The sequence below is a fragment of the Durio zibethinus genome, chromosome 11 (genome assembly GCF_047325235.1).
Source record: "Durio zibethinus cultivar Kanyao isolate XHJ-2024 chromosome 11, ASM4732523v1, whole genome shotgun sequence".
NCBI classification, from domain to species: domain Eukaryota; kingdom Viridiplantae; phylum Streptophyta; class Magnoliopsida; order Malvales; family Malvaceae; genus Durio; species Durio zibethinus.
Window position 1 is genome coordinate 18,867,778 of NC_143172.1, and position 60,948 is coordinate 18,928,725.

A 60,948-nucleotide genomic window follows, 5' to 3' on the forward strand; every position below is an offset into this window, starting at 1 on the left:
CTAAAAACCAAAAGAAAAATGTTAAGGACAAAAAATGAAACCCTTTCTAACCACATTTCCTATTAAGATTTCAACACCTGTAAAAACAAATGGAGAAGTCCATCAACTGGCCTCGAATTTGAATGTGAAAGCAATAAAAGCCCAACAAATAATAATAATTTAGACCTATTATTATTACCTTAAATCTTGATGATATTTTTGGACAACAAAATCTTTTTTTTTATCTAGTATTTCTCTGTTTTTTTTTTTTTTTAAAGTTTTTTATGAAAATGTTCATTTTTTCCTTTGGATTATATGAAAGGGTTAAGAAATGATTATTGCTTTAGTGGGATGATACAAGGTTGTCATTATTGTTGTTGTCTTTTTTTAAAAAAAGGTTGTGGTTACACACATGGTTGCTGCTGTTGCATTTCTTTTGTTCATGTTTTAAAGGGTATATTTACTAAAGAAAAAGAAACTTTGAAATTAATCAAAAATAAATGTTATACAAGTAATAAAATGTGGCAACTAATTGAAAGAATGTAATTTGCTTCCTTTCTCACCATAAATATATATCTATATTATAATTCATCTATTAAAATCTAAAGTAAGTGGTACGTATATATGATTCTGAATTCAATCAAATGAAAGAAACTTTTCCTCAGGGATTCAAATTGCAGTTGTATAATAGAATAATGGCCGTAAAATTATGGTAGCGTTATCACTTGCCATCGTTATTGAGAAAAATGTGATTGAAAAATTGAATCACACTTAAAATGATGCGTAACGACTGTTAGAAAACAATGTAATGAGAAATAGTGACAATATTTCTCGTGGCAATAACAGACCATTATTGCTGCTATCCCCATTTTTTTAGTCACCGATTCAAATTTAACAGAAAAAAAAACTTCAATTGACAATAATCCTAATTCAATCCATAAATTACTTAAATTCAAATTAGTTTCAAGTCTTAATTCAACAATAAAAATAAAAAAAAGGTAAGAAAAAATTAAATTACCTTTTTTTTTGTAAAATTTCTGTAAAATAATGTTGATCTTTGTGATAATTTGCGAGAGATGATATTGAGATACTTTGTAGGCAATGACATTGATGAGGGTACGCGAGAGAGAGTGACAGATGCAGAAAGAAAAAAGGGAGAGAAAAAGAAAACATGAAGAAAAGTTGAAGACAAGGGTTTCTGCCTTCCTGGTTATCAAAATTTGAAATTTTGAAGGAGATAGCTGTCTGCACTAAGGGGGATGCGTGGGTGCTGAGTGGGGTGGGGTAAGGTGGGTTAGGGTGGGTGGGTGGGTTTTTATTTATTTAATTTTGTAATTAATTTTATTAAAATATAAGTTTAAAATTTGTAATTTTTGAAATTATATATATATATATGGATTTTAGATAAAATTTTTAATAAATTTTTTTGTATAAGTTAGATAAAAAATAATTAAAATTAAATATTATAATTTGATTTTGTTATTTATTAGTTTATGATTTTGTATTTGAAATTTAATAATTTTTTTGTTATTTTGGTATTTATATTATTGTCAATTCTTTTGTTATTAGATTAATTCTTTTTAATTTATAATTATAGTTGATATAATTTGAAATTATTATATTTTTAAGTTTGTAATTTTATTAAATATGGATGCTTGATATTTAACCTATTATGTTTAATTAATATTTTTCTTTGTCTAAAATTATTTTTAAATATGAACTTGGCTCAAGTAACAATGTTGTTGCTAAACCAAATATAAATGTTTTATTATAATCTAAATAAAATTGTAAATAATTTTTTCAGAAAATAAAAAACATAGAGTGTCATAAACTATTTTAAAAAATATTAAATAAGAGTTTTATAATTATAATTATTATATTTTATAATAAATTGTGTAAAATTAAAAAAAATTTACCGTCGCAATAACCGCAATAATCGCAATAATCTTCATTATATTCGAAAATGCGATAAACGTAATTCAACCGAAAACGTAACTATAACCGCTATTTAAATCCATGTTTCCCCGTAAAATATTGAAGAGATAAGTCAGTAAGTGATCCATCTTCTGGGTCATGATGGGTAGACTTCAAAGCATACAATATTTGATATTTCTTTCATCGGAATTTTACCCTGTTATGCGCAGCTCCTGCTTCAATGAATAAATAATTATCCACTAGTCAACCCCAAAGGTGGGTTCCGGCCCTCGTTCTCTAGATAAGAATGCCAAATTGGCCAACCATCCCATTAACAGTCCATTGTTGTACAATCAACAAACCAAATAAGGATTTGGATCCCTCTTTTTTTTTTTTTTTCTTTAAATCTTTAGGATTTGATTTGGTTTTATTTTTGTCATGTTATAAACAGGTTCAATATTAACGATGCAGGATTCAAGAAAATTGACCAGTCGATTTTAAAGATGTAACATTGTATTTTCAATGAATAAATATGGGCTAACCCAGCAAACACATACTCTCAAATTTACTATACAAAGAGAACAGAACAAAAGAGCATAAACAATAAGAAAAACCTAGCTACAAGGACATTTTGAAACAAAAGAACATGAAAATGCACGCATGCAAATCACATCTTTGTGGACCAAAAAGAAAAACCAAGCCACATTTCTGTTTGAACTGCTCCATTTTAATGTAACATATATTTAATTATTATCATCTACCTAGAAATAATTACTTCAATCTCTGCCTAAACTCACTGGGGTATATCAACACAGAATCTACACAAAGACCTCCTTTTGTATGTGTACAATCGATCTGCATCATGGAAAATTTGATTTTTGTTGCGGAATTTGAATTCTCAATCCCAAAATCACCCACATGGTAATGAACCCAGTTCCCTGGTTCGTACAGGTAACATTCTGATGAGGCTTGCTGACCATTGGATGTTGAAAGTTGAAATCGGACAGGCTTGATATTCCAACCGTGAACCTGATCAAGGTTACAGACCCGTCGGCCAAATCTTTTCGAGGCTTTGCCTAGCTGCAGCCTGAAGAATAGACTATATGCCCCTGGAGGAAATTCAAACTCTAATTCTCCAACCAGTTCAAACCACCATATTTGTTGAAGATATGCCACTGTCTCGAATCTACAAGTCAAAGAAAATTGATATCTAAGTGAATTCTTTGCCTTATTATTCACTTTTCCTGCTTTCTACATATATATATATTTCAAGTACTTAAAAAACTGGTATTACTAAAGTTGACAGTATTGAAAGCAATTCCCAGGTTGGGGGCTCATTTGCTTCTAACTCTAGACAAGGTTTAATTATACAAGCTTCTAGGGATTAATAAAAGAAGTCCATAATTTTCATCAGGCAAGGCATCTGCCCTGGAAAAAAAAATGACACTAAAATTGAATACTTAAAAGACAAGGCAAGCAATCGGCATATAAATGTAATAAAAATCTTTCTCCGCATATTTCTTATAAGCCATCCAACTTGGTTTAGTCCTTTTGTGCAAGTTGCAATTGTGGGTATTTCGAAAAGGTGATCAGAACATCTAGATGGATGGTTGAGTCGCCTCCAGAAACAAAAGGTCTATTCCTTTTTTTTTTTTTTTTCAGCAAAATGACAGGGTAAAATATATTCCAATGTAAATGTTCCACTTTCACTGATATGTCATTTTCCACAGTAATTCAACAAGGAAAAGAAAAGAGAAGGAAAGAATCACATAATTATTCCAAAAGAAAGGAGAAACATCAAGGAATAATAAGGTATCACCTAGATTCTTCTGTTGGAATGTGATTCCAATATCTCCGATCATCTATCCCTGTTATTTTCAGTGCCTTGGAGGATACTGACAAGCAAAGCTTACCGCTACTTTTATCCAACCACACTTCCTACAGTTGAAATTGAAACAGAAAAAAAGAATCAGAAATAACTACTGAATCATAATTGGTTTTATTCAGGCCAAATTAGAAAATCTCAAAATCCATTGTATATCTAATAATATCCTATACAAGGATAAACATCAAAGTTTGTGATCAGATTTAACTCAAAACTATCTGGCCTTTTTCTTATTTTTGATTGGTGATCAATGAACCAGCAAAGAATAGAAAGAAAGATACCTTGGTGCCACCATCAAAACGATTCGGTCTGCACAATCTTGCATAAGTCTCTTTCTTGCTCAAAGACTCTGGACTTTGATTAAGAACCTTCTTAACCAGATACCTATAGTTTGATGGCAGCTTTGTTTCCCACACAAAATCAGCCAAAGAAGCTCCACGGAAAGCCCTGCTCAAGCTCGCTAACTTGCAAATCTCCGGTGGATCCAAGTACATAAAAATAGATGATATACAACTTTCTGGCACATCATCAAGACCAGGCTTCAGTCCAAAACCCCTTTGAGCGTCTGCCGCAAGACCAGAAACACCAGCCCCCATAAATATAAAAAAGGAAAATTCAAGAAAAGTTAAAGCAAGATTTTGTTTGAAGAAATGGTTTAGAGGTAGAGGAGAAGAAGATAAATGAGGCAGGAAACAGGGGGGAAAATCCAAGAAGATGTCACCATTTTCTTCATGTTCAATGGAAAGAGAGGAGGGGTTTACTTTCTGGGTTTTTACCACAAGGATTAGAGTCTTTGAGAAACGGGATAAAGAGAGAGCCCTAATATTAATATTTTTCTCCACTTGACAATGAGAAAGGGGACGTGTCCATGAGTGTGCATGGAATATATTTTGTCTTTGCAATACATATACGTTATCGATACACCGATGTTAGTGGCTTCACGAAAACAAGGGCAATTATTAAATTGGTTCAAAGCTTGGAAATTATCATTTATTTACTATGTGATTTCTAATATTTTTCAGATAATTTTTTTTTCTTTTCATTTGCGATCGACAATTATTCAAGTTATTTTTTAGTTTATAATTGTAACTAGATTTTTTTTTTTCAATAAAGCCGTAGTCTATTTTATTTTGGAGATAAGTCAAGCATAGAAATTTCAACATTCATTTATATTAATTTAAAAATTAAGTAGGGCGATGGATGTCATTGTACTGGGCCAAATTGATAACAAATTAAGCAACAAATAAAAATTATAATCAAAATAAAATATTATAGTTTGTATAAAAATAAATAAATTAAATTGAACAACGACCAATATATTAAAATATAATAAAACAAATTTAACATAAAATTGAACTAAATTAATCAAATTTAAATTTTCTAAAATTTTTCTTTATCACTATAACAAGATTTTGTTGATTACAATTACACAAGATTTTGTTGATTACAATTGTACTTGTTAGAAAAAGGAAAATAGACATATACTGATACTGATAATGTAAGTATAAATTGGATTGTTTGCTTGCCTGGCCATGGGCGGTGCCGGCGAGGCAACCTTTCGGCAAGTGATAATGAAGGACTGGTATACCCTCCCTATTATTAAAGACAAACAAAAACAAAAGACTGACCCCACAAGATTTAGTTGTCATTAGAAATTGCAACATTAATTCTTTTTGAAAAAAACCAAAAAAAAAAAAAAAAAAGTCGTTCGGCTTGGGTTGTGAATTGTGTCGTGCACATGAATGACCACTATTTAAATAAACCCCACACATGACTATTTTTAATAAAAAATCAAAATTTGTTTTTCATTCATTAATTCGATTTAATTACTCCGCATCTCCTCGTCAGATTATTCAACATGAGACTTGAATAATAATTAACTAAATTTCACATGGGTGACTGTTTCTCTAACTAGAAGTACTGCATGTGTGGTCTTTGAGCATGCCAACTCTAAATTTGATAAAGTAGAATATATATGTTTGTCGAAAATGTTTGCCTGTTAATAATGCTATGTTAAATTAAAAAAAAAAAAATCAATTGAACATTTAATATATGTTAAAGTAATTTGATTTTAAAATATGAAATTATTACTTTTGATAAATTTGAAAATTTGAGAAAATACTCAAAGACATGTAACAGTGTCACTTTTCTTAAGATTTTATTTACCCCAATTATGTTATTTATTTAGTAGGTGTGCAAAAAGGTTATAGCTAATAAACCTTGAGGATATAATGAAATCCAGTGACTTACTATATTTTGCATTGACGAAATCAGTCCACCAAGCAATCACCTATATCACAAGTTACTAAATTTTCATATAGGTTTTCTATAGCAAAACTTTTATAAAAGAAATTTAAAGTTTGAAGAAAGAGGAAGAGTTCCAAAAATTGTTTCTGTATGTATTCAAAAAACCAAAGAAGCCTTTTACAAAAAGATAAGTGTTTTTTTCTACAAATATAACTATCTATTTTAAATAAACATAAATTGTTTGTTTTTTAATAGTTAAAACTGTTCATTTTGAATTTATCTTTCTATTTTGAATAAAACTTAACTATTTGTCTTTATTTTTTCTTTTCTAATGTAGGATTATTTCTCATATTTTATTTTAAAAATCTCTAACAATCCTCTACCATTTTCAAAATAATCTAGATTTATGTCTTAGAAATCAAATACATAAATGAAGGTATCTTCTGATTTGAACCCTCATTTAGTGAAAATAAGTTAAAGTTAACCAAAATCACATGATAGATTATGCTTTAAACCAACTATTCCATTTGGTTAATTGAACTTGTCTCACACAATGATTTCAGCACCTAATAAATGCTTGGTATTCGATTACACATTTATGGCCATGTGTCTACATCTTCTTTTCATAAGTGCTATTAAAGTTAAGCTCTTAAGCTCCTAGAAGCGGCCACACTTCACATTCAATAGGTAGTTCCCATTAAGAGTGTTATTGTAACTATAACATTCTAACATATTTATGTTATAAGTCTATTAAGAGTATATTACTTATCTTTTCTTTACCATTATAGGTACTTACCACTTTATTTATGATGGCATTAAACATTACTATAGTACTAGTACTCACATATGGATGATGTAATTTATCTCATTGAACTCAAGACTTGACGTTATACCAAGCGTTGAGTCAAGTTTTCATCGTGGGTGACTTTAGTTCATGAGCTTAAGCCCTATCCCTTTGAGGTCTCTTTTTCCAACTTTCTAGCAAGACTTTTGGTTAAAGGATCCACCAAAATTTCATTTGACCTCACATAATTTATAGTGATCACTTAATTTGAAATTAATTGTCAAACATAGTTCTGTCTTAATTCAATATGTCTAGACTTTTCATTATATACTTGTCTATATGCCCTTGCTAGATTTGTTTCATTATCACATCAAATAGAATTTAGGGAAATTGGTTTAGGCCAATGCAATAAACTCGACTGCCATGGTGGAATTCGTTATGCATGTTTGTTTTTTAGAACCTCAAGAAATCGCATACCCACTAAGTACAAAGATCCACCCGCTTATAGAAGTATGATATTCTATATTAGTAATCCAACTAGCATCAGAATATCCTTCTATAACTGAATGATATCCACTATAACACAATTCATAATTGATTGTTTTCTTCAAATAGTGAAGTACTCTTTTAACTACTTGCCAATGCAAATTACTTGGATTACTTTTGTATTTACTCAACTTTTCAATAGCAAATGTTATGTTTGGCCTTGTCCAAGTCATTGCATATATCAGATAGCCAATTACTCTTGTATATTGCAATTGATCGATTATTCTACTAGTATTAAATACTAATTTCAGTTGAGAATCTCTAGGTGTAGATACTAGAATACAATTAAAAAGATAAAGCTTTTTAAGTACTTTTTCAATATAATGCGATTGTGACAAGGTTATGCCACTACCATTCTGAATTATTCTAATTCCAAGAATAGCATTCGTTACACCCATATCTTTCATTAAAGAGTTATTTAATAAATTTTTTTTGTTTCCTTAACTTGTTCCGAATCAGTGTCAAATATTAGCATATCATCTATATGTAAGTAAATTATGATTACTTTACCATTTTCAAATTTGATAGATATGCATTTATCTAACTTATTAATTCTAAAATCATTAGCAGGAACGATTTCATCAAACTTTTGATACCATTGTTTTGGTGCTTGCTTAAATCCATACAAGGACTTTATAAGCTTACAAACCTTATGCTTTTGACTTGGAATGACAAATCATTTCAATTGTTCCATATATATTTCTTCTTCTAATTCACCATTTAAAAATACAATCTTTACATCCATTTGATGTATAATCAAATTATAAATCGAGGTAAGTGAAATTAGAAGCCTAATTGTAACAAATCTAGCTACTGAAAAGTTTAAAGTAATCTATCCCTTACTTTTATTTAAATCTCTCGGCTGCCAACATTGCTTTAAATTTATCTATGACTCCATCCTCTTTTATTTTTTTTTTTTAAATCCATTTGTAGCTTATTGGATTAGAACCTTGTGGAAGGTCGACCAAAATAAGTGGTATTTTCGATTATTGAGTCCATTTTATCATTTATTGCTTTTCTCCAAAAAGCAAAATCTTGAAAATTCATTGCCTCTTTATATGTAACAAGATCAAACTTCGCATTAAAAAAATAAGAAATTTTATTATTTATGTTTCACCAATCCCTTCCACAACAAACATAAGAAAATTTGGTCCAAAATATTTTACCTTTCTAACCCTTTTGTATGTCCTTATTTCTTGACAAGATTCATCACTAATTTCAATTTGTTCCAATGAATTTGAAACTTTTTTTCCACTTATAGGATGAATTGCTTGTAGTTGTCTCAAAATAGATTTAAATCTATTTTCATAAAAAATTGCATCTTTTGATTTAATAATAGTGTTAACTGAAATTAAATCATTTGGTTCAATAACCATGGACCTATATGTTTTACTATTTTGTGCATATCCTATAAATATGCATTCTATTTCTCTTTCACCTAACTTTTTTCTTTTGGGTTTTAGAATTTTAACTACAGCTCTACTTCACCAAACCTTTAAATAATTAAGATTTGATTTTCTTTTTTTCCATTGCTCATATGGGATTATTTTTGTTTCTTTGTTAGGAATTCTATTTAATATATGACATGCTATTAATAAAGCTTCACCCCAAAATCCTTATCCAATATCGGAATATGATAACATTGCATTTACCATTGTTATTAAGATTATGTTCTTCCTTCAACTATGCCATTCTATTATGATATATAATGAGTAATAACTTGGTGGATTATTTCGACGGATTCAAAGTAACTTGGACTATAATATTCTCCACCCCTATTCAACCTCAAGCACTTAATAAAAAATTCACATTAAAGTTCAACTTCAAATTTATATATTTTAAACTTATCAAGTACTTCATTTTTGGAATATAACAAATAAATATAACAATATCTGCTACAATCTTTTATAAATGTGACAAAATATTTTTTTTTCAGATAATGTAGGAGTGCTATGCATTTCACAAATATTATTGTGAATTAACTTAAGTAACTTTGTATTTCTTTTATCCTTAAGAAAAAGATTTCTGATAATCTTAATCAACATGCATGTATCACATTTATTAATGTCTTGACTAAATTCAGAAATTAATATAAGCTTATTCATATCATGCAATTTTTTATAATTTAAATGACCTAATTTATAATGCCATAAATATGAAGATTCAACCATGTAAGTAGAAACAACATTCTTATTTTTATTAATAATATTGAGTTTAAATATTCCCTCATACATATACCATTTCCCAACAAATATTCTTTTCTTAGATAAAATAAATTTATCTGTCTCAAATACAAGTTTAAAACCAGACTTGTTCAACAAACTTCTAGACACTAAGTTCTTTCTAACTTCTAGTACATAATAAATATCATTTAAATGTAGAGTTTTTTCATAAGTGAATTCAATGTTAACAGTTCATTTGCCTTTGATTGTTGTTGTAAAAGGATTTCCCATGTAAAGGACACTATCATATTCACGTAGTTTGAATGTTGTGAACATGTTTTTGTCTTTGCACACATGTTTTTGTTGCCCTAAAATCAACCCACCAAGATTCATCATTTTTAAGCATGTTTATCTCGAAAATCATGATAACAAATTTTTTAGAAGTATCCCTTTTTGAGGAATCATTTTTTTATAGCAACTGACATTCTTTCTTGAAATGTCCTAGCTTACCACAATGGTAACATGAGCTTTTCTTATTCTTCTTGAATTTAGGCCCATTAGCGATTTGCTTAAACTTGAACTTCTTTTTATCAAGCTTTGTAGTTTGTTTTTCCTTTAAAATCAAAATTCTATTTTTGCTTTATGTATTCCTCTTTAATTCAAAGATGATTAGCCAAAATCTTAAGAGTGATTTTTTTCTTTATGTTTTAGACTTCTTTTAAAGTCCTTTCATGATGGAGGAAGTTTGTCTATTATAGAGGACACAATAATTATTTCATCTATACTCATATTATATTGTTTAAACTAATTAAATATTCTTTCAATTTCAATCATAGAACTTCCATTAACCATATGATAATTATTGAAATAACTAACGAGAAATTTCTTACTTGTTGCATGCTTGGTTATATACGTGGTCTTTAATTTATCCCATAACTTCTTTGCAGTAGCCTTGTTTTGGTTATATCAAATTGATTGTCAAACAGACCATTTAGAATATGACCTTTTCATATAGTGTCTGCATTATCCTATTTCTGCCTCTCTCTTATTGTAGCAATAGATTCTTCTATTTCATTTTCTTCTAGCCTAAGAGTAGTTAAAACATAAACAACCTTCAAGGTTGAAAATAGGAAATGCATATTCTTCTGCCATCTTAAAAAATTACCACCATCAAAATGATCTAATTTGACAAAACCAGAAGCCAATTCCTTAAGCATTGCTTCAGTAGTCATTGTTGAACTGAATAAACTCTTAAGATTGTTAGAGCAAACACTAAAAATTTAAAATTACTACTTCTAGTAAATTTGAAATTTTGAGAAAAAGCTTTAAAGCATGTAACGATATCACTTTCCTTGAGGCTTGATTTGCCCTCATCATATTATTTACTGAGTATGTGTACAAAAAGTTACAGACAATAAACTTGATGATACAATGAAGCCCAATGACTAACTGCATTTTGCATTGAAGAAATTAATCCACTGAACAATCACCGACGTATCATAAGATCGCTGAACTTCTATAAAAGCTTTTTGCAACAAAACTTTTATAAAAGAAATCTAGAGTTTGATAGAGGGAGAGTTCCATGAATTATTTTTGTATGTTTTCAGAAAACTAGATATAAATAGTAAATATCTTTTCTTAAAAATATAACTGTCTATTTTTGAGCCGTTGAAATTATTTATTTTGAACAGACTTATCTCTTTATTTTAAATAGATTTAATTATCTATCTTTATTTTTTCTTTTCAAATGTGAAGTTATTTTTTATATATATTTTTAAAAATCTCTAACAATAAGTAGCAGAGGAAATAAAAAAAAATGGTAAAGTAGTTTTGTTTAAATTGCCTTGTTTGAACACGTACATTTGTGGCATTTCGGTCTAAACAGAAAATTTTTGTAAATTAATCTTGTTTTCACTTATTTTCGCCATTGGTGAATTGTCATTGTTTTTTCTATTGTCCATTTGCATAATTTGAGTACCCAAATACGCCATAAAGCAAAAATGAAAAGCTTGTTTGGCCAATCTGTTTCAATTATTCCAATAAATTAATTACTCAACAAATTATTGGTTCCACAAAGAAAGGGCATTGCCTGGTCCCTCACCCTAGCTCAAATTTCTCAATTCCTAATCCCCTCAATATTTCTAATTAAAACTAGATTAGATCCAAACATCAACTCCAACTATAGTATTAGTATTATCCCCAGTAATTCCCATGTTTCTCGAACCAAATTGCAGTGTCCGCATGATTCATGTTCAGCAACACTTCTGGATCCTGCCCATGACGTGGTGCATAGTCAGCGGTACAAGTAAGAGCCAGTAATTCTCGTTCACACCATCACGTGAAACTCAATCATACCTAAATTTTAAAATAAATGTAATATATTATTATAATTTTAATATTTTTATACATATTAAATTTTTTATTTAAAATTCATAATAAATCTATTTTCAATACCTAGTTAAGTGGCCCCTCTTAAAAGAGTTATTTTCGTTTGTTATTGCATTTTTTTTCCTCGAGTGAAAATATAGCAGGCCAAGTTCATGCATGGTCGTTGTTACTTGTTAGTCCTGTCAATGGAACATTTTTATTTTGATTTCCCCCTTTCCCTTTCTCTCATTTCATTAGCTGGGGATTATTTAAACAAATAAATAATTAATCAAGCCGCCCCTATGCATACTCAACATGTGCATTTCGTCTGAAACAGGTACCATGAATTGAATTTAATTAATTTCCTGATAGATTCAAGCTTCAGCTAGAAGCATCCAAGAACAATATTTATATTCATTATAATCAAATAGCTGGAACCTGTTCTTCATAGGCTTAGTGGTTGAAATCTAGCGTAAGAGGATTATAATATTCTATACTACTGCTCACTAGCTAAACCTTTTAAGGTCCTACTCCGACAGAAGAATATATTTTTGACTTTATTAAATGATCGATACTGTTACGTACCTAACTTTGATTTTTTTTTTTGGCCAAAAATTGTGATTTGTTGATTCATCACGTTCCCTACAGTGCTATTTGTTACATAATTATGAAGTAAAGAAAAAGGATACTCGATAAATTGAATGAACATTGTCCACCTATGGTGCATTCATCATACTATGCACGAAAATAATATGACACATGCGTTTATAGCCCATGGCTTTTTTTTTTTTTAAGCCTGGTTCCATGTTAAAAGAATAGTGACACATTGTATCTTGTCCTTGTTTGTTAATAATAATACTATGATAACAGGGCTACTACCAGATATATAATACAAGTTTACAGACAGGTGGGCTGCTCCTGTAATTCCTGCCATGGTAGCCTCCCACCTCCTCTTTGCAGACGCAGCAGCTCTGTCATACAGGTAGTTAGATGATACATTTATTTTCTGATGAAGGTGGATGATTATAGGATAAGAATTTTAAACACAGGCCAGAAGATGGAAAAAAAAAAAAGAAAAGAATACAAGCCTGATTGTTTTTGGGCAGCTCAATTCGAAATCGACGAGTTTCGATCTCATCCGATTTTATAAGATCAATTTTTTCTTACAATCAAATTTCGAATCGAATCAGGTTCAAGTTTTAGATAAATCTGACATAATTCGATATTGTATAAAAAATTATTTTTTAATTATTTTTTTATATATATTTATATTTAAAAAATAATATTTTATTTATTTTAAATTTAATCGAATCAAATCAAATACGATTTATATAATATCGAATTCGAGTATAAAAAAATAAAAAATTTTCAAGCCGGATTCGAGGCGAGCAAAAACTCACCTCGACCCAATTCGTTGCCAACACTAATTGTAATTTGAACAAACTTAAGTAATAATCAAAGGAAGATGTACACCACGGTCGGTACTTTGTAGTCTTAGAATTAGCAGTATATAGAGATAAGGCAAAGGAAAAAAAGAAGTTATCCAGCCAATCTTCTGTTTAACCAATTCTTAATTCACTCCTCATGGTACTTGTGTGTGCACAGGCAATGTCATCAATACATCCCTATTGTCATATTGCGTTTTACATATCACACACCTGCCCTCAGATGTAACACAAACCATAATTAAAAAGAAAAAGAAAAGAAAAATTAATTGCAACATTTAGAACTGAGTCAAATTTAGTGTATTGAAGCAACTCAAGACACATAATCTTTTGACTTATATCCAGTTTCCCAAACGAGACCAAATTTGTTTAAGGATCTGGCAATTGAATTAAAGTTGCTTCAAGGTACTAAATGTGCTGGTGTAATAAATAAGTCTCAGAATCTCAGGTGAATATGTTTTGAACTTCACCTTTGTATGAATAGGTTGACCCTGATTCTGACACACCAAATGCAAATGCATTGTCTTACATTTAAAAGACAAGTTGTTAAATTTAAACATACTCTGTATCGTCATCATCAGATTTGCCTTTTTTCTCTGACGATCCTTTGTATTTGTGGGTTGGTTGGCGAGGCGTCTGCTCTTCTGATAATCCCTTTATTACAACACCAACGGATTGTCCTAATTCGGAGATTTGCTGATGACAGATAATGCCCAATTCGGAGAAATTCAGTCGTTTCTTGGTTCATATCTTTCAAAGTTAACTCTTATTAAGGCCTCTACTTAGAGCCTGCCACTAAAAACTCCAACAGCTAATTGAGTGCAGATTTGTTAAAGAATGCCTACCTCATAAGTCATTTCTTGGGGGTTAACATCATCTTCACCCTGCAATTGAGCATATAACCTAGTATTATACATGTAACAATTGACTATATGCTGTTAAAAAGAGAACACAAATCCTATACCTAAAATTAAGATCCTCCTTGACTGACTCCTGTGGCCCCTGTAGACATAGACGAAATTGAATTATTCTTACTAAATAATATCCAAAAAGGACATTGTTGAATTATATGAAGTACCTATATTGGGTTATTAGGGATCATTACAGTTCTGATATTACTTGTTAGACAAAAAATTTCTATCCAATCAAGCCAGTGGAAGTATAATCAAATAATTAATCAATTACGCAAAAGATAATAATTTAACATGGTTCAGACCAATCGACCTACGTCCACGGATAAGAAAAAAAATTCATTATTTGTAGAAAATTACAAATATACATCAAATCATATAAACTACTCAACAATCAATACCCATAGACCCTCTCAATCTCTTCTAATTCTATGAAATATTCTCAACCTAAACAAATACATACCCTTGTGCACCTATGCACCATTCCTATGTGAACAATCTTAGTCTTCTCTAGTTTACTCACAAACATACACCATACCTATGTGAACCATCTCAATCTCTTCCAATTCACTCATAAATATACAAACATACATATCCATAAGATATAAATCTCCAGTAGTCTTATGGGGTGTCTATCCCATAAAATCCTACAACTATCTTACATAGTTTTCTCATACCTAGCTCATAGAGACTTCACTTATTTATAAATATACAAACTTGTTTACCAAGTATCATTTTTCTTTTATAATTCTTCTTCAGCAAGTCTTTATATCCATCAAGTAATATCTAATAAATTTTAAACAAATCTGTTATGGGATTTGAGTTATTATTCCTAACAATCTCTACCTTGACTCAAATTCCATCAAATCATCGGTTTTCATGCTAAACATACTTGGCTCCACTTACAATGGAAGTCTTACAATTATATTCTCTTTTGTGTTTTCACATTTTATGCAAATCAATCTTCAAAACACGAACTCGAACTTCTTTCCTTGAATAGAGCTCTTCTAGGCTTAGCTTTTCCTATATATCGAACCTTCAGCACTTCCTATGTCTTTAACATTCAGCCTTGATACCACTTATTAGGCAAAAAAACCCAATCCAATCAAGCCAATAGAAGTATAATCAAACAATTAATCAATCACATAAGAGACAATAATTTAACGTGGTTCGGGTCAATCGACTTACGTCCATGGATAAGAAAAAAAATTCACTAGTTGTAGAGAATTACAAATATACATCCAATCATATCAACCTCTCAACAATTAAAACCCATAGGCCCTCTCAATCTTTTATAGTTCTATGGAGTATTCTCAATCCAAACAAATACATACCCTTTTGTACCCATGCACCATTTCTATGTGGACCATCTCAGTCTCCTCTAATCCATTCACAAACACGCACCATACCTATGTGGACCATCTCAATATTCTCTAGTCCACTCATAAACATACAAACAAACACACCCATAAGACATAAATCCATAAGATGTAAATCTCTAATAATCTTATAGGGTGTCTATCTCATAAAATCTTACAACTCTCTTACATCTTTTTTTTATATTTAATCCTATAGAGACTTCATCTATTTATAAGCATATAAACTTGCCTATCAAGAATATTTTTCCTTTTAGAATTCTTCTTCTACGAGTCTTCTTATTCATTAAGTAATTTCTAGCCAATCTTAAATAAATCTATTAAAGGGATTTGAATCACTATTCCTAACATGTGTTTCCTATTAAAACATATATACTATGGCTAGTGGCTACAAAGTATTATTGATGTCAAAGCCAATTGATTAACTGTTCTAAAGAGTTCATCAAAGGGAAAGTTCTGGAAACCATTCCCTATATCTAGCAAGTGTTTAACTAGAGATTCATCTTATATATGCCCTGAGTACTTCCAAATAAGTAGTGCTTCCATAATTATCTATGTATAAATAACTGTTATCATGTGTTTGATATTCTAGAACAAGAAACCCCTAAAAACAATGAAAAAGGGAAAAAAGCCCATTTTTTAACCTCAATAAGTAAAAGTCAATTCAAATTAGAAAATGTGGATATATTGGTGAAGATAAACAAGATACCTTGATGGATTGAATTAGGATAGTCAAATTAGTGATCATTAAAATGGGCTTTTTGTACAATCTTGATTTTGCTTATTAAAATTTTATTTTTTTAATTTCTCTAAAGTTATTAAAATTAAGAATAAGTCAGAACAAATGATAAGGTTGTTCTAATGAATGTTATTTTATGGAATAGTTATTTATAGAACAACTCTTTCATAAAACAACTATTTATGGAACAACTATTCAAAAAATAACTCATTCATGAAATAATACTAACGTTTTTACTGAAAATTTTTTCACCAAGAGTTGCTTCGTTAAAAATTATTTCATAAAAAATGTTCCGTCGAATGTTATTTTATCGAATGAAAAAGTGAAAATAACCTCATAATGTAGTAAGGTTCTTGAGCTAATTCCACTATTGGGATATTTCAGAGAGTCTAACTTGGTGTATTAGATATAAAGATAGTTAAGAGATCTCATCTTCACCTTTTTCTAAAATATGAGTGCTTTTCTCTTCTTTTTTTTTTTTTCAAAATGGATAGTGAATTTCTATGTTCATTATGCCTTTCACCAAAAGTTAATTAAACACTTATTAACCAATACATTAACACCTTTTGTATCAACCATTCCTTCCATTATTTACCATTACTTTTATAGCTGTCAATTTCATTATTATTACTATTCAATACTCAATATATGTAACTCTTATTCTTCAAACCTATAAATAGGAGTTTCCACAATTTATTTGGAGACTTTTTGGAAAATTTGACAAATTCATTCAACTCTTTCAAATTCTCTCAACTCTTTCAAATTCTCTCTTCTTAAATCTTTTCCTCAACCTTATTCACTTTCTTACTTAACCTTGCTTCACCATAAACCACCACCTGCCACTATAATTAATACTTTAGGGTCTGTTTCAATCTTTCTCTCTATCGTCTCCCAGCACATTTCATTCACTTGTTTGCAACGCTTCTTTACCTCACCAAAAAACCTCTTTATATGAAAAATCCTAATTCTCATAACGATTTTCAAAACCGTTAAATAAAAAGTTTAAAGATTTCCAAACCAAAAGAGTTGCCACCAACCTTTTTCATTAGGCGTGATTGGCCACATAAAATTTTATCTTTTTAATTAAATCTTAAAATTAATTAAAACTTATTAAAAAAACCTTTTTTAATCAATGAAAAATAAAGTTGGGTTCAGAAGTATGGTTACGAGTAGGAAATAATTAACATCCTCACAACTTTTTTTTAAAAAATAATGCTAATTAACTATGTGTTATTTTTGAACTTTGATAAAAATGGCCTTACTTTTGAATAATTTTCCTACATTTTCTTATTGTGATAAAAAACATCTTTTTATTTTATTATTTTTTGAATTTTTTGTTTGAAAAAAAAAATAAAAACATTTCATATTAAAAATTTTTCAAAAATATTCAAATACTTTTGCAATATTAAAAATGAACTTTTTCATTTTGAGATCTCTTGAGAATCACTACTCAGATTTTTCAAGAATCCCATCATCGATGGTTTTTATTTATCTTTAAAATTAATATTTATAATGCATATAATAAATAATAAAATAGGATGCCTAAAATTTAATCTAATTATACTTTTTTATAAAAATTCATTTCTTATTTTAATTAAATAAAAGGTAAACAAAAATCTTTATTGAAAATTATTCTAAATACCTCAATACTTTGACAACATATTTGAAAATTTTTCTCATATGGAGACTCTTAAAAAATCACAACTCGAATTTTTTTTAGAATCTCATTCTCAGAGATTTTTATTTATTTTTTAAATTGGTGTATGCATGAAATATGATACTCATGAATCAATATGTAGTTTTATTGTATTGTATAAAGTTCATTTTTTTTAGCAAAGTAAACGATAAATTTTTTTACTGAAAATTATTTTAAATACTTTAATATTTTGATAATATTTTATAAAAAATTTTTCACTTAAGAATTTTTTAAAAATTACTATTTAAACTTTTCGGAGTCCCATCATAAAAAAAAATCACTATTTATTTTCAATTATTAATATTTCGTAATGACAATTGTACAATAACACAAATATTCACAAACAACCATTTCTTAAAAACACATATTTTTAAATAATAAAATCATAATTGTGAGAATTAAAACGGTTAAATATAAAATGTAACAAAATAAATAGTCATAAGAGAAAGAAATATACCGAAAGGAAACTTTTGGGTTTGGATCCAAAGTAAAGTCAAGGGCCAAGGTGGAACCAAATTGGAATGGGTTGCAACTTGGGCTTGATCTGGATCAGGCAGGTATAGAGGCTAGTTGGGTCAAGGGTGTTTGGGCTGATCTTTGGGTCGGTTCACGGTTACCTTCCTTTTTTCCTTCCTTTCTATAAAAGCTAAAATTTTTTTTTCTCAAATCATTTTTACTCTTCCGTCCCCAAAAAATGTCAAAACTCTCTTAACTTCAAAAACCCAATAGCCACCAAGTGTTCCCAATTTTCGACGACCGACAGCGGCTGGGCTGCCACGTACCACTTTCAGCCATCGGCGTTTGGCATCATTTCCTCCCCATATTTTCACGGCAAGTTGCTTTTGGCATCCTAATCCCTATTCTAGTGTCAATTTTGCCTAAACTTGCCTCTATACCCATAGATCTAAGAGGAAAGCCCGAAACTTAAACCACGAAATCTCCTTCTTCCACTACGCGATCTCTATGAAATTTTAGTATGTTAATCTCTTTTCCATGCTTTTTCTCCCTACCATTCGGATCTCCTAAAAGCCTTATCGCCATCGTTGAACCATTCTATGCGGCCGTTGCTTACAACCCATGAAATAGCTCCGCTTTTTTTTTTTTTTTTTTGCCTTTGACTGGGTTTCCTCCTCGAGGGAAGGATTGTGGATTTTCTTGAATTTTTTATGTTTTTTTTGTTGTATTTTGGTTGCTGATAGTGGGCACAATGGCATTAAGGGTGGTTGACAACGGTTATTAGCGTTGTGGGTTAGCTGGAAATGATGGTTATTTATGGCATTTGGTTATATGGTTTTAGGGTTTGGAAGTTTCCGGGGATTTGAGGTCTTAGTGGCTGAATGTGTTTCGGGTGGTTTGGGTTATGTCTTGGTTCGGGGGTAGATGGTTAGTGATGGCTGTCTTGGCTGCATTAGAGGTTGCGATGGGGCTAGGTTTTGGGTATCGATGGCTATTTGGAGCATAAGAGGTAGACTGGCTTAGGGTGCAGATGGTGGTGTAGGATTTCGATATTTCTAGTTGAATGGTGGAGGGTCTCAAAGGTTGGTCAATGTTGTGTTTTTTTCTTGCATTGTGATAGTGATGCTAAGAAATGATGGTGGTGTGATGATGGGCTAAGGGAGATGACAATGAGGTCTTAGGTTTGGTCGATGGAAGGTTGTAATGGTATAGGTGGGAATGGCAGTAAAGGGTTGCCGAGCAGGGATGTTAGGGCTTTTTGGTTGCTTGACAGTGGAAGGATCAACAGTGGATGGCCTTCGAATGGGGGTTTCTGCACAAGCTGGTTCCAGGGTTTTTCCTTACTTCATGCCCAATCCCCTTTTTGAATTGTTTGCTCCTTCCTCCAAAATAAGGTCCTCGTAGAGGAGGCTTAAGAACTAACATTTTGGATTATTGCTGGTATGGGGTGGAGAAGTTTGATGAATTTAGCAGAGTGGAATGTTTAATCAATGGTGTTAGGGTAAAACGGGAAGCAACTGGGAGAGAGGTGTCTAAGAGGAGGAAAAAGTTGCTACCACGCTCAGCCATGGCAGACAACTTTCTTCTTTTGTTTTGTTTTTTTTGTTTTGATTTTTCTGATTAATTAATCCTAAAAAAGATTTGGGCTTAAAAGAATTGGGAAATATTTTTGGGCTTTGGATTTATAACTGGGCCTTAAGTTGCAAAATGGCCCAACATTAACTTTTGATCCATATAGAACAGTCCCTTCAAAATTGATCTCAAGAAACTAAAGAAAAAAAAGGACCCCAAGGAATAGATCTAAAACAAAACCTTCAGGGGCCTTACATCAAGTAAATTTAATAAGCATTCAAATGGACGTAAATTTAGAAATTGAAATCAAACATGAAAAGGGATCAAAATTAAATCGTCTCATACAAAATTGGATGCCTATACTAATGCCAAAAGGATACTTAATAGTGGAGAGATTAATTAGTTATAAATATTTAATTTTTACCTTTTACTATTTTCAACTATCTAAGTATTTGTTTACCATTATTATTTAGTGCATACATGTTTAAGAATTTCAATTAATTGAAGAAAAAGCTTAATGTGAGAAAAATAAAAAGCATGTATTATTCTAACAAATGTCTATTTTAATGCATGTTCTTTTATCAAATATTGCAAAATTAATGAAAATGTTTATCTTTCTATAACTTTAAGAAAAAAGTTATTATCCTAAATTATGTTGAGAGTTTTCTTTAATTGTACATGAGATTAGTTTTCAAAATCAAATTGAGATACAAAGTTGATAAATCAATATGGTCATCGTGTTGAATCTACTTTTATTGGTCGTAATTTAACACTTTATGCTTTGAATCAAATTAAACTCCTTGGTACTAGGTTGAGAAAATATTTTCTCTTTGATATATAGTAGAGTTTGATCTATTTCTTTCTGAGTTAAGAATTCACCTTCGTAGTGTAAAATTGAGAATCACTAATTGACTGCAACTTTATTCCTCATTCTTTGGCTACTTTATTGTTGATATTTGCTATTAAATGAACCTCATTACTATCAAGTTGAGAATTATCTCCAAATTGAAAATTGTTTTTTGGCCATAGCTATATCACTCATTCTTTAGTCAAAACTTTATTGTATATACTTGCTATCAAATGAGCTTCCTTGATATCAAGTTGAGAATTATCTTTCTTATAAATTGAGAATACAATTATTGGTCGCAACTTTATCACTTATTTCTTGGCCATAATTTTTTAATTACTATGATGTAATAATTTCTCTTAATGCTTTTTGGCTGCAGTTTTTTCGTTTTTATTTGAATTAAACATCTCTTTTGTATTAAGTTGAGAAGTTATCTCTCTAATATGAAGTCGAGAGTTCCCTTTGGCAGCACATAATTATATTAGTGTTACTATTATATACATTACATGAGTGAAACATCAAAGTTGAAAAATCTCACGAGTACTACATCATATACATATTATTATATCACATATTTTTTATGCTAAGAAGTTCATCTTGCTACAAAAGTAATTTGCATATGAAACGCTTAAAACTCTATGGAATATAGTCAAGCAAAAATGCATAGTGCATACATATGATGTTACAAATTTGAAAGAATAGTTAATTCCAAACATTAAAATTTTCCTAAAAAAACTTTCTAAAGGAATTTATACATCTTAAATCTTACTGTTTCATTCAGTTTACATACAAGTTCTTCCAATAAATGGCTTGTGGCCTTGCACTATTTTCATCATTATCAGATATAAAATATTTTAAAGAGAAAATCAATCTTTATAGTCTTGCACCATTCTCATTTATAAGCTCTTATATAAAAAAAAGTTAGATATTATGGTTATTTGAGTCTTTTCTATAACTTCTGTAAAGAGAAAATTTTATACTACTCTCATACAAATTCTTGAAATCCAATTGATTATTATGATATTTTCTACTACTACATTACCCTTATATAAAGAAACTTTAAAAAAAAAAAATTCACAATGGAAATATTTTATATTACTTTTATATTTTCACTACTTCACTCTTATATGCATGTTCTTCAAAAAAATTGACAATTGAAATATCTTTCATACTTTTTATTGTGTAAAACTTCTCATGGAACATCTTAAAAAATGCCAAATTATTACTCTAAAAGATGTTTCACTCATACTTGATACTTGTGTGTCACTTTAAGAATTTTTAAAAAAGCTCATTTCTTGTATTACTTTGACAATTGATTTTAAAAAATGCTTTTCAATCAATATCTTAAAATGTCTTATATGTAATTTTCTAGGATTTTTTCTTCCATATTTTCACACTACATCACAAGAAAATCATTTTTAAGAAACATTTTATTAATCGTTTTACTTTACACTACAAAATATTTTTTAAGAAGAGCATCCCATGTATTATTCTAAAAATTTTTATCATAAGAAATTTTTCATAAATCATCCTAATGAAGTGTTTTTCAAATGCCACTCTAACAAACATTTCTCTTTTTTTTTTTTTTTTTCTTTAGGTGTACTCTTATGATATCATAATAAGTATTTCACATGTATTTTTCTAAAAGCTATTTCTTATTATTCAAAAGAATTTATATAATATTCATGTGTAATTTTAAAAAATACTTCACATGAAATACTTCTCATTACCTATTATTTAAAAAAAAAACTCTCATTTATACTTCCATATTGAAATGTTTTTTTTTTAAATCTAAATAATGATTCCTAAAAACGAATTTGTCATATGTTGTTCCAAGAAGTATTCTAGCTCATAATTCTAGAGAAGTACATCTCTTGCACTCTTATAAGGAATGTTTCCTACATTTGAATGGGTGATTGTTAAGAAACACATCTTATTTATTTATGTATAATTCAAAGAAAATCTACCTAAGAATTATTAGTTACCTAGCATTTAAAAAAATATTTGGCACGTTACTTCGAAAGTCACTTCTTATACACTCTCTAAAATGTATTTTAAAAAAAAATTATGATGTACCTACATTTTTTTTAAGGAACTCCTTCTATATTGTTTCAAGAAGTGTTTCCCAGCATTCCAAAAAATATTTTTCTTTAAAAAGTATTCATTAAGCAAAATTACCTATTTAGTGCCATCCATTATTATGATTTCTTTTATTTTCTTTCTCCTAAAAAGTAGTATTTACTATTGAATTATTGCTATTATTTTATTGAGAACAATAATTAGAGTAACAAAGTAAAAGTTTGGTTTTATTCATATATGTTTCAACATAAAGCAACTTGACTAAGACATTAGAAGTATTCTTTTTTATTCATTTATTCCTTTATTGGTCTCTTATGCAGAACAAACTTTGTGCACAAAATTTGCTTGTGCGACACTTGAGTCAAAACATGTATAATATATATCTTTCTATGTTGAAACATATATTAACTTAGAATATATGTTGATTTGTTTTACATGCCAATCTCCTAAATCATTAAAACTTATTTGTTTTTATGTATGATTTTATTTTTATCTTTTATAATATTCCAACTATGGGAATGGTGTAAGAATAAAATAGAACAACTTCATTATTTGTTATAGTTTTTTTTTTTTTTGGAGAAACACTTTGTCGACACCTAATTTTGTTTGGGTTAATTAAAATGAATCTTGAATTTGATTTACGATTTTGATATGTCAAATTTGAACTCATTCAGACTCTTTAATCATGTTTATTACATATTAGGTTTAATTATTATATATATTGTTATTTTGATTTTAAAAACAGAAATTAGATCACACCATGCTGTCTATAACCACCTTACCCTGCACCTTTCATCACCATAGTTGTCAAAATTATACCTTAATTTCTGGGATAGATGTGATTGAATGACTAGCTTTAAACCCATTTGAAACAAACAAGGAAATGAGGGAGGATGGAGAAAAAACATAAGGAAAAAGGAACACATGGTTAGGGGGAAAGCCAAATTTGAAACGAAAAATGGGGCAAAAATCCCTTCTATCTAGCATTGAAATCACCAAACCCCAAACCAATCCGAGACCTCCACTAGCCTTACCGTGACATCGAACCAAAATCAACCTTCTACAGTCACATTCACCATTATCAAGACCATTAATTTTCACCAAAATATTTTACTACTATCATCATATACAATAATACCAAAACCAATATCAATATCACTAAACATTAGAATAGCCATCGCTACCTTCCACCCCATCGCGGCATCACCCACCTACAAACACCATAAAAAAAAAATCAATCCCCCTCATCCACTAAAGCCACCTACTTACCATAAAAAAAAAATTGTACACTTTTTTGGCTTCCTTAAAAACCACATACTACCAACAATACCCAAAAAAAAATAAAACTAAAAAAATAAAAGTCCACTATCCTTTTAATGAGAAATCTAGCCTTAGCAAAAAAAAAAGTAAAAACAATAAACAAAAAATAAGAATATTAATCTCATTCCTTGTAGAAGAGCCACAAGCAAAATAAAAATTCAGCCTAAAACAAAAAAAAAAAAAGAGAAGGATTTGCGTTCTTGATCTAGGGAGTTTTAAAGAGATTCAAAAAGCTATTTTTAGAGGAAAGGTAGATCTTAGCTTAAGGGACAACATAGTTGAAGCTCGGGTGTTTGGCGTGATAGAGGTAAGAGTTTTGGGTTATTTTTTACTTGACTTTGAAGTTAGATCTAGCATTATGAGAATTGATTCTTGAAAATCTAAGGCTAGATCTAGAACGAAGGTATTAAGATGAGAAAAAGATGAAAATTTGATGGTGAAGAGGTGTTGATTGACGTCGACATCTACAATGGAACGGTAGTTGACCACTGTGAACTAGTTGAAGAATGGGCCAACTATTTGTTGTTTTGAGAAAAAAAGGGAGTTTTTTGTTTGATGAGAGAAAGAAATGAAATAAAAAAAAGAGTTGGTTTTATGGAGTTAAAAAAAAAAAAAAAGCTTTTGGCTTAATTCTACCGAACCCAACCAAGACCTACCCACGCTTAAATTGCTATCCCAGCCCATAACCTATGAATATAGCCCAACCCATTGGTAGCAGACCTGACTTTGGCCTATTTTTTAGATCTTGTTTTTGGCTAAACAACAAAACGTAGTAAGGTATAATCATTGATTCTTTTAGGCTATTTTATTATGCATGTTCATCTACTCATTTTTGTATTCATGTATGTTAAAAAAATTTACTTTGTAAAACTAATTTTAAGAAATAAATTAATTAATGGATATTTTATGAAATTTTAAAATGAATAAAATAAACATGAATTTTCAATGATGAAATTTTAAAAAAGTCCAAGTAGTGATTCTAAAAAAATCTCCAGGTGAAAATATTTTATAAAATATTATTAAAGTATTGAAGTATTTAGAACAATTTTCAATACAAAAATTCTTGTTTACTTTTCTTTACTAAAAATTAAATTTTTATATAATACAATAATATTAAAAATTGATTCATGTATAAACACTAATTTTGAAAATAAATAGAAATCTTTGAAGATGAAATCCTATAAAAGTCTAAGTAGTAATTCTTTAAGAATATTTAGGTGAAAATTTTTCTAAAATGCAGCAAAAGTATTAAAGTTTTTAGAATAATTTTCAATAAAGATTTTGTTTATCTTTTAATAAAAAGTAAGAAATGAATTTTTATATATTCAAGATAAATTATAAGTATTATTTTACTATACACTTTTAAAATATTAATTTTAAGGATAAATACGAACTGTCAAAAATGAGATTTTTGAGAAATCTGAGAAGTGATTTTTAAAATATTCCTAGGTGAGAAAGTTTCTCTAAATATTATTAAAGTACTAGAATACTTTTTTTGAAAATTTTCAATATACAAGATTCTTATTTATTTTTCAAGCAAAATATTAAAAAATAAAAAACAAAAAGATTTCTTTTTCGCAATAAGAAATTAAGGAAATTAGTTTTAAATATTAAAAGTAATAACACTTTTATCATGGTTAAGGAATAACATATGATTAATAGGTATCATTTTTAAAATGGGCACTATAGGGGGTGCTAATCCTTCCCATGCATAACCGTACTCTCGAAACCAACTTTGTTTTTCATAAATCAAAAAATATTTTTTAATATTTTTTAATTAACTTTAAGATTTTATTAAAAAGATAAATATTTTAGAAAGCCAATCGTACCCAACCAAAAAAGATAAGTGACGACTTTTCTTATTTTGAGATTTTTAGAATTTTTTATCTAGCGATCCCTAAAACCGTTGTGATAACTTGATAATTCCACTAGAGACCCAATTTTTTGAAACTCAGATAAAAAATTAATTATGTGTTATCCTTAATTTTGATTTAAAAGATCTTAATCGATATTTAACTTTAATTTTCTTGATTTTTATTTTTTTTAAATAACAATAATAATAAAAAGACAAAATTTCATGCATTTCATTTTAATTATATCATTTCTTCATTTATTATTTTATGTTTTGTACATATTATTTTTGGTAAATTGCAAGGCATTTAAGATTAGTATTGCAATGTTATGTTTCCTCATTCATACATGACACATTTATATTATACATAAGCTTTATACTCGAGCTCCATCCTTTTTTAAGAGGAAGTAGAGTATTTATGCTCTCATAAGGTGATAACCTTCACAATGACAAGCGAAATACTTTTACTCAAATTAAATCTTTTTCGATTGTAACCTATCATAGGTGAAGATATGGATGTTTTATTAGTCTAGCATAAACAACAGCAAGAAACAATTTGAGAATCTTTTAGCCTCTACCAGACTCTAAACCCTGCATATAGCTCACCTTATAAGGCTCACCTTAGATAGAAACATGTTGATTCTTATGAACCCTGATTAGGATACATAAAATGCTTTGTTGTATTTATTTCTATATTTTCCTTATTAGTTTTTTTATCTCTTCTGTGTGATGTTGAATTGATTTTGTTTGTGATTTTATAAAATTTTTATTTCAATAAAACAAAAAAAAAAAAAACAAAAACAAAATATTTTGATTATTATCCTTGTCAAGAATAAAAAAAGGGGTTTTAGTTTGAAATTGTTTGCTTCTCCAATGTCTAGATTTTAAGTATTTTATATTCCATAAATAATGTAATTTTTTAAATAGAAAATAAAAGAAAAACAGTTGCATTGTACGTATATTTGACACATTTTTTTAACATTGTCTCATTATTGTGTGAATATGGTTAAATTTCATGGGTGATATCAATCATACATACATGTTCTTGTATTTATCATGCTTTAATGACTTTACGTACATGAGATTTGTCATTCATCAAAAACCATGTAAACCCAAGTGTGTATTTGCCTTTGTAAACATTTTTCCACCCATCCTAATAAAAAAAAATATATTGGTCAATGTATATTTTAAAGGTAATGAAAATTTTTTTTTCTTTCAGAAAAAGGAAAATTTTTTATGTGCCTTAAAATGATTCATTCAACTAACTTTTCTTTTTCCTATAGTTTCAAATGTTTTTATCTTTTCTAAATGGTGTTAATGAAAAGATATATATTTTTTTAATTCAAGCTTTTTATTTTTTTTAAGTTCAAGCTTTGTATATATTTCACATTATTTCATGAAATTGTTATTCTACATAAATGCAAGTCTATTAGAAATTTGAGCAAATATTCTTTTACTTTTTATGATTTTGGAAATGAAAGTTTATTTTGAATAAAACCCTACATAATTGATTTTTAAGATTGTGAGAAAATAAAAAATGACTTTTAAAAAGAAGAATTGTGAGTCATAAACAGATTAGTGATCATTATTGGAAATAAACTCATATAAAAAATAATCTTTATCATCAACCACTTTCATGTTTCAAATCCTTTGTGTACCTAATTCTTTGAAGAGTATAAGTTTGGGCCCCATGAACTATGTTTTGATTGCTATTCAACATGATATCAATAGCAAGAACAGGGTAATGAGAAAAACAGACTAATTTCAAAACTTCATTTTGAATTATTTGAAAAATCAAACATGACATTCTCAAGAATTTAAATTTTGGTAATTAACATGTGTTAAAATTATGTTCAAACCTCAAATGCTCCAAAACCATCCAAATCTCTTTTGATGACAGAAAACTTACAAACGTTTTAGCTTGTTTCCTTAAAGCAATCTTTGCTACCATCCAAATCTATTTTAATGACCAAAAACTCACAAATGCCTTAATTCATTTCTCTAAAGCAATCCTTGCTCCACGTCGTGGGACACATGGCCATAAAGAAACCAGTTTTTCATTGCCTAAGGCAAGTTTTTTATATCGAAATCTTTTTATTTTACGAAAAATTGAACAATTTGAAACCAAAATGAGACTTCTTATAATGCACATCAAGTCAAAACTTGAGATATTTCATATAGCATGTTTTCTTTATGAACCCTCATTTGAGTGACAAACAAATTGAGGCATCTCTTACAAAAAAAAAAAAAGACAAGATTGTTGATGGTTATATTATGCACTCAAAATATTCAAATTAAAAAAATAAAAAAGTCTAAAATTAAAAAATTAAAAATTAAAAAAAAAGTGAAAAAATCATGTTTTCTTCATTTCACAAGTATCAGTCCTTCAGTTCAAGTGATTGTATTTGAAATGATAAATGATCATCTCTTGCTATCATTCATGAATAGAAAAAAATTATCCTCTTTGTTGCCCTTTTGAGCCTCTCAAAGTATTTTCTTCAAAATAAACCTTGATCAAGGATTATTCTCCATACTAGAGGTAAAAAAACTACATGTTTGAGATTTAGGCACAGTAATATCTTATTACAAGGAAAGAATACCTTTTTTTAAAAAGGCAAACATCTTGAGTTTTAAATTAAAAAAAAAATGGAAAATTGAAAAGGTAAAAAAAATGATGAAAGTGAAATAATGATATAAAAGCTTTAACAAAGATAAGATAAATATCTAAAAAGAAATCCTCAATAGGCTGTGAATGATCCATGGTTTTATTTCATAACCTTGAACCCCTGGCCTATATTACATATCCTGAAAAGTTTATTATGATCAAACATAGATGTTTGAATGGAAGAGCTTAGTTCTTGGAATGTACGTACCAATTGTAAACATGTGAGATCTTATTTTCTCTTTCGATGTTGGGAACTTTTGTGTTATGTGAATCAGTTCTTGTTGTGAAATTTGTGAATGTTAGAGTGTATGATGGAACCATCGAAAAAAAAGTAAAAAAAATAAAGAAAAGAACAAATAATGAAGCTTTAGTATAAAAACCTTAAAAGAACAATCTAGATAAAAAATAACTATTTTGATGTCACATGAGATTCTTAAATAAGGAGTTTCCAATATTCTAACAAAAAAAAAAAAGATTGTGAAAGAAGTATCAATAACGATGGAAGACTTTTGAAGATCAATACCAGATTTTAAATCTCTAAGAAAATTGAAAACTCGAAATCCAAACGTTCGTTTCTTCTTTCATAGTCATTAAAACTTTGCACATTACCTGAAAAATGAATGATAATTTTGGCATATATCAAAGTATCCTGTTAAGAAATTGAGATAGTGTCAAATCATGTTTGGTTTCCAAGGAAGAAAAATATTTTGAAAAAATTATTTCATTTGTGAACCTAGATAAAGGAATAACCCCTTTCTTGTTGAACTGTGATCTTGGTAAAACCTCTTTCACTATAAAAAAAAATTGTTAATCGACCCTATTCTTGGATATTTCTAATAATTATCATCAATTTTCAAAAAATTTAAAATTTACATAGTTATAGAATACATTATGTGGAGCAATTTTGTAATTATGTTGAAAAAGTTTGAACAAATTCATTAGCAATTTGAACAAAATACTGAGATCACTTTTTAGTGAAGAGTAAAATTTTGAATGGCGAGATTTGAACAAAGATCTTTTTTTGAAAAATGAAAAACAAAAATCTTTGTACTTGCATTATGGTAATCAATCTTTTGCATTTACATTTTGGAAAAGACATATGCTTTTGCATCTTGGAAATGACATCTACATTTGCATTTTTATATGCTGCATTTGCATATCTACATGTTGCATTTACATCCTGAAAAGATATTCACCTTTGCTTAAAGACATTTGCATGGCATTGGGCATCTACATGGAAAAGACATTGGCATTCTACTCAGCGGTAATATCCAATAATCCAAGTCTAGATTTCATTAAAATTTCTTTAATGGCAATACCCAAAGACATTTGTATTTTTTGATGGTGATATCTAAAATTATTTTGCATTCTTTCGATGGTGATATCTGAGGTTCTTTGATGGCAATATTAGGAAACATTTGCATTTTTTGGTAATGATATCCAAAATCATTTTACATTCTCTCAATGGTGATATTCAAGGTCTTTTTGATGGTGATATTCGAAACCATTTTGCATTCTTTCAGTAGTGACATCTGAAATTCCTTTGGTGTTGATATATGAAGACATTTTCATTTTTCGATGATGATATCAAAATCATTTTGCATTCTCTCGATAGTGATATCTAAGGTCTTTTTAGTGATTGTATTCAAAATCATTTTGTATTATTTTTTATGGTGATATCCAAGGTTTCTTTAGTAGCAATATCCAAAGACATTTACATTTCTTCGATGGTGAAATCCAAGCTTTCTTTAATATGAATCTCCAAGACTTTTGATGTGACTCATGATGTGAATTTTGGAAACTTTTCAATGTGAATTCTAAACTCTCAATACAAATCTAAAAGACTTTTTAGTGCAAATCTAGAAGATTTATAGTGTGAATCTTGACATAAATCTCAAGAACCTTTAAGTGTGAATCCTAAATCTTTAATGCAAATATTTGAATGAACCTTTAATCTCATTCAGATAAGATCTTTAAGCTTTTTTCAAGATAAAAATTTTAAAGTTATCGAGCCTTTGATGAGAGAAACTTTTTCAAATTTTACAAAATTTTGAGTATTTGTTTAAAAGAGCTTTTTTCAAATGAAAATTATAAAGTTGTTGAGCTTTTGGTGAGATAAGTTTTTTCAAAATTTTAAAGTTGTCCAACCTTTGTTTAAAAGACCTTTTCAAATTTTTAAAATTATTGAGTTTTTGTTTAAAAGAGTTCTTTTTAGATGAAAATTTAAAGTTGTCAAGCCGTTGTTTAAATGAGGTTTTTTTTTTATTTTTAAAGTTATGGAACTTTTATTTGGAGGAGCATTTATTATTAAGATTCATAATTTTTTCAAGCTGAATCTATTTTAATGTTAAGATTTATAAGACCTTCTACCATAATCTCTAAGACCTCCACACATAATCTTCAAATCCTCTAGGCAATATTCGTAAGTACTTATGGCAAAATATTTTAAATTCTTAAAATTGTGGAGCTTTTAATAAAAGGAACATTTAGATTTATTTTCTTAAAATTATGGTGCATTCATAAATGTAAAGATTTGTATGACCTCTAAACATAATCTCCAAGTCATTTGAGCAAAATTCATAAGTCCTCAAGGCATAATATTTTAAATTCTTAAAGTTGTGGAACCTCTGATGAGAGGAACATTTAAATTTATTTTCTTGAAGTTGTCGAATCTCTGATGAAAATAATAGTTAGATTTATTTTTAAAAGTTGCGAAGCCTTTGATAAGAAAAGTTTTCATTTTAATTCATTTTTAAAAAATTGTGGAGCATGAGAGGAGTTTTTATTTGAATTTATTTCTAAAAGTTATGGAATAGTTTTCTTTCAAATTAGTTGAGCCAGCCCTTAAAAAAAATGAACAAACTAAAAAAAATTATACAAAATAAAAAAAAAAGGAAAAAAAAAACTTTTGAACGTGTAGATTTATGTGTTTATGGTTTTTTTTCATCTTATTTTGTTTGTGTTTGATAATGTTTTGTTTTGTTTTTGTTTGATGCTATTTTTGTTTGAGTTTTATCAAAATAGGTTAATTGATTTGCATAGACAAAATTGTTATTTTTTATCTTTACTTTATTCTTGATTCTCCATAATGTGCAAAAAGTGATAACTGTAAAAACCTAATTTTATTTAGGTTGATTAAAATGAATATTGAATTTCATTTGCAATTTTGGCATGTCCAATTTGAACTTTTTCAAACTTGTTGATCATGTTTATTACATATTAGGTTTAATTATTATATTTATTATTATTTATTAAAAACATTTTGGATGGCACCATGCTATCTATAGCCATCCTACCTTCCAATTTCCATCACCATAATAGTCGAAATTACATCTTAATTTTTGGGATTGATGTTATTGAATGACTAGCTTTAAACCCATTTGAAATCAACAAGGAAAAATGGGAGGATGGAGAAAAAAACACAAGGAAAAGGGAACACACGATTAGAGGGGAAGGCAAAATTTAGAACGAAAAATGAGGCAAATATCCCTTTTACCCAGTACTAAAATCACCAAACCCCAAACCGATCCAAGACCTCCACCAACCCCACCATGACCATACACCAAAACTAAAATTTTATAGTCGCATTCACCATAATTGAGACCATTAGTTTTCACCAAACAATCTTCTACCATCATCATACACCATAATACCAAAATTGATCTAAGACCACCACCGCTAGTCTTTAACAACCCAGCCAAAAACTTCTCGTACCGTGGCCATCACCAAACATCAAAATAGCCATCGCCACCTTTCACCCTGTTGCACCATCATCACCCACAAACACCGTAAAGAAAAATCAATCCCCTTCATCCACCGAAACCACTTACTAACCATAAAAAAAAAACTACAAAAAACCATAAACCCATTCAACCTCCCCAATAACCATCTAATGCCAACGATACCTAAAAAAAAAAACAAAACTCCATAATCATTTTAGTAAGAAACCCAGTCATAGTAGAAAAATAGCAAAACAAGATATAGAAAATAAGAAAATCAATTCATCGTAGGGAAGCCAAAAGTAAAAAACAAAACAAAACAAAAAGAAGTTAGCGTGAAACAAAGAAAAGAATATGTGGTATTTAGGTTTTTAGTCTAAGGAGTTTTAGGGAGATTTGAAAATCCATTTTTGGAGGAGAGGTAGATCATGGTTTAAGGGACAACATAGTTGAAGCTCATGGCGTTTAGTGTGGCGAAAGTAGGTGTTTTAGGTTATTTTAAAGGTAACTTTGAAGATAGATCTAGGATTATGAAGGTTGATTCTAAAAAATCTCAGGTCGAATCTGTAATGAGGTTATTAAAATGAGCAAATGGTGAAAATTTGAAGGCCAAAAGGTGCTAACCGATGGCAATGTGGTGACAGAGCAGCAATCAACCATCTAGAGCTGGGATGAAGAAGGGATCGGTTATTTGCTGCTTTAAGGAGACTTTTTTTTATTTAATGAGAGAAAAAATTGAAACAAAAAAAGAGTTAGTTTTATAAAGTTAAAAAGAAAGAGAGAGAGAATAAGAAGAAGAAGCTTTCGGGTTAGTTCAACTCGACCCAACCAAGATTAACCCACGCCCAACATTGTTGTCCTAGTTTGTGACCCGCGAATTTGGCCTAGCCCATTGGTAGCAAACCTGACTTCAAGCCATTTTTTAGATCTTTGTTTTTGGCTCAACACTAAAGCAAAGTAAGGTATAATAACTAATTCTTTTAGGCTATTTTATTATGCACGTTTATCTACCCATTTTTGTATGCATGCATGTTAAAACAATTTTTACTTCGTGAAAGTAATTTTAAGAAATAAATTAATTAATGGATTGTTATGATATTTTAATATGAATAAAATAAATGTGAATTTCTAATGATGGGATTTTAGAGAAGCATAAGTAGTAATTCTCAAAAGATCTCTAGGTAAAAAGATTTTTTAAAATATTATCAAAGTATTGGAGTATTTAGAACAATTTTCAATACAAAATTTTGGTTTACTTTACTTAAAAATTGATTTGTGTATACACAATAATTTCAAAAATAAATGAAAATCTTCAAGGATGAAATTTTAAAGAAATTCAAGTAGTAATTCTTTAGGAGTATCTAGGTAAGAAATTTTTTTTAAAATGTCACCAAAATATTGGAACATTTAAAATAATTTTCAATAAATATTTTCGTTTTATCTTTGAATAAAAAATAAATTTTTATATATTCGAGATAAATTATAAGTATTATTTTATTATACACTTTTTAAATATTAATTTTGAAGATAAATAAAAACTGTCGAGGATGAGATTTTTGAAAAATATGAGTAGTGATTCTTAAAAGATCCTTATGTGAGAAGGTTCCTCTAAATATTGCTAAAAGTACTGGAATTTGTTTTGAAAATTTTTTATATACAATGTTCTTATTTATTTTTCAAGCAAAATATTAAAAAAAATAAAAAACAAAAAGATGTTTTTTTTCAATAAAAAATTTAAAAAATTATTTTTAAATATAAAGAATAAAACCACTTTTGTCATGATTAAAAGACAACACGTGATTAATATGTATCATTTTTAAAACGAACATTGTGGAAATGCTAATCTTTCCCTACGTGTAACAATACTCCTAAACTCGATTTTGTTTTTCGTAGATAAAAAATTATCTTTTTAATAAGTTTTAATTAACTTTAATATTTTATTAAAAAGATAAATATTTTAGGTAACTAATCGCACTTAATCAAAAAAGATTGATGGTGATTCCTCCTGTTTTGAGATTTTAAAAATTTTCATCTAGCAGTCCTTAAAATCATTACGTCACATTTTTATTAGTTTTTTCTTTTTAATAATTTTCCTTTTTTTTTAGGAAAACACTACCATTATCTATTCCATTTAACTATTCTTCTATTTTTTAAGAAAAACATTCCCATTACTTATTCTCATATTTTCTAAGGAAACATTCCAAAATTTGCTCCTTTTGATAATTATTCTATTTTTTTATGGAAACACTTTCATTAGTTGTGTTCCTTTTGATATTTCTTCTATTTCTTTAGGAAACCACTCTTATTACTTATTCCTTTTGATAATTCTACCTTTTTTTTAGGGAAACACTCTCATTCGTATTTTTTTTAATTCTTTTAATTTTTTTTATGGAAATGCACCTGTCTAATAGATAATTTTTTCCATGAAATTTGCTTATTTTATCCACGAAACATTAATTGATTTATACCAAACAATTTCCATGCAGGTAGCAATAAATCCACACATATGCAGTCATAAAAAATATATATACTTTTTTTCTTTTCATGAAACTTACATCATACATCCTTAAATTATGAGAATAAATATAACTTATATTTTACTTTTACTATTCAAGGAAATTGTATTAGTGCATGAGAGCTTTTTATACTAAAAATTCTCATGTAAGAAGTAAAATGTAGATACTTGATTTTGGTTACTAATATTTTATTCTTTTACATTTTTCTAAAGTTATTAAAGTTGAAGATAAGTCAGAACATGTGGTAAGATTATTTCAGTGAAAGTTATTTTACAGAATAATTATTCATGGAACAACTGTTTACAGAATAGCTATTGAAAGAATAACTCCTTCACGGAACAACACCAACATTTTTATCAAAAACTCTTTTATCAAAAGTTGCTTCACTAAGAGTTATTTTATAAAATATGCTTTACCGAATAAAGAAATGAAAATAACCTTGGAGTATGACAGGGTTATTGGGTTAATGCCATTATTGGGATGTTTCGAAGAGTATGACTTGGTGGATTAGATAATAAGATAGTTAAGAGGTCTCCTTTTAACCTTTTTTTTGAAGCATGAGTGTTTCTCCCTTTCTTTTAGAATAGATAGTGAACATAGAAGTTTACTATACTTATCCCAAAAAGCTAATTAAACTCTCATTAACCAATATATTAATACTTTTTGTAATAGTCAATTCTCTCATTATTCGTTATTAGTCTCATTTAATACATTAACATCTTTTATAACTATCAATTTTATTATTATTACTATTCAATACTCGATATATGTAACTCTTGTTCTTAAAACCTATAAATAGAAGTTTTCAGAATTTATTTTAAGAGACCTTTTAGAGACTTTGACAAGTTCACTCAACTCTCGCAAATTCTCTCTTCCTAAATTTTTTTTTAGTCTTATTCGTTTTCCTACTTAGCTTTACTTCAATAGAAACCACCATCTGTTATTGTAATCAATACTTCAAGGTTTGCTCGAGTGTTCCTCTCCGCTATCTCCTTACATATTCCATTCTACTTATTTGCAATGCTTTCTCACCTTACAAAAAGACCCCTTTAACACTTCTAAATAAGAAGAAGCTTCTGTTTGCACTGAAGGGATAATGGACAGTGCTCGCCTTTGACGCAACTGGATCTACAATTTCTTAAAGCTATTTTTTGATTTTTTTTTTTTTTTTGATTCACTGATTCTTTCATGTCTCTAAGGCAACCAATTAAGCTAAATCCATGAGCATTAAACATGGAAAGGTGTATATGAGCTAATCAACAGCCTGCAATCATTGTTACAGGTTAAATTTAATTCCCTCCCTTTTCCCTTCTGGTTTCTTTCATTTACAAAATTTTAACTGTAATGCTATATTAACTTGGATTTTTTTTGGGCGTCTCGAGTTATATTTATCATTTGTAATAATTAATTAACAAAGCTAAAACATAACTTTAATAAAATGGCATTTTATAGATCATTATGGTAATTGCTGATGTAAGGAGATCATTATGGTAATAGCTGATGGTCACTTCATCTATGGTTTTTTTTTTTTAACTATTATCTTGGTGCTAATATCATATATATGCAAATCCATTAAATGCACATCTCAAACTGACTCATTAAGCAACTCTGACAGTCGATTAAGTTGATTACTTCATTTGAAGTTTTGAGCTATGTTATCTATCCTTCGGCTTTCGCCAAAATTATTTTTTCAAATTTTCACACCAATTTTCTGTTTTTGTCAGAATTGTATCCTTTACTTCGTAGTTGTACACCCACGAGCAATGTGATCCTTCAACTGTTTTGAACAAGATTATTAATGTTCTACCAGATAATATTTTAATTTTTTTAAATGATATATGTTGATACAAATTATTTTCGCATATAATTTCGGTTTTTTTAATTTAGTATAAATATATTTATAAATATACATAAATTTGTATGTAATAATAATACTAATAATTTATAAAATAAATGAGAATATTTTTAAAGATCAAATAAATAAATTTAAAAGTATAAAAAATAACATAATCAATTTATTATGATTTTTTAAACATTTAATCTAATAATATAATATTTAAATAAATATTTTTTTTCATATAAATATTAAGATAAAAGAAAAAGATAAAAAAATAACCTTGATTTTTTTATTATTAAACTTTAGAGATGGAGTATGATTGTTTTTTAAAAGATATTGAAATATTTATGAATTTTAAATTAAAAAATAAAATATAAAAAAAAATGAATTACAGTCAAAAATAGGAAAATCCAAGTTTCAAAGGTTATTATGTTAATTAGTTTTATTTTTATTAAGTTAAAAATAATTAAATAATAAAAGATAAGTTAAAAATAATAAAATATATATTATATTCACGTATCGGTCAAAATGAATTAATTTATTAAAATTCATTGAAACTAACCGAAATCAATGAAAATAATAGGCTTTATTTAGTACCAAATTTAATATGAAAAATCATGTATCATGTTTTTGTATAACAAAAACGTACTGACTAAAAAATTGGTATCAAAATAAAATTAACAACATTGATTATAAACACAACAAAATTGTGATGTGCTAAAAACTTAAGGTTGGTAACTCATGCATTAGATACTCTCACCATCCAAATCCAACTATAAATAGTCTAAAATCCCAATGAATAACGCACGAAATTGAGAAAGAAAATTAGCCAAAGATTTAGAAAAGATAAAATTAGTCATGGAAATTGTCAAGTCACTGGTATCTCTCATTTCGCAACATGCAGCTGCAGCACTACTTCTGTTGCTGGCTGTAGCAGCAGTGCAAACCCAAACGGCTAAGGCACAGAGCTGCACAATTGAGCTCACCAACCTGAATGTGTGCGCACCTTTTGTGGTGCCTGGTGCCACTAACACCAATCCTAGTCCCGACTGCTGTGGTGCACTCCAGTCTGTGCAGCATGACTGCCTCTGCAGCACTCTCAGGATTGCTTCTCAACTCCCTTCTCAATGCAATCTGCCATCTCTCAATTGCGGAAACTGATGGTAAGTTATCTGTTTACCTTAATCCCCTCTTTCATTTTTTTTTCTTTTCTTGTATTTTTTTTCTTCAAATTTCTCATAATTAGATAACATTTCTTGACTCTATATGCAGAAATGCAAATTCGTGCTAGATGGTGATGCAAGAGTGGTGCAAGTGGCTAAAAAATAAGGCTGGAGTTCTATCATCTTGTTTTTTTTTAATAATGTGTATCCCATCTGTGACCAAGCAATGCTAAAGAGATCACAAAGAACTTATTATTAAGAAATAAAAATATCATTCTAATTAAGGAAAACAAAGAGAAGCAATTTTCCTTTGCTTTTTGTTTTTTCTTTTTTTCACAAAGTTAATCCTTCCATTTATCTAAAGAAGCAAGAAAAACCTGCTAGGCCTACAACTACAACTAATTCTTTCAAATTAGCAAAAGGAAGCCTAAAGCTTAACACATTACGACGGAGCATCAACTCAAATCATGGGACAAAATCTGTGTCTCTGGATTTGGGTTACTCTGTCGATTGTACTCTCAACCTGTCACCAACATCTCAGACAGACTAAGAGCTAGCTAATGCAATCACAGATAATTTAAATGTTGATATCAAATCTAGCCTTTTATCCCTTAAAATTGCCACAAAAGCTTTGAATTGTCCAGAGTTTGAATCCATCCAAAGAACCATATCTTCATTTCCTGCTGCAGCACACATGGTGATACTTATTGCTCTCGGGGTATCAGCTAGTTCATTTCCTCATTTGATATTGCCAGTCACCTTCACCTACAACAGCAGCCACTCTTGCAATCTCTGGTATATTATATGGCAAAATGAAAGATTATTCTCCTAACATATCAATGCACTAAAGAGCCATGCGGATGCTCCTTTTCCCATTATCAAATGCAATTTTTCATAAGAGGCCCGCAATTTCTCAAAATTTTAGAATCTTTCTTTGACTCCAATTAGCATTATTTCTAAAACGGAAATTCGTTTCGGAATAAGACATTTTTAGAGGGTTTGCTTTTGCTAAGAGGCCATTTGAATGTGATAAGATTAGCTTCTATAAATTTAAAAATAGCAGTAGAGGTAACATAGTTACAATAAGATTAAAAGAAATGATGTGATATGTATTTAAATATTAAAGTTGCAGTACTAAAAAGATGAATTGTAATGAAAAAAATATTAAATTAAAAATTATTATAACAAAAAATTTTAATTATTTAATATTTATAAAAGTGTTAAATAATTAAAATTTTTTAAATTATTTTTATATTAAATAATAATTTTATTAATAAATAATTAAAAATAATAAAAAATATATATCAAATAATTTTTTTACTACACTAAAAATAAAAAATCATTTCATAATTTTTAAATAAAAATTAAATCATATAAATATTTTATATTTACAATATCATTTAAAAAGCAAAATAGAAAATAAAATGAACGGTAAGCCACTAAAGTTCCATTTAAATAAGTGATGAAATTGATTACATAGAGATTAAAATTAATAATAATTATTATTTTAGTTACAATAAAAAAAATTATTATAATTATGATTAAAAAAAATTTAATAAAAAATTTATACTAATTTAATTTCACTAAAATTTATATTTAAATTTAGCTAAAAATAAAATAAATTTAATCACACCACTGAAAATACCGTGAATCCAAACTGAAACTAAATCAAAACTGGCCGGTGGCAAAAAAGCCGTCATTTGTGTTGCACTATATTCACCCGAACGGGTGTCCGGTGCGGTTGGCACAATTTACCTGTTTGTTTGCATTGAAATGAGGCTCAAGCCAGCCAAAGTTAAAAGATATAATTGGGCCGGCTAAAAATTAGTAAAGTGTGTAGACCTAAACCCAATATCCTTATTGCACAGTGCCCTTCAGGCGACCGACTTGTCCTCGTTTCTCTCTTCAAACCCGACATTTCCTCTCTGTGAAAAACGACGACAGCCCAGCGACACCCAGGTCAGTTTTTCTTCTCTGCCCTTCCTTGTCTTCTATTATTCCTCTTTCTATCCATCACGGACACCCCGCCGGTACTCAGGGGAAAGGAGGGCTGTGGCGACTCCTTGCTTCACAGTTTGTTACTGGTTAACTTGTTTTCTTTTTCTTATTCTTTTTATAATTTTTCCCGAGAGAAGCGTTATTTGTTTATCTACCCAATTTCAGCTACGAAAAATGTCAATTCATTCAGTTACTTGAAATTTTTTTATTTAGTTTTTTTTTTTGGCTTGAATTTCTATTTAAGGAAGTTCTTTCTTCCTGGTTACCATGTTCGGATTGTAGTTGGGAAACTCAGAAATGTTTTTCTGACTTTAATTTCAATTAGTGAACTTTGGCAATTTTTGAGCAGATTTCCTTTTCTTTGATAAATATAAATGTAATGTTGAAGTTCAACTCATATTATTCAATTGATAATTGCTTCCAAAAGCTTTTATGGCTTAAACTGAATTTCTCCTATTGGTGGCTCAAAAAGAAACTGTAGAGTTTGCTTACATTTTGCCAAGATAGTTTGATAAACATACTTTTCTCTTTGTTCTGTAGGAGTTCTGTTGTTCTTCTGCCTTGTTCATGTCAAGGCATTTAGTTTCACTATGCTCTCTTTTGTTTATCACAGTGTAAAGAATGTTGTTTTCTCCTCTTTTCCTCTTCTGATACAGTGATACTCATGCTTCCTTTTTAATGAAGGTCAATGAATAGGGATGATGATGATGATTTGGGTGGCCCTCATGATGAGGACCGGGATAATAGAGCTCAAACATCCGACAAATTGGACCTGAATTTAGAGCAGGACTGTTGCAGCCCAAAAGTGAACCATGTCAACGCAGCTCATTCCGGTCTTCCGTCAACAAGTGAAACTAATGCAGATGGGGTACTAAGAGTTGGAATAGAATTTGAATCTGATGAGCATGCCTACAGATTTTACAATAAATATGCTAGGATGTTAGGTTTTAGCGTTCGGAAAGATTGGGTAAACAGGAGTAAGATACATGGTCAGGTGGTTTCTAGAAAGTTTACATGTTCCAAAGAAGGTTATAGGCGGAAAGATCAAAGAGATGTTAATGTAAAGAAGCATCGAAAGGAAACAAGAACTGGTTGCTTGGCACATATGATCATTACTCGTCAACCTAATGGTAAATATCGGGTTAGTCATTTTGAAGCAAACCACAATCATGACAATATAAATCCTAATAATGGACGAACATTACAATTACAGAAGGAACTATGCTTTGCTCAAGCTTCTGAAGCTGATCAGCCCAACAATTTAGAAGCACAAAACCCAGCCTTTGATTTGATGAGTAAAAAATTTTTAGTGCGTGAATCTGTTGATTGCCTTGATGTTGATTATGACAATCACCTAAGTTCTGAAAGGGTGAGAGATATGAAGGAGGGAGAGGCAGGTCGTTTGTTGCATTATTTTCAGAGGCAGCACTTTGAAAATCCATCATTCTTTTATGCAATACAGCTTGATATGAATGATAAGGTAAGCAACATATTTTGGGCTGATGATAATATGGTTGTGGACTACAATTATTTTGGTGATGTGGTTCTTTTTGACACAAGATGTCGAACAAACAAAGACTATAAGCCTTTTGTACAGTTTATAGGTTTGAACCATCATAATCAAGTTGTGATCTTTGCTGCAGCACTTCTATACGATGATACTGTTGAATCTCTTAAGTGGTTGTTTCATACATTTTTAGAAGCAATGTCTGGGAAGAAGCCAAAGGTCATTCTCACTGATCAAGATACAACAGTTGTTGAAGCAATCAGTTCAGTCCTACCAGAATCAAGTCACCGAATATGTGTATGGCAGATGCACCAGAATGCCCTTAAACACCTTAGCAACATACTGAAGGATGCTAAAGCCTTTGCCAATGATTTTAGAAGTTGCATTTATGATCACAAGGATGAGGATGACTTCATTCATGCTTGGGAGGCTATGCTGGACAATTATAACCTAAAGCAAAACGAGTGGCTGAGGTGGATGTATCGAGAAAGGGAGAAATGGGCTGTGGTGTACGGCAAGAATACATTTTTTATTGACATGAAACACTCACATTTAGGTGAGAGTTTATCTAACAAGTTGAGAAGTTATCTCAACTCTGACCAGGATTTGCTTCAATTTTTCAAGCACTTTGAGAGGGTGGTAGATGAGCAACGCTACAAAGAAATTGAAGCTACTGATGTAATGAGCCACTGCAAGCCAAAATTGATGGGGAATGTGATTTTGTTAAAGCATGCAAGTGAAGTCTATACACCAAAGGCATTTGAAGTGTTTCAGCTTGAGTATGAAAAGTGTTTAAATGTTGTTGCTAATCAGTGTAGTCAAAATGGATGTTTATCTGAATACAAAGTTAATACTTTTGGAAAAAGTCAAGAATATACTGTTACATTTGATTGTTCAGATGATACAGTCATTTGCAGTTGTATGAAGTTTGAATATGTTGGATTTCTTTGTAGTCATGCATTGAGAGTGCTTGATTATAGGAATATAAAGGTGGTCCCATCCCGATATATGTTAAGGAGATGGACAAAAGATGCGAGGATTGGATGTGCACAAGAGGATAGTGATTTCATCATACAAGAACATCATAAGTTGGTTGTAGCAAGACGATATAGAGATATTTGTCATAGCATACTCAATATATCTGCCAGAGCAGCTGAATCTGATGATGCATTCCAGTTTGCTTCAAGGCAACTCAATGAAGTAATTGAAGAGGTGGAGAGGATCTTGGCAGTAAAAGCTGAGAAAGCTCAAGTTATTGCCTCGAGTAGCAGTGCTGCAAATGCTTCCGGTAGTGAAAATGAGGAGATTTTTCTGGATGGAAATGCCATTGAGGATCAACATGAGAGTGGCAGAGCAGAGAGTAAAATGGAAAATGAAACTTTTGTGCCACATAGACGAAAACAGAAAATTGATTTGGGGAGAGGCTCCAACACCAAAAGCAATCAGAATGAACGATCAAACTCACCAAAGACAATTACCTCCATTTCAAGTGCCTCACCAGCATACGTTTCACCTCAAGCCTCTGGCCTAGCTCCTGTTATGCAGGTGATCTTTGGCTTACCTAGTTAAATACCGTTTAGAAGTGGTTATGTTTACTCATCTTCTACGATTAAATTTATTAAATCTTTGAACAATACCTTGCACAGGGTTTATTCAACTTTGAAGCGACTCAGGTTGTCCAGTGCATATACCAACAGCCTAATTTGGTTATGGACCAACAGCCCAATGCTGAAATGTACCAACAACCTAACTTCTATACTGACCAACATGACTCACCAAGCCAAACCCAATTACTCCAGGTAATATTATGCTTTACTTTGTGATGCACTCTGAAACATGTGCTTAGTGTGTGATAGACAAGGAGGACATTGTCCATGCAGAACCTTTAATTCGTAGCACATACCATGATTCTGTCTCAGGCAGCACCCAGCTGAGGCAGGTAAAATGCAACTAACTAGGGACGAAAACAATGGCCGTAATTTTGGCTGATTATTTGTCATCTTGATCAAACTCCATATCTGGATGCCAATTAATCTGCTGTGTTGTTTGCCACTTGCAGGCTATGGAACTTGACATCCGACCTCCACATTCATCATCATTTTTACATTATGATCACAGATACAGAGCTTCTGACACTCCATTTCTTGGGCCCAAGTAAAGGGGAAGAATATGACATGTTCTTCTATCTTGTCAATATATTTGTTTTTGTACAGTTCTGAAATGTTTAGGAATTTTTTCACCTAATTAATAAGCTACAAAGTTTTTTTTTTTTTTTTACGTGCACCTTATTCTCAATGGTGCAGAATAATGCAATCCCATGTATTCTGCTCCTTATTCCTTTTCTTGATGGATCAATGATTAAGAATTACTTAATAGAAGTTGTGAAAATTTCGCTTGTGATGCGCGTTTGACATTAAATGGTTCAAGATGAGTTTTTATTTATAGACAGGATAAAAGTTGTGTTGTAAAAAGGGTTTTTTTTTTTTTTCCTAAAGAAGAATAATTTAAAATCTTTATTCCCTAATGGGGGTTGTTTTAAACTTATTTTCCTTTATCAGATATTTTAAGCCACATACCATGCAGTGTCATTTTTTTTTAATTTCTTATTTTTCTAAATGTATGTACTTTTTTTTTTTGGCTTTTTGTTCATAAGTTTAATTCTCTTTTTTTTTAAAAAAAAAAACCAAGTTTAATTCTCTTTAAATTAAAAAATTAGGGTCTCATGCAGCATTCTAAGTTAAAATCTTTTTAAAATAATATTATAAAAATTAAAATTTTTAAAATTAAAAAATACAGGAATTTATGATATATTTTGATCAATTATTCACGGAAAGTCAGATTTGGTGTCTTTGTCTGTAATATACGTGTAAAAACTGATTAAACTAGTGTGTATGCCATTCAAGTTTAGCTGCTTTTGGTTATTCACTTCGCAAAAAGGTTGATATGAATTCAGCACATTTCAGTTCAGCGACGCCCCGTTGAAAAGCACATTTCCGCAGGCGTCGATGAGATTGAGATGGCAAACCAAAGACAGCCTTGCTCACTCAAAAAAAGCAATCCCCGTTTCCAAAGGGATAAAATTTCACGCAGCCTCCAAGTGAGATCTCAATCACTGTCATGAATCAAGTCTTGAATACAACATACAGAGTAGCTGACACAAAAAAAGCAGCATTTCCCCTGATAAACCCCATTCGACCCTGTCCAAGACTGATTGAGTCAATGACAACGACAATGACGTAAGCCCCTATGTCATCCCCTCTGCTGATGCTAGGACCGTGAATGACCACAGTCCGTATTAGATTTCTGGTCCGTTTGATTTTCATTGGCTTCCCTTCCCAGGTCTTGATTCGAATTGATGGAAGAACGACCGTGATCGCAACTGCCAACAGATTAGATTCCTGATATTCTATTTTTGTTTGCACTGTATTTTCAACTTTTTTTTTATATTTATAACTTTTAACCGTAAGAACCAGCGGCGTTGCCACCGGTGGGGTCAATTGACTCCATGCAGCTTTTAAAACTAAATAATAGAGTTAATTATATTTTTTATATCTAAATTTTGAAATATATATAAATTGATATTTTTAATAAAAAAATTAACTTACACAATATTACTTTTTTTAATTTTACTTATTTTTTAACAATTAATTTCAATAAATTCAAGTGATTAAAAAGATAAGTAAAAATAAAAAAATAATTTAATCTCATTTTTTTTTGCATCTATTAAAATTAATTGTTAAAAAAAATGTAAAACAAAAAGAAATTGTATTGTATAAGTTGATCCCTCTTTAAAAAAAAGATATAAAATATATAATTTGTACTTTAAACTTTTAAATTATATATTATGTTAATCCAAACTTTAATTTGACTAATCATATCAGATTATATATGTTGTATTTAATAAATATTATCAAATTATATATTCATTATACATACTATTAATATATTTTTTCAATATAAATTAACAAACATATATTTTTATCTGAATTGTAAAAATTATCTAAGATTGGTCAATTATTATTTGTTGCATGGCATCCACATAACATCCATATGAGATTTTTATAAAATATTAGCACTTTTATCTAACAAATAACATACATATAATAAAATTATACTAATTAAATATTATATATACGAGTTAAATTAATAATATTTAAAAAATTAATATTAGAATTTTTATTAAGATAATACATTATTTGAAACTTTAAAATATAAATCTAACTAATATACACGTAATCAGTATAAAAAGTCAATATTTTTCTATACTGACATCATTAAAATTTCTTAAAATTTATTAAAAATTTAGATTAAAAAAACAAAATTTATCATTTTTACATTCATTTTAATTTGAAAAATCTAATAATTTTCTTTCACTGGTAACCTTGAAATTTTTTTAGCATGTATTTCTATAGATTTTTTGTTAATATTTTTAGTTTTATTTTACTTTTGATTTGTTATTTATTTTTTATTGAAATTCTCTTTTCACTTTGTTGTCATCACATTTTAATAACTACAAAATTTTCTATTTAATTATCTTTATAATAGATATTCTATATGAGTTTGATCCAATTTATATTTGATTTGTTATACTTAATATTTGATTTGGTCCAGTCCACTGCTATTTATGCAGTTATATATACATATGCCCATTCAAATTAACCCTTGCGCAAAACCCGTTCGCTTGTGCACTTGTGGAGACCAAAATGTTTTCTCTGCTATGCGTAGTAGTGCTTTTTCTAGGTATTGTGCATTGGATTTACAACTGGAGGAACCCAAGGTGCAATGGGAAGCTCCCACCTGGTTCCATGGGTTTACCAATTGTCGGAGAGTCATTTCAGTTCTTTGCTCCCTACACCACATCCGATGTTTCTCCTTTCATCAAAAAGAGAATGGACAGGTAAAATGCTAGAGAATGCATGTATAAATCATATCAACATGTGTGCTTCATTTAACATCATCTTAAATATTCTAGTTCTTTAAGTTCGACCTTCAGCAAACATATCAGTAAAAAATAATTCCGAAGGTTGGGGAGTGTATCTAAACGAATTCTTTTTGTTGTTTCCAGGAATGGTTCATTGTTTCGAACTAGCCTGGTTGGTTGGAAGATTGATGTTTCCACTGATCCTGACGTCAACCGCTTCATTTTCCAACAAGAAGGGAAATTGGTTCAAAGCTGGTACATGGACAGCTTTGATGATATCGTTGGGAAGGAAAATGTTCTCTCCAGTCATGGGTTTCTGCACAAGTACCTGAGAAATTTGGTTTTGAACCTTTTTGGATCAGAATGCCTGGAAGAAAGACTTCTTTCCGAAGTAGAGGAATTAACCAGCAAACATCTGCAGTTGTGGTCCTGCCAGGCTGGAGTGGAATTGAAACAGGCCATGTCAACTGTATAACTTTGCTCCCAAGATTATTTTATTAAACTCTACTTCCATGGAATTTCAACAGAGAAAACAAGAATCTATCACCAATCACATTTTATTAAATTAGCTAAAATGATGACAATATTTTTCCCTTGATTTACAGATGATATATAATTTTACTGTGAGGAAGATATTTAGTTGCAATGAGAAGAGGTCGGCTGAGAAGCTGAGAGAATGCTATTCTGCTTTCCTGTATGGTTTAATATCCTTTCCTCTAAACATTCCTGGAACTGCATACTGGAAATGTTTACAGGTACCATAACCATATTTTTTATCTGAAGTCAGAACCTTTAAAGAGGAAAGTCTACATTATTTAATCATTTATCTGACTATATATGTTGCATTTGCAATCATTTTCACTTTGAAAACGATGAGAGGGGCGCAACAAAGCAATGAAAGTACCGAAGAGTATGTTGGAGGAGAGGCGTGCATCACCAAAGAGAAAACAGGAAGATTTTCTTGATATGATAGTGGAAGAAATGAAGAAAGCTGAAACCATTCTATCAGAACAGACAGCCTTAGATTTACTATTTGCTCTTCCTTTTGCTGCTTTTGAATCTGCATCCTCGGCGGTTATATTAGCTCTTCAGTATCTTCGAAATAATCCTCTAGCGCTGGCAGAATTAACTGTAAGTCTTTCAGTGAATTGACACTCGCTGCTTATATTTGTTAACTCTCTTTAAATTGGCATGTCTCCTACCAGCAAGAACATGAAGCAATCTTGAGGGAAAGAGAAATGAAGGATTCTGGAATCACTTGGAAAGAATATAAATCTATGACTTTCACACATGTGGTGAGTTCAACATTTATATGACCTTCTTTTATGAACCATCTCCTCAAATATTCACAACTTTTCATCTGATCAGGTTATCAATGAAACCATCAGGCTAGGAAATATTGTCCCAGCAATTTTTAGGAAAGTGGTCAAAGATGTAGAAATAAAAGGTACGTTTAAATCAGCCAAACCAATTCATCTATGTTTTTGATAAATTCGATTTCAACTTGTTATATTTTGTCCAAATTGTGGCTCGTAGGTTATACAATTCCTGCAGGTTGGATTATTCTGGCTTGTATACCTGCTGTTCATTTGAACCCCACAAAATATGAGGATCCGCTAACTTTCGATCCATGGCGATGGAAGGTAATTTATTTGATTAGTTGTAAACTAATTTGAGACAACTTGTTTCAGTCTATTCGAAACTAATTACTAGGACAACAAAACAAGGGGCGAGAATTGAATGCAGGTTCGAAAATTTTTTATGGGCTTTGGTAGCGGCGCGAGACTTTGTACCGGAGCAGAATTTGTGAAGCTGCAAATGTCTATTTTTCTTCACCATTTGGTCACAAAATACAGGTAAGATGATTGATTTAAGACATGTACAGATGTTATTCCGTATTTAATCTTTCAAGAAAATATCAAATATATATTGTACAAATCGCTACTCCTTTAGTTGGATAGTGATCGAGGAAGGCGATGTTTTTAGACAGCCAGGGCAGGTGTTTCCGAAGGGTTTCCACATTCAAGTCTTGCAGAAAAATTCCTAGCAAAATGTCGCGGAATGGTGACAACAAACCTGGGAGAAGCCCAATATGTAACTAAGCCAGCCTTTGGTAAAGAACAGTCAAATAAGGTTGCTATATCGCAGGACCTCTGGCTGTAACCAATCCAAAAATTATTTGTCAAATAATGGGCTCGAAGCCTCAAAACCATTAGTATGTTGTTGCTCTTATTCTGCTGTCCCTGTTTTTGAAAAACTGAGCTGAAACTATCAGATAAACTAAAATTCCGAAATTTCTATTAGTGGCATGCATGCAACAGGTTTCAACAAAATCGGTCACAATTTCGTGTTTTATGCAGCGTCCTAATTATCAATCAGAATTCCACGTAGACTCCGAATTGGTTGGGTTCACCAGAAGTCCTGCCTTTCGCATTAAAAAGCGTAGGACCGACTCGCCAATTACCTAACAGCCTAACTCAATAGTGACATTTGGCCTTCCGCTAAACTTCTTTTGGTTTTTGCTTATCATTAGTTGCTTTAGTTTATCCCTTTTTACTTTTTCTTTTCGGGTACATTCATCCTCTTAAGTTGTTAACCTTTTATGTTTGTGTCAAAGGTCTCGTCAAATGTGCAATAATTCAGTTGTAGTAACGTTTATATAATTTGAAATCTGAAGTTTTGCTTTTTCTTTTCTTTTTCTCTTGTTCTTGCGTTGCTTTCTTCTAAGCTTTGAATTCAAAATATGGTTAATGCTCGGCAAAAGAAGATTTAGATAATTTTAAATGTGATATATTAATATGATTAAAAAAATAATATAAATATATTAAATTTTAATAAAAATTATATATGAATTTAATAAAAATAAAAAATTAGGTCAATATTAATTTAACATATTAATTTTTTATATTTTACATGTATATAATACAAATATTATACACATAAATGATCAAAGAAGACTTTTATATGCATTCTTGTTTTTATGCTTCACACTTCACTTTTTTTTCAAAAATTTTTATAATTGAAATTATTTAAATAGTGAAATTGTTTAAATACTCTTACCCACAAGTTATCGAAAATAAATTTTCGAAAAGTTCTATAATATTTTGAAACTCTATTTTTGAAAACTTATATAACTTTTCAAAAATCTATTTTTTGAAGATGAGATAGTAAAAATTTAAGAAAAATACAAAAAGAATTATTAAAAATTTTTATTAATTAGTGTAATGAAAAAATTATTATTGAAAAATAAAAAATTTTAACATTAGTAAAAAAATAAATTAATTTTATTATTTTGACCTTAGAGTAAAAATAAAATTTTATAAAATCCTAATTAAACATTTCACCTTTTAATGTTACAAGAAATGACGAAAAAACTATCAGGTCCAATCAACATCTCAAAATTAAAATTCTTAAAAATTATACAAGTAATATTACTTAATACTACATAATTTTTTCAAAATCTAATATATTAACCAGAGAAGCCTATCATGTTAAGTAAATGAATATACTTTTTCAAGAATTTCAGTTTAGTTAAAGTTATTATAAATTTTTAATAATTGATACCAAAAAAAAAAATGTTTATCAAAAAAATATGAATTTTAAATTTATAAAATTATCAAAATAGTAAAATTAACTTTTTTATTAAATTTAAAATTTGTGATTTTTTCTAATAATAAATTTTTTATTACACTAATTAATAAAAATTTTTAATAATTTTTTTTGTAATTTTCCTTAAACTTTCATTCTTTTTTTCTCCAAAAATTTATTTTTGAAATGTTATAAAATTTTTTAGATATGGATATATGAAAACTTATAAGAAAAGATAATTAAATAATTTTGCTTATAAAAATTTTTTTAAAAAAATTGTGGTATGAAGAAAAAAAAATGCATTTAGAACCTTTCATGATCAAATCTAACCAAATAAATAAAAGTATTTGCTTTTTGTTTTGTGTTTTTTTTCTTAGAACAGGATATCATAACGTATAGATTCGTAGACTCATCATTAGACATAAACTTAGGAGTCGCCACCAATATTTTTTGTTAAAGTGCGATTGGCCACCTGATAGAATATGTCATATTTAAAAAGGAGTCTCAAGATTGATTTAGGTATTTTTAAATAATATATTCTAGTTCATGAAATCAGATTTTATGTTTGAGATCGCGTTTATGTATGAAAAAAGTTATAACATCCTTACAATGCTCATTCAAAAAATGATACCACTTTGATTTCAAATTATCCAAGTCTTAAAATATTCTTATAAGTTTACCATATCATTTAATTATTGGAAACTAATCTTAAATTTGCTCCAATAGTTTGGTAGCAATTTAAGATAATGCTTCACCTCATAAGTATTCATGGAGACTAGTATCTCACTCTAAAAAGGCTCTATCGTTGAGTTCATTAATATATTTTTTATTCAATAAAATAATTAGTAAAATCTTTTAATAGTTTGATAAAATTTACTTTAATGCAGATCTCTTAATAATTTAGTAAAATTTTCTTGTAAATTTATTTTTAGAAAATATATTAAATATTCTAATAGTTTGGTAATATTACCTTTTTAGGTGAGATGGTGATCCAAGAAGGGGGCGAATTGGATTTCTCCAAAATCTTCTCAAATAATGATTTCAAAATAATTGAATGAAAAATTAAAATCAATATCAAAATATGATGCAAATAACAATAAATTGATGAACTATAAGTAAATATAAAATAAAGAGATAGGGATAAAGAAATCAAACACAAAGATTTATAGAGGTTTAGTCTTTTTCCACAAGGTACCAACGTCTTCTCTCATGATTGTCCACACCAAGGATTCAATTCACTATTCTTGAATTGAAGATACAACCCTATCTTTTTCTCTCTAAAGCTTAAAACAGAAACCTTACACTCTTTACTTTATAGGATAAGTAGCAACCTTTCAATCTCACAAATTCAAAAAGATACCTTACTTCTTGATTACAAAAGTACTTAATAGAAATATAAACTTAAAACACCTCTTAAGGGCTAAGTGTTTGCCTAATGAAATATAAAAAGATTTTATGAATGAAACAACACAATATAGTTTGGATACAACAAATACAAAAAATATGAATTTTAAGCTCTAACAACTTTTGATTCTTTAAGAGAATGAAAATATAGCTTGTTGGTTCTTATTCTCTTAATTCATTAACCTTCTTGGTGTGTTGGAGTGCCCAATTTATAAAAAATTAAAAAAATAGAAGTTTAGGATGATTTGGAAGAAAAAAATAGCTATTGAAGCTTGATAAACTAGCTATTGGAGTGATTTTAGGCATAAGGGATCGATCCTATTTTGGTACCAATCGATCCCTTTTTTAGGTGATTGATCCCTTACTCTGGTGATTGATCCATTTTCCAATCTTGTAGCAAAAAATTCATTCTAGATAAAAAAATCAATCGATCCCTTTTTGAAGGGATTGATCCTATCCAGTTAAATGGTTGTCTCTTATTTTACACTCTACTCATTAATTTGATCATATCTTGAGTTATACAAATCTAAATAAAAAACTGTTTAAAGATTTAAAAACTAGACTTAAAGGGCTTTCTATCCATATAAAATTCATCACCTAATTCATTGTATACGAATTATAGTGAATTTTCAAATCTACCCCTTCTGTAGTTTTTAGACAACTATAAAGTGTATAGTAAAAATTCAAAATCTTTTCTTAAAAAATTTAGATTTAGATTTTGTTTAATCCATTAGAAAATAGACTCAAAAAGCTTCCAACCATATAAAATTCAAATACTAAACTTTGTGAATTAATATAGAAAAATAGAACAAGTTCAATATTAAAAAACTTTGTTCTTGTAAAATAACTTTCTTAAGTTAATTTATTTCTCAAAACTAATATTATCAAAATTGTATTAAGTCTAAAATGAATAAGTTCACTTTTAAAAATAACAATTGGACTTTAATTTACACTTAACTAAATAATGTTTAAAGATAGTTTTGATTTGAGAAATAAGAAAACATAAAGAAATGTTTGTTTAAACTTTAAAAATCATATTATTTATTTAGTACCAAAATATAAAAGCTTCAGAACATGTACTAAATAAATCTTTTTCAAAATCTTGATTATGCATATTTAGTTTAATATTTTGTCATTTCAAAATAAGAATCAATTCAAAGCTAATATGTAAGATTTAATTTAAGTTGCAAATCCTCCAATAATTTGGTAGGATCTAAACAAAATATTTTATTAGTAATAATTTTTTATAAAGATATGTAGACATTCATTTGTGTTTGGGCTCGTTTGGGGCCAGACCTAATTACGTTTAAAGCACGAGCTCGATTAGGCCCACTTGTGTCCGGGATTGATTGGGTCAATTTTTTTTACATTTTATTTTTTCACTTTCTTTTTTTTATATATTATTATTATTATTATTATTATTATTATTATTATTATTATTATTATTATTATTATTATTATTCTCGTTTTTCTTTTCTTTCCTTTTTTGTTCGAATTCACTGAGGGATGGAAAATTTGAATTTGACCAAGATCAAAGATTGTTAATGTAAAGTCAATCGGTGAGATTAATGAGAATCAAATCAGAACCCAGAATCACGCTCAGACAGAATCAATCTCAAGATTCAAGTCAGGATTAATTATGCCTGTTTCTTAAAAATCTTCCTAAAACTGCTTATAAATTAGATGAATTCTAATTCTAACACAGGAACACACAAAAGAAATGGGGAGAAAATTATTGAAAAAAATCTAAGAGTTTTGGCATAAAAGGGTTCTAGTAGTTTAATTTTAGGGTTTTGGATTTCAATCTGAAATTGTAGGTTCAATTTTAGGTTTCTGGGTTAGGATTAGGATTAGGATTCAGGGTGATTCTAGAAGGTTCTGGGAGTGATTAGGGCGAAATTTGGAGAAATATGGGAGAAATTCGATGAGATCTGGGTTTTCTGAGTTTGGGATGAATTTTTCGATGAAAGATAAGTTTATCAATTGAATTTTTTGACGAAGGTTGAAGTTTTCGACGAGATTCTGACAAGATTTCCAAAATCCGACAAGTTTTTCCGAAATCGATGGGTTTTTCAATTTTCGATTAAACTTTCGAACGTGTTCTAAAGAGATTTTTTGAGAGAAGGAGGAGCATCTAGAAGCTAGAGAGAGAGAAAACTAAGATTTTGAAGAAAAACACTGAAGCTTAACTTTTATACTGACCCCAAATGACACCAATTTGAAAAGCTTAGGATTCGTGTGATCTCGACTCAGGATCTGCACTCTGACCTGATATCAACCCGACCTAATCGTAGGTTTTTTCTTTTCCATTTTATTTTATTTTTTGATTTGATTTGATTTTATTTTATTTCTAACCTAATTTTTTATTATTTTATTATTTTTTGGTTTTTATATTAAAAAAAATAAATAAAGGAGAATTATTTCTACCATTGATATTTTTGAAAAAAATATATTTCAAAAAAAATTTCTAAAAAAAAAAGGGAAATCTTTGTAAATAATGTTTTCAAAATAATAAATAAATAAACAAAAAAATTGAAAGATTTTACTGTTCTAATAAAATCAATAAATTATTTGGTAAAGTTAAGAAAATGATGATGATCAAGGCTTGGATAATTCGAAATCAAACTGGTATCATCCTTTAGCTGGGCGTTTTGGGGGTGCTACAACTTTTCTCATGGTAATTGACTTCTGAACCTAACCTCTGTTTTGCAGATCAGATTCAATTAGGTAGCCAATCACACCTAAACAAAAAGATTGGTGGCGACTCTTTTTATCCAAGTCTAGTGGTAGGTCTACAGATTTATATGTTATGACAGCTTGACGACTCCACTGGGCATATTAAAAAGTCAAGCCAGTAAAAGATTTCTTATTATCCAAGCCTTGTTCAACAAATTTGAAATTATCCCTTTCCATTGCTTATATCTGCTTTATTATTTATTACATAATTGTTTATTATCTGCCCTATTATTCATTACTTATATTTGCTTAAATATCTGCTTATTATATCTGTCATTCATTTGTATATGCATAATATAAGCCCTTCACTTGGGCTCTACCTTTAAGAGGGAGTGAAATACTTATGTCCTCGTGAGATTTCATGTCTCCGCATCGGCCTGTAAAATACTTCTACTCAGATTGAACCCTTTCTACTTGAAGCCTATGTGGATGAGGATTTTTAATAAACTTTTGGGCTAAGAGTCAGATAATAAATTTTTTGAGTTAGAGCATGAAATGAAAAAGGAGAAACTGAAGCAAAAAATTTTGAAGCTATAGGGAGAAAAGGACCAGTGGCAGAATAAAGAAAAAAAATAAAGATCCAAGTCCACAAGATTTTTAATAAGTACAATAAGGCCCAAAAAGTTGTTAGAAAATGAGATGATGCCCTAAAAAAGCTGAAGGAGTTACAACATGAGCATAAAAGGTTACGCATACAGGTACAAAGCCAAAAAAATAAACAATACAAAGTTGGTTCATGAAAATGAAGAGTTGAAAGAAGAGCGTGGCCAAATAGAAAATGTTTTCATAGAGGTTGAGCAGGAGAATCAATAGTTTTCAGACCACATTCTGACTTTGACATTGAAGCTGAGTGAACGGGAAAATCGTGTCAAGATCCTTATAGAAAGGCATAGAGAATTATCCTATCAGGTGTGGTGCGATAAAAGAGAATGATTAAAAAGATAAAGATATATAGAACACCTCACTGCTCAGATAGGCTAGGCTGTGATCAAAGCAAATGAGATGGTAGAAAAGACTGAGGCACTAAGAACTTTGATTACACCAGTAGAAGAGCATGGACAGAAACTATTAAACTTCATTGAGGAGGCTAAAAACTAGTATGAGCAAGTTAGACATTTTTATAAAGGAACAGTATTTGGTTTAATGTAAAATAGACTCCTGTAGAATAAATGAAAATTTCCTTTTGTTAGGTTTCTTTTAAGGGGCAAATATTTTTCTTTTATTTTCTTTTCATTTTCATGCATTTGTATCACATTCACTCATTCATTCATTATCATAACATTATCATTGAATCTTTAATTATGGTACTAAAGTGCAAAAATAGCTACACATCAATACAATACTCGAGCTCGAGCTAGAAAGATGGAACAAGACAATGCAAGTTGTTTTAAAAGGATAGAAAAGCCCAAGAAGCATTAGAAAGAAAGTTGAGTCAAATTCTAGAGGCCTTGAAAAAGGTAAATAAGGGAAAATCAGTGGAAGAAGATATTTCATAAGAAGCTACTAATTCGACATATCTTTCAAGCTTCAGCCTATAACAAAATTAAATCACACCACTCTTCCAACCTCAACAGATAACTTTTCCAAAATACAACTATCTAAGAATGACCTATACACCAGGTCATGAGAATGTCCAAAGTTATAGATGAAGTAAAAGAGAAAAAAAAAAGTCACAGGCGGTTATGCCCTTGAAAAATTCTAAAATTGATCAGGCTATGAACAGGCTTGAAGAAATATTAAGGGTTATAAAGGGAATAGATTTCTATAGATCCATAGATGCAGTGAGACTTTGCTAGTACCGGATGTGGTGATGTCACCAAAGTTTAAAATACTAGAGTTTAAGAAGTATGATGGTACCAAGTGTTCTATCTCGTATATTACCATGTATTATCGTAAAATGGTGATATATGCCAGTAATGAAAAATTGCTTATACATGTGTTTCAAGACAATTTGATTGGATCTGTAGTAAGATTGTACATCCAATTAGATGAGACTCGCATCAAGACATGAAAAGATCTATCTAGATCTTTTATTAATCAGTACCGTCACATTATTGACATGACTCTTGATCGTTTTTCCTTACAAGCCATGAAAAAAAATGTTTGAGTCCTTCAAGCAATATGCTCAAAGGTGGTGGGATGTGATTGCCCAGGAACAACCTCTCTTAACAAAAAAAAACCATTGTGTTATTTGTGAGCACTCTAAAGTTACCTTATTATGAAAAAATGATTGAAAATACGACTAAGAATTTTACTGACATGGTGATTTCGAAAGAGATCATCAAAAATACCATCAAGAATGGTAAGCTTGAAGAAGACGAGTCTTCCAAAAGAGCACCTAAAAAGAAAAAAATAAGACTCAAGCTGTGAGTCTTGAAGGATAACAATTCAGAAGCTACATTTGACCTACTTACCTAACATATCACCACACAGTGAATCATACTTTTGCATCTTCTTACCAATCAACTACTTAACCATCTTATCCATCTTTCCCAAGATCCCCTACTCACCTAGTTAGCACCACAAGTAATACCAGAGAACAAACTAGAGAAAGACCAATTTTTGACCCCATATCTATAAGCTATACGGAGCTATATCAAGAGCTCTATAAAAACCATTAAATAGCTCATGTCTCTGTAAAACAGCTTAAACCTTTTTACCCTAAATGGTATGATTTCAATGCCCATTACGACTACCATTTTATAGTGGCAACACATTCTACTAAAACTATGTTTTCTTCAAACATAGGGTATAAAATTTGATTAAGGAAGGGTTGATAAGCTTTGATACCAATGGAAGTTTTACACCTAATGTCAGTGGGAATCCCTTGCCCAATCATACAGTTAATACTTTGGACACAAGTGAAAAACATGTTAAAAATAAAGTAAAAGAGATTAAGATGCCACTTAACTAGATATATGAAGCCTTTTATAAAGCCATGATGATATAATTAGTGGCTCCATACACTTATGTGGAAAAATACATCTCAAATTAAAGATGTAAATATCATGATTAGGCATCAGGTTATTCAATTGACGTCTATAAATAATTTTATGGTGAAGTTTAGTAACTGATAGACTCTTACCAAATAGAGCTATATGAAGAGTCGAGAGCTTGAAAGGACATCGAAGTGGCTATGACAGATAGGTGGGTGATAAAACTTGTCATTATATGCTGTAAAGAGAAGCCGCAATCAACTGAGAATAAATTTATTCCAAAACCAGTAGCCCTCAAAGTTTCATGCCCATTTTCTTATAAAGATAACAAAGCGATACCCTGAAACATTATGAATGTAGTATGACAATATAAGGGCAACAAAAAGATATGCTAAAAGCTAAAATTGCCTATATAACAGAAGTAGGGGTATAACTAGAAGCGATAGATGTTATACTCTAGAAACTTTGAATAAAATAGAAAAAAATAAGGAAAAGTAAACTAAACTAGGGATCTTATAGAAGGATACATCAAAACATATGCCTGAAAAGGAAGCCTGTGAGTTTTTTAAACTAGTCAAACATAGTGAGTACTCTGTAATGGAGCAATTGAATAAGATGCTAGCCAAAATTTTCTTATTATCACTTCTCTTAAACTCTGAACTGTATCCCATTGCCTTATTAAAGGTATTGAATCAAGCTTATATGGCCCATAATGTCTCTATAAAGTATGTAAATCATCTGACAGGTAATCTAGTGATGCCACACATATCTCTTTCAGTGATGATGAGATTTCACTAGAAGCTAGAAGAAGCACTAAGGCATTGCATATCACTGTTAAATGTAAAGGCCATATAATAGCCAAGGTTCTTATTGATAATGAGTCAGCCATTAACGTTATGTCCGTGTTTATTTTGGTAAAGTTACCCTTTGATATGTTTCATATCCAAGACAATCAAATGTTAGTCTGAGCATTTGATGAGACTAGGGGATAAGTATTGAAAAATGTTGAACTACCCATACATATTGGTCCATGTATTTTCAATATATAATTTCAAGTTATGGATATTTTTTCATTATACAGCTGCTTATAAAGAAGATCATGGATCCACAAGGCAAGTATCGTTCCTTCTTCATTGCATCAAAAGATCAAATTCAGCATCGAAAGATAATTGGTAATTATGGCTGAAGAGAAATATTTACTGGTAACCTAACTCATAAATGTCCCATATGTGAAAGCAGCAAAAAAATCATTAGAGTGCTCTTATAAATCTTTTAAACTTATTAATGTAATAGGAAAAGGGTCAAATTCAGTCGAATTATGATCAATTAGATGGTTAATAAGGGTTAAAGTATTAGGTTCAGCCTAGGCAAGAATCTTCAAGGAGTGAGAGAATTCTCAAAACTTGAAGACAACTATGGTAGAGTAAAATTAAGCTATAAGGTGGAGAAAGTGCCAAGCCTTAGCAGGAAGGTAAAGAATGAGTCGATGATTGTTCCCCACTTAAATGAGACTTTCACTCATAGATGATACATACTTCCAAAAGCTGAAGAGGACACAAAAGGGGAACCAAAGTGGGAGCAAGCTTTTGCCAAGTTATCCATTCATATGGTCGATGATGGAAGCCAAAATGGGGAAGCCTTGGTTTACCAATACCTACCGGGATATGAATTACAGAATTGAAGGGTCATTCAAATGCCTATTGTTTCTGATTTTTCTTCAATGTAATCACATCTCCTAATTGCTTATGCCCAAAAGCATTGGGATGAAATCTTATGTTTGGACATTTTATTTTTTATTGTTTTAATAAAAGTAGAAGTATAATCATTTCTTTCATTTCATTCATCCTACTAGTAAAATTTCTTACCAATATTTTCTATTCTATTAACTTTCAGGTCCTTAAATGAATATAAAAATAATCATGACAATGATCTAGGGTATAACTTTAAAAATTCAATTAATATCGATAAACTTGATACTAAAAAAGATTTTGAGAAATACATTTTGTCTTCAAATTTTATAAAGCTAATTGAACATGAAGATAAATCCATTAAGCCTTATCAAAAAGTGGTCAAATTGGTCAATTTGGGTGATGCCAAAAATAAGAAATAAGTCAAGATTGACACTTCACTTTTAGTTGTTGATCGACAGTGATTAAAAGATTTACTCTAAAAATTTGTTGATGTATTCGTTTGGTCCTATCAAGATATGTTTGGACTCAGCACCAAAATAGTGAAGCATAAGTTACCGTTAAAGCCAAAATATAAACTGATGCAGCAAAGCTAAGAAAAATAAAATTGGAGATGCTGTTGAAAATCAAAGAGAAAGTTAAAAAGTAATTTGATACAGGTTTCTTATAAGTGGCCAAATATCCTGAATTGGTGACTAATACAGTACCTGTCCCCAAAAAGGATGAAAATATATGGATGTGTATAGACTATAGAGATCTGAATAGAGTTAGCCCTAAGCTCTAAGGATAATTTTTTTCTACCTTATATTGATACTTTGGTGGATAATACAGCCTGACACTCAATTTTCTCTTTCATAGATGGATTCTCTAGTTATAATCAGATAAAATGGCCTAAAATAATATGAAAAAGATCACTTTTATCACCATATGAGCAACTTTTTGCTATAAAGTTATGCCATTTAAATTAAAGAATGCTAGGGTAACTTATCAAAAGGCTATAGTAACACTCTTTCACGATATGATGCATAAAGAGATTAAAGTGTATGTGGATGACATGATTACCAAGTCTCAAAAAAGAGAAGATTATGTAGTCAACCTTAAAAAATTATTTAAAAAGTTATGAAAGTTTCAGCCTAGATTGAATCTGGCTAAATGTATATTCAGAGCTAGGTTAAAAAAGTTGCTAGAATTTATAGTCAGTGAAAGAAGGATAGAAGTGGATTCGGATAAAATTTGGGTTATCCATAATTTATCTCTGTCAAGCACACAAAAAGAGGTTCGAGGTTTCTTGGGCAGATTGATCTATAAATCTCGATTCATTTCTCAACTTACTCTCAAAGGTGATCTCATTTTCAAACTCTTTCGAAAAGAATAATCCTGGGGAATGGAATGAACAATACCAAAAAGCCTTCAATAAAATTAAGTAGTACTTATCAAACCCTTAAATATTAACACCCCATGTTTTGAGAAAACCACTGATTCTATACATAGTGGCGCATAAAAGGTCAATAGGATGTGTACTGGGCCAACAAGATGAATCTAGTAAAAAAAAGAAAGCTATTTATTACTTGAGTAAAAAATTCATAGAATATGAGTCCAAGTATTCATTACTAGAGAAACTGTGTTGTGCTTTGCTTGGACAGCTAAAAGACTCAGGCAGTACATGTTTTACCATATAACTTGGCTCATAACTAAACTGGATCCCATCAAATATATCTTCGAGAAGCCTTTATTATTAGGAAAAATCGTAAGATGGCAAGTGATGCTTTTAGAATATGACATAGTATATGTGAGCCAAAAGGTGGTTAAAGGAAATGTCATTGCTGAATTCTTGGCAGATAAGACCATTGATGATTATGAGCCTATAAAGCTTGATTTTTTAGATGATGAACTAATGTCCATATCAGAATTAAAAAAAATGATGATGAAAGAGAGATATGGAAAATGTATTTTGATAGGGCTATCAATGCTATGGGACATGGCATTGGAGCAGTGTTAATATCTCCAATAGAGTATTACTATCATGTTACAGCAAAATTGAACTTCAATTGCACCAATAATGTAGCTAAATATGAGACTTGTGTTGTGAGACT

At 29.7% G+C, this 60,948-nt stretch overlaps 3 protein-coding genes and 1 pseudogene across 6 annotated transcripts; 3 read left to right on the forward strand and 1 right to left on the reverse strand.

Annotated features, from left to right (window-relative positions):
- Window positions 1-2,261: 2,261 nt before the first annotated feature.
- LOC111290577 (F-box protein PP2-A13-like) lies at window positions 2,262-4,746 on the reverse strand. Its single transcript, XM_022881930.2, has 3 exons — window positions 4,060-4,746; window positions 3,713-3,831; window positions 2,262-3,079 (listed from the first exon to the last, which is right to left on the reverse strand). The coding sequence occupies exons 1-3, from the start codon at window positions 4,372-4,374 to the stop codon at window positions 2,665-2,667; spliced, it is 849 nt and encodes a 282-aa protein (XP_022737665.2). The 5' UTR covers window positions 4,375-4,746; the 3' UTR covers window positions 2,262-2,664.
- A 33,026-nt stretch (window positions 4,747-37,772) lies between these two features.
- On the forward strand, window positions 37,773-38,462 carry LOC111289668 (Bifunctional inhibitor/lipid-transfer protein/seed storage 2S albumin superfamily protein). Its single transcript, XM_022880909.2, has one exon. The coding sequence runs from the start codon at window positions 37,773-37,775 to the stop codon at window positions 38,073-38,075; it is 303 nt and encodes a 100-aa protein (XP_022736644.2). The 3' UTR covers window positions 38,076-38,462.
- Window positions 38,463-39,773: 1,311 nt separating this feature from the next.
- On the forward strand, window positions 39,774-43,982 carry LOC111291153 (protein FAR1-RELATED SEQUENCE 5-like). Of its 4 annotated transcripts, XR_016346439.1 has the most exons (5): window positions 39,774-40,036; window positions 40,760-43,127; window positions 43,229-43,381; window positions 43,463-43,521; window positions 43,642-43,982. XR_016346439.1 is itself a non-coding variant. In XM_089768165.1 (4 exons), exons 2-4 carry the CDS (start codon window positions 40,764-40,766, stop codon window positions 43,469-43,471), a joined length of 2,526 nt encoding a protein of 841 aa, XP_089624291.1. In that variant the 5' UTR covers window positions 39,774-40,036; window positions 40,760-40,763; the 3' UTR covers window positions 43,472-43,982. The 4 variants fall into 4 exon arrangements, 2 of the variants coding, with proteins under 2 accessions (XP_089624291.1, XP_089624290.1); XM_089768165.1 differs by having other exon boundaries at window positions 43,463-43,982; XR_016346438.1 differs by having other exon boundaries at window positions 39,776-40,036; window positions 43,229-43,521; window positions 43,642-43,729.
- Window positions 43,983-46,184: 2,202 nt separating this feature from the next.
- LOC111291306 (cytochrome P450 87A3-like) lies at window positions 46,185-48,852 on the forward strand (annotated as a pseudogene).
- Window positions 48,853-60,948: the final 12,096 nt, after the last annotated feature.

Coding starts and splice junctions, on each gene's coding strand:
- LOC111290577 (XM_022881930.2), bottom strand. CDS start 4,374: ATGGGGGCTGGTGTTTCTGGTCTTGCGGCAGACGCTCAAAGGGGTTTT. Junction 3,832..4,059: donor GTTTTGATGGTGGCACCAAG/GTATCTTTCTTT, acceptor TTTCAACTGTAG/GAAGTGTGGTTGGATAAAAG. Junction 3,080..3,712: donor ATTCCAACAGAAGAATCTAG/GTGATACCTTAT, acceptor TTTGACTTGTAG/ATTCGAGACAGTGGCATATC.
- LOC111289668 (XM_022880909.2), top strand. CDS start 37,773: ATGGAAATTGTCAAGTCACTGGTATCTCTCATTTCGCAACATGCAGCT.
- LOC111291153 (XM_089768164.1), top strand. CDS start 40,764: ATGAATAGGGATGATGATGATGATTTGGGTGGCCCTCATGATGAGGAC. Junction 43,128..43,228: donor GCCTAGCTCCTGTTATGCAG/GTGATCTTTGGC, acceptor TACCTTGCACAG/GGTTTATTCAACTTTGAAGC. Junction 43,382..43,641: donor GCCAAACCCAATTACTCCAG/GTAATATTATGC, acceptor TGCCACTTGCAG/GCTATGGAACTTGACATCCG.